Consider the following 69,098-nt stretch of genomic DNA (forward strand, 5'->3'; position numbering starts at 1 on the left):
CAATTATTGTCAGGCCACCGGAGAATCCAGTCAGTAATGCCTGTTTCTTGACCAAGAGACCTCTGATGTTCAGCACAAGAAGACCCTGGACCCCTGAATCAGGCCTGATGGTCGCCATGGCAACAGTGCCAACATCTAGGCAGCTCATGAGAGCTATTAGCAACAAAGAGTTTCAGCTACAGCAGACAAAACTCGATCTCCACATTAGACAAGCTGAATGCGGTGCTGTACTCAGGGACCATGCAGTGCTGGATGGTAATCATCTTTGCGTACTTTATTAAAGAATCTCTTGGGCATTATGCGTGAACTGCAACCAGCATTCCCAAGACACAAATATCACAGCGTACAAGTCTCTGTTTTACAATGCCAGTGTGATTGCATCTCCCTTTACTGCGTGTTTCATGGAATGCATGCGGTCAAAAGGACGAGGTTACTGGGAAAGTAACATGATTTACATTTGTTAACTTTAAACATCTCCATCCTAACACACTGTTATTACCTTAGAAATTTGTGTTCAAATCCTGAACATCCTGAAAAACATTTATACATACTTTTCTCTAGGGGTAGGAATATTTTTATTATGACAATGCTATTTCATGCAGTCATAATTGTTCAGTGCAGGCAGGAGGTTGATTATAAGCATTACATAAAGTACAGTACACAAATGTGTATACATAAAAGACCACAGCAGAAAAACTCTGAAAGGGGGAAGCAAGAAAATATGGTGCACAAAATTGCCTTCAGATTATATTTCACACTAACATTATAATGCAAAAAAAAAAAAAAAAAAAAAAAAAAAGCTTAAGAGTCGTATGACAGAATTGCAATGCATGTCCTTGCAAGCAGAGGTTATGAAAATAAATTGTTCACACAGGAATGTTGTACCACATCTTGTACGCTCTGCATGACCTTACTTTGTCTTTGCTCAGGTTGGTGCTGTTGCCAGGATACAATTTCCTATGGCAACACTTGAACTGGCGAGGTGAGCAGCATTGAAAAGATCCAGGTAACTGGCTGCTCTGTATCCTGTGGACCGGAAGTCCATAAATGACCATACACACACAACGACACAAAGCCCCCTTACCACACATACACACATGCACACACACACACACGCACACGCACACACACACAAACAGCCCTGAAAGTTCACAATTTTGCTCACTGCAGTAGCTCATATACTCTCCTAAAAACACCAAAATGATTTCCTGTTTATTTCATTTCCTCTTTGATTCAATAATGCTGTGCTAAAAATGATTTATCTGATTTCTATCCATTTTAAAATGATAAGCAGTTACATAAAGCATGACAATATACCCCTCATCACTATGTTATCATTCACCTTTTGGATGCATTCATCAAAATTTTAGTCTGATGAATGAAATTTTCGAAAGATTGCACAATTCTGTGTTTACCTGGATATAACTGACTTGCTTGAATTGCATGATGAATGCAGCATAATCATCTGCCTCTGTGGCTCTATTGCAGCCTAATGTTCAGCGTGGTCTCTGGCGTCTGCACTAAGATATTAAGTATTTAGGATGAGATTAAGTTTCAGTCCTCATTTGAGACAAACTGAGGGAGCAACGCTTGCTTTTCTGCTTTACAAGGGGAGAAGGAGTTGCTCATATTAAGGGCAGCATATTGTAATTCTGTATTCAGTGCAACACATTTTACATGGCCTCCAACTGAATGAGAGCATACTGCCACCATTAGTTGAACAAGTGTTACTGCCTCGGTGTTGCAGTTGCCCTTTATTTCTATGAAGAAGGTAAAGTCAGTACAACATGGATCTTTGTGAAAATAAATCTGTCTTGGGAGGTGACAGCTAAAATATCTTCAAGACAAGAAGATTAGAGTGCAGTTTTCAAGACTACAGACTATATGCTGAGCAAATCTGCAGAGACTCAGCAGTTGATTTTATTTGCAAGTATATTATTATATTCTTACATTTTGTAATTATAATTTTCAAAAATTACTGCATAATTCAAGTATAATATAGTATACAAAATATACCAAAAAAAAAAAACTCCCAAAGCCTCTCAGTTTTAGTTGCCTCTTGTTCTCTGTGTGTGTGTTTCAGTTTACACACATTATACCAGGGGACAGAACGTACAGCTCCACGTGTGGCTCTGTGACAGAAGTCACATGGCTTTCGAGAGAAACGAATAAACAAACACAAATAAAACAAATAAAATAAAAACAACAAATAAAACATTAAAAATAAAATTAGGATTAAAATTCAACTACTACTGCTAGGGTCTCTCTCTCTCTCTCTCTCTCTCTCTCTCTCTCTCTCTCTCTCTCACGCACACACGCACACACGCACACACACACACACACACACACTGAAGACCCTTGAAGATTAGTTTAGTTGACATTTTTGCAGTAGTGAAATGTCTGGCTATGTAATCTATTTTTCTGCTGTAACACAAAAAGTAAAGTTAGAAGTGAAGTAAAGTACATCTATTTATCTGTTTATCTGTTTATCTATTTAACCTCTGCTCAGACAGTTTTTATAGTGCTGTGTTTCTCATGTGTCATATCTGTGGGCTGTTGACTGGCAGTGGGTGAACTCGCCGGGGAAAAAAAAGAAAAGAAAAAACGCAAACGCACATTTTTTCACCTGCAGTTGGAACAAATCTAAGTTCCTTTCGTAATCAGCTACGCAGTGTCTGGGGCTTTTATTGTGGAAAACATGGAGGACAGTGACAATGAAGTAAAAGAGAGAGCGGAGGTAGCAAAACCAAACAGTTTGCAAACATTTTGAATCACCGCAACCCTGTGAGGTTTTTGATGGTACAGACATGACTATGTGCGCAGAAGATTTTAGGCTTATGGGCCCAGTATGTTTCAAGATGACATTGAAAACAATAAACAAACAATAAACAAGATGCCTTTGACCTGCTGCATGTGTTTGCTTATTTGCATTGTTTTAACTCCATTGCATAACTACCGGGATTGTGTGCATACTTTTATATCCTCTTTTTTATGTGTCTTTCCTCCATATTAACAGGCCAAGGCCCTTTCCGTACAGAACACAGTGGGCAAACAATTTATCAAGAGTGTCCATGGCTGAACGTTTGCATTTTGCCTGTCTATTCATCGTGCTCATTGTTGAACTGCCCACAAACAGTTTGGGTGGTTTTGAGTGGACGGGGCACGTCATTACAGCAGCGCCACGCCTCCAGCTGCTTGTTGACCGTCAACTGTGGCGGGTTCAGATGATGACAGGGGAGTGTCAGGGACGGTGAGCTCATTCAGCACCACACCGCAGTGAGCATTGTCAGCTCGGCAGGACCCCTCATCCGTGAGTCTCTGTTATGACTCATCTGTACTAAACACCCACCATCTCTCGGTGTGCGAGGCTTCTCTTTGTGCCCGAGAGTGTCTCATCCAGCACTTGAGAGACGAGTGCTGTTCCATCCTTTTGACTAATACCTATAGGAACGTCAGACTGGCGTAGTCTACACCCTGCGGCTGGGAACATCAACTTAGGCAGGCCCATGCAGCTTTTTAAAACTATGCTGTTGTAGATGAATGTGATCAATAATGGATAAACAGGACATAATTAGGATATAATGTTATATCTTTGAACATCAAAGAAACAGGGGCAGGAAGCAAATCTTGAGAGGCAACAGTAGCCTACCATGATAGCCTAATACTTGAGTCACAGTTTACAACTCCATAGAATATAATAGGATACTAGTGTAGTGAAATGTATTTGTACAAAACAACCATCTGTAAAAAAAAAAAAAAAAAAAAAAAAAAAAAAAAAAAAAAAAAGGACTTGTTTAGTGTGTTTTCGACAGGGTACAAACACTGCCTCTTGTATATTCATCCAAACCATCAGGACTGGCTTTGAGAGTCTGTGGCCGACCATCGACCAGCATGTCTGCAGCGCGTCTGCACCATTGGCCCTCGTCGGCCCTCGTCGGCCGACCGGAAGCCGTCGCCTCATGAGGAGAGAAACGGAAATGAGCAGAGTAGGCAGTGGACACAGTACAGAGGGCGCAAACATAACCTTATTTTGAAGTTTCAGTTATCATTTCAGAGGATTTTTGTCCCTGCTGGGAAACAGGGGCCTGCATCTCACCGCGTCTGTCCGTCTGGCTGTCGGCGCGTCGGTCGGCGGGTCTGTGCCTGGAGGCAGATTGGGGCCACAGCAGAATATCTCCATATTTATCCGGACAATCGCCGTGATATTTGGTGACAACATTCATGCCAGCTAGAGGATGAAACCTGGCAATTTTGGTGACCCAGTGACCTTCCCTGCAGCGCCACCAGCGGGGCATGTGCGCTCTGGATAATGCGCTATTTTTTTTTTTTAATTAATATTAATATTATTATTACTGTAATTGCAAGGACATGGCCAACTGGACTCAGGAGGCCGAGGAGCACCTGGTTACCATGGTGGAGGAGAGGCCGGCTCTGTACGACATCAGGGAGAGTTTGTACACCAACAAAGTGGTCAAAGCGGACCTGTGGCGGCAGATTGAGAATAAACTTGTGATATCAGGTAAGACTTTGGCCTTTATAGTGGAAACTTCTTTTAATAGTCCCCCCCTTGTGTCGGATTATTGATGTCTAAATACTGGCTTCATCAGGGCTGCACTATATGAGCAAATGTCATACCACGATATTTATGCCAAATATCTTAATCGCGATATGACTGGGTTCACACTTATTGGGATTTTTAAGTGGTGTAACAGTGAAAATTACATTACATCACTGTTTTAGGCTGACCCTAACCATAAATTTGATGTTGTCCATATCTTTGCCTTTTGAGATATTAATACCACATATGTTTATATCTAGATAGTGATATGATTGAAACCAGTTTTATATATATATACAGTACTCACAAAAAGTTAGAGATATTTGGCTTTTCGGTGAAATTTATGGAAAATATAAAAAGTTCACGCTACAGTGATATTATATCATGAAAGTAGGGCATTTAAGTAGAAGCATATACTGGTGATCCTCATCTCAAACAATTTCTTGAAACAAAAGCCAACAACAGTGGTGGATATACCACAACAAAAAATGTCAGTGTCAATAACTTGTCATGTGCCCTTGAGCACCAATTACAGGTTCATCCTGAAATTTCACCGTAGTGTGAGTAGTGTGTGTGTGTGTGTGTGTGTGTGTGTATATATATATATATATATATATATACATAGATAGATAGATAGATAGATAGATAGATAGATAGATATGATGTGAGTGTTCACACCACCGTCACATCAGCAGGAATCAGATGCTGGTACAGGACCACATGTGAGAGTAACCCAAATAAATCAAATCATTGACCCAAATCAATCAAATCACTGAAAACATCACATTCAGTGTTTTTTTTTTTTTTTTCTGATCACAATGGGATTAAAAAAACAGAGCTGTGTCACATTTGAGGAAAACATTCGATCAAGGCCTTTCTCTATACTGGCTGTCTGAATGTAGTATGTGTGACAGGGAACATAATGTCATGCAACTCTGACGCACAGCGATACAGGTTTATTGAGAGCTCACAATAGGCTCTATAGGCTCCATACACTAGGCCAAGAGCTTATACCCTGAACAACTTTTCATTATGTGGCGGCTGTGCCACTGTCACGGATGAACGTAATCATGGGAAAACACTGTATGCCAATATCTTTATTCCAAGCAACATGACACAAAAGGGACTCTGATGACACTATAGTAGTAAAAAAAATTAAACTGCTGGGTGGCTATAGTTTATTTACTACAGCTGGAAACCTTGTAAGAGCTTCAAGATTTCCCTAGTTGCCTACATTATGTGTAAGATTACATTATGTGAAGTTTACAAAAACTGTAATCTACTCTCAAGGGTAGATTAATCATTAATTAATCATTAATCATCTGACCCACACACTTTCCTGACAGTTGTCGGGGCAATCTGTGGTTTTAAATTTCATAACATAATTGCATTTTATTAGGGAAAAAATGGATTAGTGAAAACATTGACTGGCCAGTAGAAAGAAACCTCAGTGTTGAGCCCTGCAGTCTCATTGCTCTGAGTTGTGTTGCCAGCCAATGCAGAAAGTTTCTTCTTTCAGTATCAGGTTGTTTTCTAGCACAGTCTCATGACTTTCAGGGTAAAACTGGGTTACAACTTTGTTATGTAGTATTATGGACATGATCTGGACATGCTGACCAGGCGCAGCACTTGGCTTTATCTTTCAGAGAAATTTCTCAAAAAGCGGTGGGAGTCTCTGCGCACTCAATACACCCGGTACAAGAAACTTCCTCCCTCTGGGAGTGGAGGAGCACAGAGGACCGGCAGGCAGCAGTGGATCCTGACCCGCCTGCAGTTTTTAGAGCCCCACACCAAAAAGAAGGACACCACTCACAACCCTGCTCCCATGGTAACTGATCTATTTTATTTGTTGAGTAGAAATACCAAGTAGTGGCTTATTGCTTTCAGTTCATTTGCCAGAAGCCTATTTACTTGCTTGGTGTGCCATCTGGGTTTAGCATCTTAATTATGGTCAAGTAGCCAGTGATGGGTCAGGTAAGGTTGGGGTGTGCTCACCTCTATTCATGCCTTGCCTTCCACACCTGAGCTTGGGTTCCGTCTCCCATCATCTTCCACAATTGAAATTCAGTTTTGAAGATTTTAAAGGGCTATCTAGGTAGTCAACAAACAAACATAAAGTACCTGATACATAAACTTTGGTAACAATTTTAATTATAATAATTTTGTGGAGGTTTAAACTGCTGGGGTCAAACTGACCCCAAACATAAAGGATGTTAGTAAATTTGAACATAACAGGAGGATAAATAGATCAACTGCTGTGTATACACTTGTTTTTTTTTTTTTTTTTTCACATTATTAGGGCAATTAAATTCACACCAGTCCTTTTATGGCTGATCAGTTAGAGCCCAATTTTCACCCTCTTTTTACCTTATGATAACCAAACCTCCTCTATAATCAGTGTTCAGTATACAGTTTCAAGTTATTGAATTATATTCATTCATTCAGTTTCTTTTTTTAAGGAAGATTTGGGGGCACCTGTTGATTTAGATACCCGGGCAGACGACACCAGCAGCTTTAATATCGAGGTGCTATCGAGTCCGCCCCACTGTGAGACCCGGTCGAGCACCCCTGTAGAGGAACCTTGCGTCTCTGAGGCGGCGCCAGTACCTTACGCCCACATGGCCACATCCAGTATCTCTAGATCTGAGCCTACAACAATACCTTTCAGTGAGGAGCCTTGCCAAACCACCAAGAGAGATTCAAGCACCTCTGTGCCTCCGACAAAGCGGCGCAGGAAGATGCTGGAAGAGCCTGTCAGTTGGGAATCCACAAACTTGATGCGCATTATTGGTAAAACCCTGGAGAGATTAGGTTCCCGGGAAGAGCAAGACGATGAGATCTCTGCCTACTGCAAGAACATTGAGTGCAGAATGCGGAAATTGCCCCGACACGTACTGCCACATTTTGAGCACGAGGTGGACATCTGCCTTTACAAATACCTGGTGGGCCAGAGTCCAGGTAATCACTCAGGCCCAGGATGCACTGCAGACCAGCCCGAGGTGTTTCCATGCTCCCTGCCCCACATGTGCCTGAACAGGGGTAAATGATCAGGTAAATGATTTACGGAACTTCTTTTGATAGCATCACCTGTATTTGACAGGATCCTCCACTTAAAATGCCAAAAAGCACCACCATTTCCAAAGAACTGCATTAAAGCCTAACATATCAAAACAAATTTAGTTTACTGACAGACTGCAATCAAGGCACACATTCAAAATGTAGTGCTGAACTGATTTAATTTAAATAAGACAGCATGACAAGGTGCTCATTAAAGCTCATCTTTGTGAGTCTTACGCAGATCAGCTGTCTGATACTGTAAGAAAATTTTTATTGATCCTTTAACCTGTCAGCAGGTCTTTACTAAGTTATTAAGTCCAAACCTTTGTGGATAAATTACAGAAGGATCACAAATTAAAGGACAAATCAACATAAAGTGTCTTAGTAAGGTGTTGGGTCACCATGAGCCACCAGAACAGCCTTAGAGCTCCTTGGCGGAGATTCTCCAAGTCTCTGAACTCCACTGGAGAGATCGAGCTCCATTCTTCCAAAAGATTTTCCCTCAACTGGTGTTTTGATGAAGGTGGTGAAGAGAGATAACACATCAATCTAAAATCTCCCATAGGTGTTGAGCTGGGTTGCAATCTAGTGGCTGTGAAAGTCATATAATTTTATTTACAACATTTTCATCCTCATCAAACCACTCAGTAAGCCCTTGTGGCCTGTGGATGCAGTGCTGACATCCTGGAAGTAACCACTCACATAAGGATAGAAATGAAGGTGATCACTCAAAATAACTTATTACTGATGTTCAGTGAACCTTCCCTCTAAGAGGACAAGTGAGCCACACCATACCATGAAAAAACTCCCCACCTCAATGAATCCTCTCACTGTGGGGGTCAAGTTCAGTCCTGTCTTGTTCTCTTGGAGGACACCAAACATGCACTCGCCCACTTGTAGAAAACAGTGAGGGATGACTCATCCAGCCACGTCACTTTTTTCCACATCTCTGTAGACCAGCACCACTGAACTCTCAAAAGTGCATTTGTCTTTGTAATAAGACGTTTATGCACTGCAACTTTACTCTAATATCCCTTTCTATGTACAAGATCTTTTGGAAGAATGATGCTCCATCCCTCCAGTAGAGTTCAGAGACAAGAGGCATATATAATCTATGCCAAGGAGCATTGGAGCTGTTCTGGTGTCTGCTGATGGCTTAAACATTTACCACAACGCTATAGGTTGGGTTCTCCTTTAATTTGTCACCCATGTGTAGCTAATAATGTTATTTCACTATTAAAATCAATGTAAGGCAGTGCTTGAGACAGTGGCTGCAATACCGGCTCATAACCTGCAGGTGGCAGCATAAACTCCAGAGGTGAAGTTTTTCCTCTACGCCCATATTGAGTCAAATTTCCGTATTCTGACTGAGTCTGTTAGCTGTTAGCCTTTAGCTCCAGGTACACTGAACAACCTGGTGGATAATGGCGAGGTTCCTTACCAGGTGCAACTTCAGGGGCTACATTGCCACTCAGATGAGAATGGCATCTGACCAGGTAAAGTCGCTTGCATTTGTTTCAGGTGACGTTTTGAACGCCAACTTTCCACATAGACAGCTTGCTGACGTTAGCTTGCTGGTTAGGGTTAGCTGACCTGGGAGCTAAATATGACTGAAAGGATGATAAACGAGTCAAGTAAAAGGATGTAAAATAAAAACCAGTGGTAAACTCATGTAGCCATGGTTACATGCCTTGGCTGATACTGCATGTGTCTAATTCGTAAACAAATTATAATTTCAGCAACAGATATACACTGTAGAGAAACGCCGTCATCTGCTGAGCCACTATTCAACATTTCCAATACAATATACGGCATTTTAAGTGCAACACCCCCATTCTTGTATAGTATTTATTATAGTTTCATATTTCCTAGATGTGTGCTTGTTATTTGTCTCTAATTGTCTTGTTAATGATCAGGTATAGCGCTCCTTGTATAATGACAGTACAGGCTTCCTGTTCAAACTAAAGAACTGCAAAGTTGTATGATAAGCTGATTTTTCCCTACTAAATCCTATATATGATGTGATTCAGGCGATGTCAGCAGGTTGTTGTGTTTGTTTGTTGCAGCTTGGGGAGCTGGGGAAGGGAGCAGGGAAAGGTGGAGGTGGAGGAGGCTCGGTGAGGGAGGCAGGAGGAGCTTTTGGGAAGCGAGAGGCAGCAGAGGAGGAGAGATACTTCAGGTGAGTGTGCCAGGATCAAATCTGCAAGTTAACTTTTCCCCCGGAGGGTTTTCCACCGTAGGCCTACTTTATTTGATTAAACTCAGGTCAAGTGTATGAAGTTTACATGTTACATACATTTTTCATTAGAGAAGAATCTGCAAATATACATCAGTATAAAATTAATATAAAAATTAATTGCAATGAAATTTTCAAGAGTAGTCAAATATGTTTTACAATCAGAATCCTTACAAATGGTAAACAAGTGTAATTGTATTAAGCCAAATCATTTTATGGATATAGCCTAATATTTAGCCAAAATAATAATCAAATTAATTATATGAGATGTATCTATGGGAAAACTGTGATTGTTAAACATGGGTAACATATCAGTCTTTATTAGTAGCCTATGAAATCTAAATCTTTTGACAAATTATGCTGTAAATCAAACCAAAACGAAGTACTATGAAAACAATCTGCAAAGGCATGTTCAATAGTTTGCTACATACAACCAAAAAAGTGCAAATGTTGGTTATAGTTGGGACACAAAAAACTATAGATAGATAGTAGAGCTGCACAATATGGACAAAATTTCATACCTTGATATTTATGTCAGATATGTCAGTAGTGGTTTTATATACAATATCGCTCTGGGTTCACACTTATTTGAAATTTTAGGTGTAGCAACAGTGAAAATGAAGCATTCTTCAAAAAACAGAGCAAACCAATCACTGTCTTAGACTGCATTAAAATAAATTTTTAAAAAAATAATAAAATCAAGCATCTTGCTGCAACCTCTGCTCTGACACAATGCTTCAACAATATTTATAAGTGTAACAACAATGAAAACTGAGCATTCTCCGAAACACAGCAGAATAATAATAACAACTGGATGTGCAGTTACTTCACAAAGTATTTTATTGATCAGAACAGACTAACCACTGCTTTAGGATAACTGTAACCCTAAATTTGATATTGTCCATATCATTGCCTTTTCAGATATTAATATCACACATATATAGATAATGATATGATAACAATGTAGTGTTCAGCCCTAATATCTAGGAATATCAGCTAGCCTTTGTTAAATACTTGTTTTGACTGTCCCCCCTGCAGGCAGAAGGAGAAGGAGCAGCTGGCAGCCCTGAGGAAGCACCACGAAGAGGAGATCGACCATCACAAAAAAGAGATTGAGCGCCTCCAGCGAGAAATCGACCGCCATTGGGGCAAGATCAGGAAGCTAAAACACGACGACTAAGCCTCAGATTCTGCCAGCAATCATTCCACTCCACAACACTCCGGCCTTAAAAAAAAAAAAACAGAATCACGTTTGGTTTTTGTTTTTTTTGCCAACGTAGTAATTATGAAGGAATAGACTGATTGGCTGCCAGTCAAGGCAGGTGCTGTATGAGATTGTGTATGATGTGTCAAACTAAAATTTTGACTGCTAAAAATAATAAAGTGCCCAGTTTTTTTATTTCCTTTTATTTTGGGGTGAGGCGGGGGATTTTTGTTTTCTGCATACATCTTGTTAGACCCATTTGCATCGTCTCCGTCTTAATTTGTCAGCAATTTAGTTTTATATTATGAAGAGGCACACTGTGTAAGACAAGTGTAATGTTTTCCATTAGACCACATAACCTTGCATATAGAAGTGTCCAAAATAGAAACATATCATATCAGTGAATATTTGATCTCCAGGGTTGGACATTTTCAAGCTGAAGCGCTTGATTTACCCCTCAGCACTGCCTGGAATTGTCAGGGATGCTGCTCAGGTTGAGAAATACTATCACTTGGATGACCTTTTGTCGCTCTTTTGCATTTGTTAAAAGATGTCGAAGATAGTTAGCAGTCAGTGCATTGTGTCGAATGAGTATAATATCAGTTTTTAAGTGTATTCAATTTTTCCTAATTTATATTTTCCAGTTTTGTCTCTTCCTATTTTCCTATTTTCCAATTTATACTATATCATATAAAATATTTTCCATATGGCTGAACCAAATCTGACAGTCTCTGCCACCCAGCACCAGGCATCAGTGACAGCCACATGGAAATTATACTTAAAATTATACATTATTAGTATACGGCTATTTTACATTTTCTGTTCTATAAATATTTTGCATGTGTTAAATTATACATAGTCTATGCAAATGATCAAAGGTGAAAGTCTAATATAATTTAGTATATTTTTTATTATTCTTTTATTATTCTTATAGGGTATGCAGTTTTTTTTTTCTAACATTTTTTGTATTGATCCACTTTATTTTGTCACTTGTGTTAATGATATATATTTCTCCTAATGGTGAAAGATAGATTTTTTGCAGTCTACTATTGTTCCTGTGCAATGTGTAGACAACCTGCTGCTGTAACAAGACCTTCCCTTTCATTGGGGTCAGTGAAGTGCATCTGTCCATCTGTGTGTGCACGTTGAGGACGTCCGGCGGCGCCTCCCTGCTGCAAACAAAACGAACACACCCGCCCCTGCTCTCCGCTCCCCCTCCAAGTCTCGCGTTGCTTGCCGAGCGGTGGCGTTGTTCTGGCGACGACGAGACTGTCTGGATATCTGTCTCGTGGGTACATCTAAACGTAATATTCCTAATAGCCGTTTTCCGTTCGTTTAACACGCTAATTGTCGGACAGTTTCGTTCGCGCTGCTGTTATTTCCCCGAAATAGCTCGGTAAGTTTCGCTAACTTCAGTGTTTGTGCCGTATACGTCGCCTAACGTGTGTCTGAATCCTGAAAGGTGTCTTTCTGCACGGCGAGGCCTTCCCTTTTAGCCGTACCGATAAGCTCGTTAGCTAGCCAGCAAGCTAATACCTGTTTTTGTTTTCGCCACAAGCTGAGGATGAGAGCCGCGGTGATGTGTTTAACTCGAACTGCTGTGTGCCTTTATTTGTTTACTTGTTTGGTATGAGTCATACTGATGTCTCCAGGCTGCGTATTTAAACGTGGAATAACAGTGGATCTCGTTAGCTAGCAGGCTGCATGTGAGGGGGGCGGGACGCTGGCTCTCATAGGTTTGAAAGGAGTAATGGCAAGACTTGATGGTCGCACGTAATGTCACTGTGCATATAAACCTGTTCAAACTTGTGATTCATGTAACTTATTTTAAATATACCTGTACTAATACTATGGAAGTCTGCGTTGGATCTAACTGCTAAAAAAAAAAAAAAAAAAAAAGCCATGACCCATTTGTATAGAGTGGAAGTCAGTCAGTCACTATAAACAACAGTTATAAGCTTAGTTGAGAGTGTATTGGTAAAGCCACACAGTTGCTGCATATTCTGTTCACCCCACACAGAAATGAACAGTGTGTAAAGAGTGAACCATGTATATTACATCATTTTTATTTGTTTGTTTTTCTTCATACTTAAGAATAATGGCTGCCGCTGAGGTGAACGGTAGTTCTGCCCCGGCAAAGGAGGAAGAGGAGCCCATGGATGTGTCAACAACGCACACAGAGAACTACCAGACGCTCATCGATGCCGGACTGCCTCAGAAAGTTGCTGAAAGTTTGGATAATATCTTCCAGACAGGTGGGTGTAGCTCGTCCAACCATGACGTTTCATATTCATCAGCTTTGCTTGGGTGTTTTAGGGAATCATGCTGAGCTTATAAATGTCTATCTTCAAATTGCAGGCCTGGTTGCATATGCTGACCTGGACGAGAGGGCTATTGATGCTCTGCGGGAGTTTAATGAGGAAGGAGCGCTCACTGTGCTGCAGCAGTTCAAAGAGAGTGACCTGTCCCATGTGCAGGTAAGCACTTGGACTGCATGTTAATTAAAATTTATTTTATGTTGTTCAGTGTTTTTATCGTTAATAAATCTTGGTGTATCATTACTATTTTTATTCCAGAACAAAAGTGCTTTCCTGTGTGGAGTAATGAAGACTTACAGACAGAGGGAAAAGCAAGGAAGTAAAGTACAGGAGTCTACCAAAGGTCCAGATGAGACAAAAATAAAGGTAAACTGTTTGGGCCTGGGCTTGTGACAAAGTAGGTCATGCACTATCTTTGAAATGAGATCATCTGAGCTTGCATACGCCAACTTGTGGTGACGTTTTATTCTTTTTCAGGCTCTGTTGGATCGGACAGGATATACCCTGGATGTCACCACAGGGCAGAGGAAATATGGAGGTCCCCCACCTGAGGAAGTGTTCAAAGGCACACAGCCTGGGATTGGAACTGAGGTGAGCAGTCTGTGCTGTGGTAAAGGTAACATTGTGAAAACATGTTCAGATCCTGTTTAACTGTGTGCTTTATAGTCCTAAAACCTGTCCCACCTGTTCCATATGTGTGTCTCAGGTGTTTGTGGGAAAGATTCCCAGGGACCTCTATGAGGATGAGCTGGTGCCTCTCTTTGAGACAGCTGGTCCGATCTGGGACCTCAGGCTAATGATGGACCCTCTCTCTGGTCAGAATAGAGGGTATGCCTTCATCACTTACTGCAACAAGGAGGATGCACAGGAGGCTGTAAAGCTTGTAAGTCCAAACCATACCTACCAGATTTTGAATTATTAAGGAACTGAAACTTATCAGGAAGCTTCAAAGTGGTGTATTCTTTCAGTCTCATCTCAAGTTTTCTTGCAGTTGTATGTGTGTTCAATTAAAGAAATCAGTTGTTCATGGGTATATGCGATTCATAAAATTGTACACGTGGAAACATGTACAAGAAAATAATATATTCTGTAATTTAACATTTAATTTGAAAAGATGTCTAGAAAAAAAATCAGAACGTTTATAGGCTAGACAAATAAACAAATACTTGATGCCCATATGTCATTCATTTTTGTCTTGTAGAAACATAGGCGTGCTGGGATTCCCAAAACACTCTTGATGCTAAAATTGTTTTTTTTTTCAGTTTATCTTGAGTGAAACTCAGTTGTGCCAAGGCTCAGTATGCTTGCATGACTCATCCATTGCCAGTTTCTCACCTTTCTGTTTTATTTCCAGTGTGATAACTATGAAATCCGGTCTGGGAAGTACTTGGGAGTGTGTATATCTGTTGCAAACAATCGCCTGTTTGTTGGATCAATTCCAAAGAACAAGACAAGAGAAAGTATACTGGAAGACTTTGGAAAAGTTACAGGTCAGTCGTAGTCACAGTAAATTAATTGGTCTCTGTGATTTCATAATATGCTGTCATCTGTCCTTCTTCAGCCGTAGAATACAGGCATTTAAAAAAACACAATGGTGAATTGCTACAAGAGCACACATTTAAACAAATCCTAAGTCATGTAGGACAATTACGTGAAGAGAACTGAAATGTGAGCATTTGCTGGCAACTTACATTAGTGGTTTTATTTTTCTGCTTTTCAGAGGGGCTGCAGGAAGTGATCTTGTACCACCAGCCAGATGACAAGAAGAAGAACCGCGGCTTCTGTTTCCTGGAGTATGAGGACCACAAGTCTGCAGCACAGGCCCGCCGCCGCCTCATGAGTGGCAAGGTGAAGGTCTGGGGGAACCCAGTCACCGTAGAGTGGGCTGACCCGGTCGCTGAGCCAGACCCGGAGGTCATGGCCAAGGTTAGCGAGTATAATATCTCATTCTCTCTCTCCAAAAGATAATAGACATTTGGTTCACTTTTACATGGTATCAGAAACCATTTTTTTCCTACATAGGTTAAGGTGCTCTTTGTAAGGAAACTGGCCACGCCAGTGACTGAGGAGCTCCTTGAGAAGACCTTCTCACAGTTTGGAAAGCTGGAGCGAGTTAAAAAACTCAAAGACTATGCCTTTGTCCATTTTGAGGAAAGGGATGCTGCTGTGAAGGTGGGTTGTCCAACCTGTTGAAAAAGTGTTTTGCTTACCACATAATGTTACACATGGTGGAGTGTGGTGAACTGTTTTTATTGTTGTTAGGCTATGGAAGAAATGAACGGAAAGGAGCTTGGGGGAGAGGAGATTGAGATCGTCTTGGCAAAACCCCCAGACAAGAAGAGGAAAGAACGCCAGGCAGCTCGGCAGACTACCAGGAATACAGGGTGAGGAAAAAGAATTGATCAGATTTGTCACCTGACTGAACACCTGTTAAATCTAATAGCATTCAACCTAAAATAAGGAATTGAGTCACAGTAATATTTCTTATTCTTCCCTCTGCAGGTATGACGACTACTACTACTACCCACCTCCACGTATGCCCCCACCAGGCCGGGGGAGAGGCCGTGGTGGCCGAGGAGGCTATTCCTATCCACCAGATTACTATGGATATGAAGACTACTATGATGACTACTACGGATACGACTATCACGACTACCGTGGTGGCTATGAAGACCCCTACTACGGCTACGAAGACATGTACAGCATGAGGGGCCGTGGTGCTCGTCCCAGCAGGGGGGGGCCTCCTCCACCGAGGGCCCGCGGAGCACCACCAGCACGAGGCAGGGGGGGCTATGCACAGAGGGGGCCACCCCTTGGCGGTCCAAGGGGCGGCCGAGGAGGACGGGGAGCTCCCTTCCAGCCACAGAGGGGCCGCGGTCCTCGTGGTGCCAGGGGGAATCGCGGGGGCAACGTCGGCGGGAAGAGGAAGGCGGACGTGTTTAACCAGCCTGATTCCAAGCGCCGCCAGACCAACAATCAGCAGAACTGGGGGTCCCAGCCCATCGCCCAGCAGCCCCTGCAGCAAGGGGCCGACTATTCCGGTAACTATGGTTACAGTAATGACACCCTGGAGTTTTCACAGGATTCTTATGGGCAGCAGTGGAAGTAGATGCACCAAAAGGTATTTGGCAAAGTAAGCAACAACAAAAAAGAGAAAAAGAACAATAAAAAGAAAAAAAAATCAGGATATTGGCCCCAATTTTTGATTGACTTTTTATTCTTCATCCCTCATGAAAAAATCTATTCACTGAAAAAAAGTGGACAGACCCCAGAATTGGCTCGAGTTGATTGGCTGGAAAGCGTTTTGGCTGAAGAAGTGAGCGTAACCGTTTTGCTGAATCATTTCTTACTTCTACGGTTACATTGGGACATGTGTCTTAAAACACACACAAAACACTTTTATTGTTACTTTTTGTTCCTGATTCTTTTAAAGCCAACAATGAACATTAAAAATGGACTTTCGTTTTCAAAAGTCTGAGAGGACATTAAATCATGAATATTGCCTTGCAGGAAGTTTGTGTCCATGCCCCTCCCCTCCCCTCCCCTACTTGTATTCCCTTTATTTGTGGTTTCTCATAGTTGCTTAGGGACTTGCTTGTAAATAAATGCATATGGTTAGAGCTTCATATTCATTTTTTTCAGTGGTGGAGAAAAGAATCCACAGGAAGGAAGGAAACAAGTTTTGTAACGTTCAAAGTGTATGCCTAGAATTTCTAGAGGTAGATAACTTGTGTTTTTTTTTAAACTGATATCATCATAACCTCCTATGTTTTCTTTTGAACTTGCCCGATAGAATTTGGTTTGGCTTACCTTAAGAGCCATAGCAGTTTGTTCTCTGATGTTCTTTGTATTTATAACTTTTACGTTTGTTCCGTTTCAATAAAACTCAGTTGAGCATCAGTCAATTGTCAAGATACCTCAAATTCAATGTTGTCATTCAATATTTGATTTGATTTCTACCTCAATTTTCACATTTGGATGAAGATCTTCTTTTACCAGTCAAATTTTTTGCCTCTGAGGATAAGCAAAGACCCACTGAAATTGTGCGATCAGACAACTGGACAAGAGAACTCTAATGGTGTTTGGGTGATAGAATGATGAAACAGGATTTTAACCCTTTATTTTCCTTTGCATGTTATATTAGACTGCAGTCATTCCTTGCACTCATAATCCATGCATTGAATATTACAGCAGTACCAAGAACTGTTTAAGAATTGTCACACCTAAAAATACTATGGGAGCTTCATTCATTTAAACAGCAACATTGACTGTTGAATGGGTTTGTACAGAAGGCCTAAATCATCGCTTCTCAAACCGCAGAAGAGCTGTTGAACATTCATTTCTAATTCCAAAATCTGCACAACTTCTCAACCACGGCTTCTCTCCTTTTGAAGACGCTAAGGATTTAACCATCCAAAGGGTTAAAATTCTTTTAAGTTCACCATTGTGCTTTTGCTGTAGCAATTGTTCATCTGTCACAAGTTCTTGTTTTCCATAGCAGAGTGCTTTGACAATCTGGTAATCTTTGCCTTTTGGTACCATGATATCATTGTATTTTGTTTGATGTCTCTGTCCTCTTATTCCAACCTGCCTAGGTGGAGAAGCATTGAGAGCGGCACCGCTAGAGTGAGGAACTCACCTGAACGGTACTCAAGGGTGAGCTAGCCTTGCACAGAGTACTGTCTCCTCACCTGCAGCTAATTGTAATTACTGGAGAAACTGTAGTCATAAATACACTACATGTTTTTTTCCCTACTAATATACTGTACTATGAGTCAGATTTTTATTCAGTAGGACTCGGATTTTTTTTCAGGTCGTCAAGAATACCAGTTACTTCAACTGACTGTGAAGAATCAGTCAAAATATTTAAAATGATTGTATTACTTGGATGTTTTGGGGGTTTAGTGAACAAAAATGAACTGTTCCAAGTTACTCCATAAGCCAATTGACCAGTCATGCACAACACAATACTTAGTGGCTAAATGTTTGTTTCATTAGGTTGGATTACACGACCAAAAGGTATACAGTCAAGGATTTGGTAAGAGCTGTCAAGCCAAAACCCTGCAAACACCTGTTTTCTTGTGTTAGCCCACTGCACCAAAATCATGTCAGCTGTCTCCATGCCACATTCCAGGAGAGGGGGTTTGGTTGGGCGGACATTTCCCCTCTTACACCACTAGGGGTAGCAATATTGTACAAGCACAAGTAGTGGTCCTTTGTTCTGCCATTATTTTACATCGTATTTATTGGTCATTTCCCGAGTTGAAAAGGTCGTGTCTGGATGGATTGTAATTATAGAAAATGATTTTTTCAAAATTATTCAAATTGCAGTGGGTTTACTGAATTAAATGATGCCAAAATAGGCAGATGTTGGAACAATGGATGTGCCTCGAAACTGATGTTTGTACTCTTTATGACCACATGATGGCAGCAGGGGGCTTACCATAAGGCTTATTTATTTTGGTTTCCAGAGGTAAGGCACTGATGTAGGGACTCTTGTGTTACTGCTGAGAGCCGAGTCTATAAAAGTAAACACGTATTGAAGATTTTTCTTTCTTTAAAATGCCATTACAGACCTCGAAGTCTTTCAATAGTTTCTCAATTAGACCTGTTTCTTTATATGTTGCCTCTTGTCACCAGGCAGTAAAGGAGCTGCCCTCTATCCATGTGAATGAAACAAAGAATTCACACGAATGGAATGGACTTATTGGTAAGATGTTCATTATCCGAACTAATGCTTAGAAATTACATCTATTAAATTGTGTTTCTCTATATATGTCTGTTTTTAAACGTGGTGTTTGTCACAGTTGTCTCCTTAATGGTATTGACCCATTTACTTCCAGAGCATGTAAGTTATGTTGTTAAAGCCAGATCCTACACAGGTGCTTACAAAAAGAAGGTTTTCAGATATTACCACAGTTTGTTAACTTGCACTTTTTGTGTGGCCCTTTCTAGTTCTGAGTCAGGAGACTATTCTCCACAAGATGCAAGCCTGAGCCATCGCAGGGTTTGACATCCCTCAGAACGATCTGCTCACAGGCCTGCACAGCACTGAGCGGTTCTCATGGTGCAGTAGCTGGCAGCCTTGTTTGTAAATCAAAGCATAAGGTATGGGTGAGGAATCATAGTGACCTGGTGCAGTTACACTGGTATTCATAAATGTGTTGGCTTGTAATATTTTTGTACTGTCTCAGCCTCATCAATTTAGACTGATTAAAATTTAAGTACATTAATATTCACCTTTCTGTCTTAGGTGACATCAAATTGAAGGTAGAGAAAAAAGGTGTTTCTCATAAAATTAAACTTAAGAGCATAATATATTTCCCAGTGTGAAAAGGCTAATCAAAACCACTGCATTTCCAAGCCAGCGTCCGGTCAACTTAGTAGTGCTTGCTTGGTAAATCCACGCTGCTCTGTATTTACAGCCCTTTGTGCTTTTTGTTGTGCTTTTGCACTATTGCTGCTGTTCTGATTATTTTTAAGCACTGATGTTGATTTTAATCCTGTTCCCATCCAGCTGCAGAGGCAGTAGGAGAATGCAGTCCTGTTGGTTCAGCAGCAGGCTGTTGTCCTGAGAGACATGACCCTGAGGCTGCAGGCTGTCAAAGAGGCCAGGAGCTGCATCGATCCGTGCTTTAACCAGCTGTACTGGTACCACGATACAACAGGACAACTTTGTGAATGCTGGGCACTGAAGAATTACCGTTGCTTTGCATTGCTGAATACATCTTATTTGTCAAAGTAAACTATTTGTGTGTGTATTTGTATGTGTTTATGCACAGAATTTTTTTTCTTTTTTTTTTTTTTTTTTTTTTTTTTTTTGCTTTATTTGAGAAAAGGTTCACTCTTACTGTCCAGAGTCACATCTTGTGTGATTATAAACTAAGGCCAGTTGTTTGCCTGTTTAGCCATCATATACAATAATTTATTTTTTCCATTTAGGTTTGGTGGAGTTTGGTGTTCATCATGCACCAAACTGACCTACTTGACCTGGCAATCAACAAATAGCTGCTCCCTGTGAATCTAAAACGTGATGCTTGGCTGGATCATATTATAGGAAAACAATGGCTTTATAGTCGTCATCCTGAACTGCAAGAATCAATGTGGAACCTCAGTTTTGTATTTGTTTTTATAAATCTGACCTGCGTGTGGTTCAAGCTGGCAGACATCCTTGGGTAATAATAATATTCACTTATCCCTGCAGCTTGTCAGGCAGCTGGGTAGTGTATGGTGCTGCTAGTCCATTTATGGGTTGGTTTGGTTCCTACATCTGGAAAATGGCGCTACAACTACGTGCAGACAAATCGTAGGCGAACTGCACATTTTGAAATGCCTTGATCGAAAAATCGCTATTGTAAATGCATAAATGGAGCAGTAATCCAAGTAATTTGGAGAAGTTTGTTGCACGTCGTCAGACACTAACACGGTACTCCTCACCTACGCTTTACAGTAACATGTCGGAGCGATAACAGCCTCGGCACCTTCTCTTCTTGTGTTTTCACGAATTCCAACGAAGCGACAACATTTGCGCCTTTTACTTTTCTGTGTTTAATGAAAACGTATTCCACAACATGTCCCGGTGCAGCGGCGTTATTTCACGCCACCCGAATTCCGCGTTTTCCACCTGTCTCTGATTGGCACCTTAACCTTAACCAATCGAACAGACGGAAGCAAAGAGCGCCAGCCAATCAGAGGCGGAGGAGGGCGGGTCTTCCCGGAATGCAGGTGGGGGAAAAGCCATAAGCAGCAGCCCATGGAGTTAGGGACCACATTAGAAGTGCACACCTTACACACGAAACGAAATAAATGTAAAATCTATTTTTACTTACTGGAATCAAATATCTTGTGCTAATCTCAAGGCCATGTTCAAGCACATTCAACTCCACTAGTTTTGTTCGTTTGTTCGTTTTTACCTCATGATGAAGATAAATTCGTCATTATTTCCAAGTGAAATTCAGGTATCCGATAGCTTGCACGTTAAACGTGATAGAAATAAATAATAAGGTACCAGTAAAAATGTTGACAAGACGATTTATTCATGGGAAAAGTAGTGTCAGGACCTTTGAATATGTTAATGTCTCCACCACTTACATGGTTCGTCAGTTATTTTCATACATGAAAATCATGAAAATAGCACACACACATACAATATGTGTGTGTGTGTGTGTGTGTGTGTGTGTGTGTGTGTGTGTGTGTGTGTGTGTGTGTGTGTGTGTGTGTGTGTGTGTGTGTGTATAACTATTTCAAGGCCCTCATGCCGTTTTACGAGTATTAATTACACCATGAAAATAATACATTTTTTATGCCTACCGAGCGCTTTTCACGGTACTCAAATACACTTCACATGATTTAAAATGATAAGAAGCAACACCAAATTATACTGTAACGCATTACGAACGTATCATAGTGTATTTTAATGTTTTAGATTAATAGCCTTTGCGTCAAATAAATAACAGAGCCGAGTGAAAAATGAGGCCTAAACAAATCAAAATAACAAATAAACAAAACAACAACAAAAGTTTAATTAAAAAAAAAAAAAAAAAAAAAACGAATCGTAGCGTCACGTGACACTGCTACGTCACATGTAAACCTCGGTCAAGATGGCGGCCGCCGGAGGAGAACCCTCTGCCCAGAGTTGCTCAGATGAGCTGTTTCAAAGCTTTTACACGGAGGTACGGTAGATACTTGAGAGTGAATCTGTGTCAAAGTCGCAGCTACTCGGCGTGTGTCGGCTGAAGTCGGTCGCTCGGCTTTTGGTATGATTTTCACTCGTGAGGCCTCGCAGAATCAAACAGTAGCTAACGACGAGAGGCTAACAGTAACAGTGCAGAGCGAGGCAGAGAGATGTTTTGTGGACACTTTCATTTATCTTCTTAGCTAAATTACCACGCACGGTTGTGTGTGTTGTTTCCTCGTACAGTTTAGGAGCCGGCGCCACTTCACTTGTTCGTTTCAGTCCGTCTGAATCGCAACTGGCTGATTGGTAGTCAATCATTCAGGCAGGTGCTTTTGTCGTACTGCTCACTCCCTGGCTGCTGACCAGTCAAATGTTGTAAGTTACCCAGCAAGCAGATGACCAGCAAGCTCAGCCACTCTTGAGAGGATGCAGTCCTAAAAGTAACAGGGCTCCATGTTGTTGTAATCCATTTTATTCAGCCACATTTACACTCAGTGTCCACTTTATCAGTTCTACCTGTATAGTCTAATCCTGCTCAATACGACAGCTCTGCCGTAAATTCTGCCTTTTAAGTTTATAACGTTCAGTTTATGTGGAGAAAGTGTAAATTTAATTCTTTGTTTATTATTGAGGCTGTAGCTTGCAGAGGTCTTGTACTGGACTGCATTATACTGAGAGGTGTTTCTAATTTTTTGTCCTCCTCCTTTATATACAACGAGGGGGACAGAATATTGGAAACAGCTCTCAGTAAAATGCAGTTCAGCACAACAGCAACACTAACTATGAGCTCAGTGCCAAACACAGGACTGAATGAAAACCTATTACTGTGACAAAAAGGAAATCTGAGCATTATAGGCAGCAGAAAAGGAAATTTTATGGCACAACAGTTGGATTGGATTGGATCAGATTGTGCAGGTGGACCTAATAAACTGGCTACTGAGTGTATGTACACTATATGATGCAGTCTTTGATTTAACGGGCTGTCTGACATTAAATGTATTTGAATGTGTTGGGGATTAATTGTGTCTGTTGTGGCTAACAGGTGAAGCAGATTGAGAAGCGAGACTCTGTGTTAACCTCAAAGCAGCAGATTGATAGACTGCTGAGACCCGGGTCGTCCTACTTCAACCTGAATCCCTTTGAGGTGACTGTGGCACTTTACCAATGACCTAATGCAGGGCACATAATCTACTTCTGTGTTTTTGCTGCCATTAATGTTACTGCCACCAGCTTTCAGGGTACTGCTAATATTGTGTTGCCATTTAACTTGTGCTACTTACTTAGGATAACCTCAAAAATCTGGGGTCTCTTTTCTCAGGTGTTGCAAATTGACCCAGATGCAACAGATGAGGAACTGAAGAAAAGATTTCGAGCAGTAAGCAAAACGTGTTCAAGTATTTTATATGCATAGAACAGAAAACACACCCAGGTTTTCTGGGTAAAAACAGATGGTGCAGTGTTTTTGTTAATCCCTTGTCTCTGGTTTCTTTATCAGTTGTCAATCTTAGTCCATCCAGATAAAAACCAGGATGATCCAGACAGAGCGCAGCAAGCCTTTGAAGGTAAGACGCCTATAGCAAATACAAATAACTATGAATTTGAAAGGAAAAAAAAAAAAGCCACACAAACATTTTGGTGCTCAAATCAGAACTTGTGGTTTTCTGATAGTACCATCCTGGTAAGATCTTGTGTTTAATGTAGTTTTTGGACATGCAGTCAATACATTAAATAGCATAGCTGTGCAGGTTTGATGTATTACTGTGTTTTTTTTTCCAGCTGTGGACAAGGCATACAAACTCTTACTGGATGGAGAACAAAAGAAGAGAGCCGTAGATGTGATCAACGCAGGAAAGGAATATGTGGAGCATATGGTGAGTGGCTGCACACACTCCCTCAGCATCGCCTCTCAGAAAAAAAACCTTTTGGCTTTGTAATCTCACAACATGTCGAATTTTCATGACTTTACAATATTTTTTTCTAAATAATGGGGGAGAAATGTTATTTGATCAGTTTAAATGATACAAGACACTTTTTCTAAAACACTTTCTTAAATTAAAATTCTGAACATTTCCACTCCTACTTGTCACTGTAAGTGCTTGGTTGCTCTTTATCGTCTTGACAATCTGTGTCAAACAGATGAAAGAGAAGAGGAAACAGCTTAAGAAGGACGGGAAGCCCTTGATTGTGGAGGAGGATGACCCTGAAGTGGTAAGACTACCTCATTCAAATGGGTCTTTTAAAAAATCTTTGATCGGATTTAATTTGGCAATATCCTAGATTTCATCCTGGTCAAGATGCCTGAGTCGTAATATTGATAAGAATATAAAATACTTTATGCTGCTCATTTTTCATTGGTAATTTAAAATGTAGTTGGCTGGTTTCTATGTTTTGATATTTAGGAAACTTAATAAATCAGAACTTTGATTTGGATGAAACCATAAGCACAAAACATTTCTAATTGAGGCTCCAGAATAACGACCATATCTTTAAAGGATCTTATAGGCCATACTGTACTCACTACTTTGTTTTTCCAGTTCAAACAAGCAGTGTACAAGCAGACCATGAAGCTGTTTGCAGAGCTGGAGATCAAGAGGAAGGAGAGGGAAGCAAAGGAGATGCATGAGAGGTAAAGGTTCATTTGTTGATTTGGCACAGTGAAGTTGCATTTGTCTCATCCCCCCTCTCCCCTGTCTTTTCTATCAAAATAAAGCAAAATAAAACAAAATTCTTTAAGAAATATGGGATTATAGTCTTGCCTGGATGAATCATGTCTGTCATATAAATGCAGGTGTTATCATTGTTTTGTAAACACAGCGTAATACTGTTGAAAAGATGCACAGGCTCATTAAAAGTCCCATGCAACTAATTTGTCATCTAAATTATGTTGCTGAATTTCCACTGCCATGACCAGTAAATAAACTGATAGAACTGACTGAAATAGAAATGTCAGAAATGTTAACACAGCATTATTGTACGCTACAATCCCTACTGAAACATGTGTTGATCAAAATTGTGATGGATTCATTATTTTGTATTGTCCTTTTCCTGTTTTCTGCAGGAAAAGAGCCAGAGAAGAAGAAATCGAAACAGCAGAGAGAGCAAAGCGAGAGAGAGAATGGCAGAAAAACTTTGAGGTCCGTTGTTTATTTTATCAAGTTACAAATGGGAAAATTTTGCTTTCATGTTTTTTGGTCATCTGTGAGAGTCCCTTTTTACATTTTTCTCTCTCCAGGAAACAAGAGATGGTCGTGTTGATAGTTGGAGGAACTTCCAGGCTAAAGGCAAAACTAAAAAGGAGAAGAAAAACAGGTCCTTCCTCAAGCCCCCCAAAGTCAAGATGGAACAGAGAGAATGATGCTCAGATGGGACTTCACAAGACTACAGCTCAACATTTTCAACCCCCACAACGCAGCGAATGCCCGCCCCACTGTCAGCAGCCAGACGTCTGCTCATCACACTTGTCATAGGACGACATCCAGCCCTCAGAAATGTAGTTTTGTGCTGTTTTCTAATGTATATATTTGTGATCTGGACCCCAAATGCATACTTTCTGCAGATGATAAAAAATGATTTATCTTCCATTTCTGTAACTGACAAGTGTTGTTTTGTTTTTTACTTAATAAAGCTTGTTCATAACAAGCCCATGTTGTTGTGGTCCACCCAGCCGAGTCTTCAGTCTGCATCGGCACTCACTTGTTACTGCTCAACTCTGCCATGACACACTTTCAGTTTGGTGGAAGACACAATTACATATAGACAAGTTACCAGTTTACAAAATCCTCCATTGCAGGTGTGTTGCACTCAGCCTACTGTATGAATTCAGGTATTATAGTCTTGCTAATGCATGTCAGTGTATTGTTTTTAGTGTTGTCAATAAAAACACCAAACTGTTATTTGCTACACTTTTGTTTTCTATTTGTTTCTGTGAGCACTTGAATTATAGAGAAAACGTTAAATAAGTACAATGTTTATCTGACTTTTGCCCAATGCATGATGGGACTGGCTCCAACGACCACATGACAGAGGCGTGGAAAATGAAAAAATGAACAAGTTAAACTCATTTCAGTATAACTTTACAGAATAATTTTACAAGATTCATTCATACTCTCATTCACCGATAAAAATACTTGTCCTTTGGCAGATTCAAAAAGACATACAAACTGTGCAAATTTTGATAAAATTTTAAATCTGTGCAAAACACAAGTGGTCACGTTTTAACAAACAAAATCTCCCTCCTTTGAACAGCAACTCATTTCTAAAATGAACAGTAATCCAAACATGAGTACCTTTTTCATCCCTTTCACTGTTAAGAGAGGTGTGAACCTAAGCTTAAAGTTGGAATTTTCATTGCAGAGGTCCCTTCTTCCTCCAGTGTGTCCAGTATCTCCTGCTGAGCTTCTCCTGAACAGCACAAAGTCTATTTCCTATGTGATGGCTCTCACATGACTTTGCATGGATCTCCTGCAGCAGCAGCAGGAGCAGCAATGGCGGGAGACGCCTGAGTGCCTCCCATCAGTCCGTCCAGACTGAGGCTCTGGAAGGCTCCAAAGAAGGCGTCATCCTTGGCAGCAGCTGGTTTCCTCACAGGGGTCGTCTGCTGTGAAGGGCCAGTAACCAGAACAGTTAAAATCATCTGCATACTGACAAGCACGGTGTTAAGCTTTGTTAAGTATGACACCAATCTACATAAATGCTTGATATTTTGATTCCCTCACCCTTGGCAGACAGTGCTGGCTCCTGAATTGTGTCTTTCGAACAGACCTTTCTGCGTTCTTCTTGGCCAGCAGCGCCTGCTGTCGTTTCCTGTGGAAAACACAGAGCACAGAAAACATGAGGCACAGCACATGCTCAAGCAGCTTATTCACCTGAGGTACACGTTTATCCTGAGACCAGAACATAGATTAAGCAAACACCAAGTCTTTCCAGGACTTATCAGCTGCATGTCTTGATTGCACTTGAAGTTTAATTCCAAAACAAGGTGATGTCAACCATCAAAGACTGTGGCACCGACTCACAAATTATAGCAAAAGAAAAACATATAGCCTACTTCTTGTTGGATATCAGTTACCTAACCCTTGGATAACTTAACAGACTGGATTCTCTGTTTTAAAGATAATGAGTGCAGTTAACATCAGATTAATGACAGTATTACCCACCTCTCCCTCTGCAGCTCAGCCTGGTACACTCGGAGCCAGGAGTCTGGAACTTTCTGGCTGCTGCAGGGAAGGCTCCTTCTCCTGCTGATGCTCTTCCTGCGGCCGAAGCTGTATCTGCGGACAGACTGGCTCCTCTTGGACCCTCTCTTGGCGGTGTTTTTCCCAGACACACAGCTGGTGAAGTGCTTGAGGGGGGCACCCAGAGACTTCACAGTATCCATTTCCACAGCTTTTCTTGTCTTTATATGTTGATGTGTATCAGGCAGCACTTCCCAGCTTCTGTGACTGTTTCGTTAACTAGGATTACACATTCATGTCCTGATTCCTTCCTTGACTCTCCTCTTTAGTTTACACTTAGGATGGCTTTCAGATCTGCAAATACAAGAAACGATTATTCCCACTGAGCACAACTTATAATAGCGCTACTAACTCATTTGTAAATTAAATTGTAATTATTAATTAAAATAGCATGTCACATACCTGCAGAAAAAGTTGTATACAAGTGCAGCTGATTGTGAAGTGCAGCATCCACTTGCAGCATTGCTTCCTGTACTCCAGCTTGTGCTCTTGTGTGAATCCCTCCCCTGTCGCTGCCTACTCTTATGGGGATTTGACTGATGACTCCTTGCTGGTCTTTAGGCAGATTAGCTGAAGACGTAAGCATGGCTTAGCTCATTATCAGCTGTGGAAACACAAACAAACCTGCACAGAATAACAACCATTTGTTTACACTGGGAGAACTCAGAACTACACTTCATTTTCAACAGATCACTGATGGGTGTTAAGACTTTAACGGGCAGGATTTCCTTTGCTCAGTTATTACACCGTCATGATTTCTATTGCAAACGCTTGCACGATTCAAGAGCAGCTGAGTGGGGTTTTTGGCCATATGTCAAAGAAGAAGATATATAGACAGATGGAGGTGGACAGGCAGACAGACTGAAAGACGAGTTGCTTCAGTGACGTCGACAGGATTTCGTCCTTGTCCCAAAGACAGAACGGCTGTTTCATTGACTGCTGAGGTTAGGGCACGTGAATCAGGTCAAATGATTCACTCATTCATTCATTCACGGCCAATTCAGAGCTGACTCCAAGTTTCCCTGGAGATTAAAAAACCTAGATAGATCTACAGCTCAGGATGTAATTTGGCCGTGATCAAGCCCAATTTCCTAGATGTGGAATATCTAAATTTGGATGCAGAATTGAAAGGAATTGATGATTAAAAACAATTACTTTCAATTCTGCATCCAAATTTAGGTATTTTAAAACAAAGATTTGAGAAATTCGACATTGTCCAAATTGAAACCCCATCTTTCTGACGTGACATTACTGTGACTGAGTTGACTCAACCTCAACCACAAAATCATCAGCTGATTTGACCAGCAACATCATTTTAACTACACTATACGATAAATGGGTAGATACAGATATAGATTTTTTTTTCGATGTGTGTCACCTGTCTTTTTAGCCATTATCCTACAGATGAGATGCGACAGAGAGATGAGATAATCCAGGAAGAAAGAATGGGGAGCGTGAGAAAAGTGAGTAAATGAGACAGAGTGAGAAATTACCAACAGATGGGGAGGCTTGGCTGCTGGCGCACAGGGACACCTGCTGGAGCTGATCATCCAGTGTTTGTTGTCCGTTCAGTCGTGACCCGGTCGTCACTTTGTCTTCCTACAGCAGGAGTCCGTCAAGCGAGGAACTGAAGGGAGGTTGGTGTCCAAACAGAAACAGAATACAGTGACAGGAGTGACAGAGTATATATGACTGCTAAGAACACTTGGTAACCACATACTGAGGCATTTCCTGGGTCCCTGCAAACTTTAAGTTAAAATCTGTCATTTTCACATTCATTTTACTTAGAAAACTGATCTTCGCTAAGTCAAACTCTAGGTCCAACAGACTGAGTCTGTTAGTCTGAGCTGATTCCCAGACGTTAACAGAAATTAACTCCTTCCCTCTCATGAGAACAAGCTGCATTGGGAATGTGCTGCTCCAAAGTAGACAGTAGACCAGAAAGCATGATTTTGAGAAGTGACAAAAAGCCGGAAGATTGCTTTAAGGATACACAACATACTTCTGTGTCTTTTCGGCCCACCTCGTTTGCAAACAGTTCTGCCATTTTATTCTATTCCATTCTATAACATTCGCAGTAGCTCTCGTTTTCACATCAGGGAAGGAGTTAACAGATTAAACTCTGTGGATGTATTACAATCCCATAGACTGACCAATACCACTATATGGGTAAAAAGCCAAACTATCACTTTAAGACAAAATGTTACATTCGGCTTTGTTAAAGACCTTTTACACGTATTCAAGTTGAGATAAGAGTTTAAAAAAAAAAAAAAAAAAAAAAAATTTAGAGACCCTGATGTCTCTTCTATGTGTCATGCACAGTAGCTACATTTGACCTTTTTGTCAATAAGTGAATGAGGTAAGAGCTGGACTTGGATATAGTGTCAATATTTAAATACCGAACATCACGTCCCAACGGTGTCAGAGGCCAAAACTTGACACTGAGCAGCATGAACCTTTGGCAAGGAGGACTTAACTTTAATTCTACACAATCATACATATATACAGTTTTATACGCTTTAATTTTATACAAAAACAAGTCAGGTACAGGTGGTGAGTGTGGGGGGCTATGACCTGCTGTAACTTAAAATAAATATAAACAGGAGTTGTGTGTGTTTCACTGGTGACCGGCAAGAGCTGTGTGCTTTATCCCAGTGGAGAGACTGCAGGTCTGACCATGTCGCACATGGAAAAAGGCAGTTCATGTGGTATGTTTGTTTGGAAGTATGCGAGAATGTTTCCATGACTAAAAATGAGGAAGAAATCACTGAGCAATACATTAATGTGGAAGTTACCCGCACCACCCCCACCAATACACACACACACACACACACACGCACGCACACACGCACACACACTCACACACCAAAAAAAGCATTGCATAACGTAACAGAAACATATATCTATCAATAAGACAGGCTAATAGAGGCCTATATGTGTGGAGTGTCCATCACCATTATCATCTCATTGGCTAATATAACAGGCCGAATGGATGGAGAGTTAAGGGCAAGAAGAATCGTCTTATAAGGGATGCTCGTTTTATACAAAAAAGAAATGGAACGTGTATCAACAATTATTTGCAATGGAAGTGCACATCACGTAACAGAATGTGAAAAAATTGAGACACCTGGCATTGCTGGAGACATTCTCAAAGTTGTTGTTTTTTTCTTATTTGTTTTTCTTTTTTTTTTTTTTAGAAACAGTCACTTAAGAATTTAACTCTTGTAATTTGTTTGCTCTCCTTCAACACGCTACCAAATTTTGGTGAAGTGCCCTGCACAATCAAGTTAACTATTTATAAATTGTAATGATTTGATGATTAGCGTAACATAATATCTGTATTGCGTATACAGCTCCATCTCTTTTTTGATCTCTCCTCAAACTACAGAATCGGAAGACGTTTTCCCCAAAACTGAGTTTTTTTATGACTGACTACAGTAGTGCTCATTTCCTTAAAAAGGTCAGTTATTTTCTTAACATGCTGATGTAAAGAGTGGGAGAAAGGACGGAAAGAGGGAAAAGGGGGGAAAGATGGAGGAATTCAAAAAAGGAAGACCGCAGCTGCATAGAGGGCTACAGTTTGGGTAAAATCAATCTTCCCTTGGACATTTGTCTTCTGTTGAGGCTGAGAGAGCTAGAAAAGACGGGAAAGATTCATTTTGGCTCTCTTCGAGTCTCTCGTGGTTTCTTTTGGTCCCTCTGCTGCTAAGTCTCTCATGGCCGCAGAGGTGGATCAGAGGAGCAGGGAGAAGGGAGCAACAAGTTAAGATGTCCATGCTTAAATGATGAATGACAGAAAACATCAGAAGCCCCTATCAATTCAACAGCTCGACGATAACTGCATCTGATCACTGCATCGCTCAGCTCCACATTAGGGAAAAACAAACAAACAAACAAAAAAAAAAAAAGAAAAGATCTCCTCTGTCGCTCAGAGTCTTTGGGGGTTCATGGGTCACCGGCTGATATCCCGGTTACCCTCCCAACTCTTGCTGGTTGCTGCATCACCCATCCCTCCGCTTTCAAAGAAGGGATGTTTGAGAGAGTCGGCCAGAGCCAGCCTCTTGGAGGGCTCATACTCCAGCATGCTTTCTATCAGGTCGAACAACTGGTGGTGCTCCTCTGCTTCAGACAGCAAGTACCGCTGACACACGAGGGAAGGAGAAGGACAGAAGGGGACAAAAAATAGATGAGACAAAGAAAAAGAGGGAATTGTAAGAGGCAATCAAGAGAATTACTGCACTAAAAAACAAAAGAAACTGTTGTTCCTCCAAAACAATGCACCATTTTCACTGTTAGGTCCTGCTATTCATTATGTCAAGTCATTTCTCTCTCACTACACTCCCACTCCTCTTACCCGCAAGGGTTTGCAGTTCTCCCTGACGTATTTCCCGGCTGAGGAGCTCTCGTCCCAGTCTAGACGGCCACGGTAGAAGTACTTCTGCTTCCTGAGGGGTCAGAGAAATGAGTGTGAGCAGTGTTTGTACATGTGTGTGTGCCAGAATAAAAGGTTGTGTGTTTGTATATTCTGACCGTGTCTTGCGAATCATCCTGGAAGGGACTGGTCCTAAGATTCTCTCCATCATGGCCAAATGCTCCCTATTGTCATGAGTCTGAAAGAGATAGAAATTAAACTCATTTTAGGCAATTAATAGGCCATTATGCCAGACTGACAGCTTTGTTTGCCTCCTGCTGGTGTGTGTGTGTGTGTGTGATCTACCTCTGCATGCTGTCTGCATTAATGGATTACATGTGCACTTCTTTCACTGCTTGGTCAGAACAAGATGGCTGACTGACCCCCCCGAACCTACACAAGCTTCCTCCTCTCATCTTAATACCTGAATGAGGCTAAAGCTATGACTGCAGCCAGTTGGCAGCAGCAGGATGCCATTTATACCTGAAACAAGGTAAAGCCCAGGTAGTACTCAAACAGGATGCAGCCAATGCTCCACACATCACAAGGCTGGCTCCATCCCAGCTCTGAGGGACACAGAAAGGACAGTGAGAATAGAAAAATGAAGGAGAACTCAAAATGAACTTGCTGTGTTTTAACTTCAGAATTGCCATGAGGACTGTGCGGAATGTTTTTCTCCTAACTGAGTAGGTCAGTTTTAGAGGATTGATTAGTGTCTTCATTTCCTGTTTTAGAATTAATGATACAGACACCTTACCTACATTCAATCTTGATATTGTATATTGATCATAATCATAATCTGTGTAATTAAAAAAGTTGAGACAATAAGCCTGTGCACAATGTAACACAGTTACATTGTGAAAGCAAAGTGTGGAGGCAGCCGGTGTGTTTGATCATTGTTTTCACAATAATGATCAAAGACCAGATTGTAAAAATATTGATTGTGGTACGAGATTAGTACTCTGCAGTAAACACGTTTCTTCATGACCATGAGGGGACGCCAAAGTCACACTCACCCAGTATGACCTCGGGGGCTCGGTAATGCCGCGTTGACACAATGGTGCTGTGGTGCTCGTGGTCAAAAGTGGCACTGCCAAAGTCCACCACCCGCACCGCCGTGCTCTTAACAGTCCGCTCATCCCTCTTCTGCAAGGTGGAAAACGTAAGTTTTCTGTATTTGAGCAGCTGACTTTTTCTGATAGTATTATTAGTGGTAGTATTATTATATTTTATCATATTTATTCATTAGACTTCGCTCCACAATATATACTGTCTCGGCATCAGCATTGCAATGTCAAAATCCCAACTGATGTTTTCCTAGCTTCTTGCTCTCTCACCTTTTCTACATTGTAGGTCATTGTGAAGTCTGAGTTGACAAACAGGATGTTCTCAGGCTTCAGGTCTGTGTGTGTCAACTTATTGTCATGGAGGACTTTAGAGGGACAGAAAAAGAAAAAACACAGTCAGAGCAAACAGTGTCTATAGCCTTTCACATCTCAAAACCAATGACTTTAAAACAAACCACAATACACAGCTACTACTAAAATTAAAGTTTTCAACAGGTTGAACTCCATTCCCCTTTCAGATTATCTTAATTAATGATCCCTACAGGAAAAATTGGGTCATGGCAGCGGCTGAGATTCAGATGCAGATATAAATAAAAGAAATACAGACTATTAGGGATTATACAATACGCCAAGTACAACCAAAGAATGTACAGCATAAAATACAAATTGATTTATTTGTTTGGAACTGCAGACACTCCTCAGGAAGGGTGGTGCAGCAGTAATGCTTTTGTGTGGCTACAGGCTGTCTATCAAACAAAATAGACCTTCATTCCAGCCATTCCTCTCCTCCTGAGTGACGGCCATGGAGGGATAAAGAGAAATGAAGTAAGGCTGTCCTTTATGAATCTAGACTATATTTAGGGTTGTCTGTTTTACATTGAGTACATTTACATGCACACCATATTCCGGTTCGGGTCAATATTCCGGCTAAGGTAACTGCGCCGCGGCAACTGGAATATTCCGTTTACATGTTACTTGGCATTCCCCCGTGTTTCGGCGTATTCCACTCTCTGACGTAATGCGACACTCAGCCGCGGGGGGCAGTAGCACGCGTATAGGCGTCTGGTCTGCCGGAAAAACAGACGAGGAAGAAGTCTTCTTCCTCGTCTGTCTTTCTTCTTCTTCTGTCGCTATTTCTATGTTTTCTCCCATCGATATACTCCGTGATATTTAAGTCTTTCATTAGCTGAAGGTGGACTGCAGTCTCCTGGCTCTTGCTGCTGTTCACCCTGCCGTTTTCCCCGCTTGCAGGTAACCATAGCAACAAAGACGCCACAGAATTCCTTGTGAGTCGAGCATGCGCAGTCGTGACCGAATATTCCGGTTCGGGGAGTTTTCCGACTAAGGTGTTTACATGCCCCAATATTCCGGTTGGAACAGGAATATTCCAGGGGGCTTATTCGGAATTCTCTCCAACCGGAATATGACCTTAATCGGGTTCGGTGCGTGTTTACATGACACGTGCGCAACCGGAATATTGCGAATATTCCGGTTAATACAGGAATAAGGTGTGCATGTAAACGTGCTCATTGTGACAGCCCTATCGCATGCTCTAAAGTGTCTTTGAATAGCCTAATTATCATTTTTGTCATTGAGTACGTTTACATGCACACCATATTCCGGTTCGGCTCAATATTCCGGTTAAGGTAACTGCGCCGCGGCAACTGGAATATTCCGTTTACATGTCACTTGGCATGCCCCCGTGTTTCGGCGTATTCCACTCTCTGACGTAATGCGACACTCAGCCACGGGGGGCAGCAGTACGCGTATAGGCGTCTGGTCTGCCGGAAAAACAGACGAAGAAGTCTTCTTCCTCGTCTTCGTCTTCTTTTTCTTCTTCTTCTGTCGCTATTTCTATGTTTTCTCCCATCGATATACTCCGTGATATTTAAGTCTTTCATTAGCTGAAGGCAGACTGCAGTCTCCTGGCTCTTGCTGCTGTTCGCCATGCCGTTTTCCCCGCTTGCAGGTAACCATAGCAACGAAAACGCCACAGAAGTCCTTGTGAGTCGAGCATGCACAGTCGTGACTTAATATTCCGGTTCGGGGAGTTTTCCGACTAAGGTGGTTACATGCCCCAATATTCCGGTTGGAACAGGAATATTCCAGGGGGCTTATTCGGAATTCTCTCCAACCGGAATATGACCTTAATCGGGTTCGGTGCGTGTTTACATGACACGTGCGCAACCGGAATATTGCGAATATTCCGGTTAATACAGGAATAAGGTGTGCATGTAAACGTGCTCAGTATCAGCGGCATTATCATTACCATGTGGTTATTTACTGATCTGTCACACACTCAAATGTTCAAAAGGATATCAAAAAACTCAAGAACTAAACAAATCAAAGTTTTCATTATTGAATCATGTATTCCTTGTGACAGAGAACTTACACTTGACGGCGAGGCAGATCTGGTAGGCCATGTGTCTGACCTGGCTGATTGAGTAGGGTAGATAGTTGTTCTCCTTTAGGAAGTCAAAGGTACTGAGAGCTAGCAGCTCAAAGGAGATGCACATATGGCCATGGTAGTCAAACCAGTCATACATCTGAACACAAAGGCTGGAGGATAGAGAGAAGAGATTTGATGATGATGCAGTGGATCATTAATGCCAACAGTATTTCACAAAAATTGAACAAAGAATGTTATAACAGCTAAACTTTTCCATTTCACTGATATAAATTTATGGTGGTTTTACTTATGGTGCATGGTGTTTTCCATATAGTGTAACTGTCTAGTGAAAATATCTGTAAGAAAACATTATGCTGTTTCTAGTAGGTTATTTCTTACTTTACCATTTTAATTCTCAGTAATTCTCCATTTTCCAAAAGCTGCAAATAAACTCTGACACATCATCTAATTTGCAGAGATGCATTTAACGTTCTGTCACTAGACCATCATCACGCAAAATCTGCAACTTTTTTGGCAACTTTTGATCTACTCTTCCCTCTCTGATGCACTTGTCTCATGAAATAGATGTGCAGTGTGTTTTTCTGTTCTGACCCCTTTTATTTTCCCAAACCGGCCCCTGGCCTCAACTACTTGAGTCTCCCTGCTCTAGTGCCTAAAAACTAGAACAGCCTGGGCCATGCTTGCTGGACGCCATTCCTAGCAATGTTTAGTTAAGGCCACTACGAGGTCCCACTGTCTTATTTCTATAGTTACTAAGCTTTTTGCATAAAATGTCAATAACACTGGGCAAGTTGTTGATGTTACAGCACATCAAGTTGTAGTCAGTCAAAACTCACTATTTGTTTTCAGGATCCTTCTCGTTGATTCTCTCCAGTACGTTGATCTCCAAACGAGCCGCCTCCTTGTACTTTTCAACATTCTTAATAATTTTCAGAGCAACATGGGCCCCTCCTCTGTTAAAAATGAAACAGCATGAAGCAAACAAGAAGTAACAAAACATCACACTTGGATTATACTCACATGTAAACTACACATGGGACAAGAAATGCTGTCCCCAGAGAACGACCTGACTACTAAAATAAAGTGACAACAATGTGTCCTTGAACTTGTACAGTCAAGCAAATAAAACTCTATGTAAAATACTCATGTATTTGGGTGTAGGAGAAAAACAATCAACCTAAACCCCCCAATATCCCACTGGATCAGATTCTGTGGAAGAGAGACTTTGATATCATGATTTGATATCAAGTCACTCCCAACTGCAACGAGTCATCCAAACGATTTCAACAAGTTAATCCAACTCCATTAGAGCTGGTAGACACTGACATTAAATTTGCATTTAAGTATCTCTAGCTAGCGGCTTCGATCATGAAAATGATTTGCTTGTGTATTTCAAGTACTGCCACAGAAAATATTTCTTACATAATTAATCTGATAGTAATAGGGGCAGAATTTTCACAGAGACTGACGGTCACAGCGGGCTAAAATACAGAGAAACTAATCTGCCTGCACAAAACAGCAGCTTCTATTCAGTAACAGCTGTAGCAGAAAACTGAGATCTGTTAAGCTGGGGAGGATCTGAAAGAGATTTTTTGGGGGAAAAAAATAGCTACAGAGCTGAAAAGTGAATACCAACTCATTTGGCTTAAGTCTAACCACTGATAAGTACTATGCAAACACACTAATTTCTCTAAATTAAGCAGAGAGTGCAGGTATTCCCTAATGGACCTTTCAGAATTAGGACCTCAGAGGCTGACAGCTGTTGTTTCAGTTTCAGCTGATAAATACCTGCGATGGTCAATGCACTGCATCACCCTCCCGAAGGTGCCCTCCCCCAAGGTGCTGACAATCTCATCTGCAAGACAAGACACAGAGAGAAGGGAGAGAAGAGAGCGGGAGAGAAGGAACAGGAGCATTAGACATGTGAATCAAAGCAGGAATTCATAATGCAAAAGTTTGACAGGCGTATCAAAGCTAGCGCCCATCCCTTGTTCAAACGGCTGCCTATTCAGCCTGGCAGGCTTGAAGCACTTTTTGAGATAATCTATGATAATTATATACATAGTAATATAAACATGTGAGGAAAATAATAAGGTGGCAAATATAATGTGCTCCCTTCATGATGGCCAATTGCAGCCATCAAAAATAACAGCACACCCTGTCAAGATGTAAAAGTGGATTGCCCAAAAGGACACAGTGTGAAGTTGGGTTACAAGTTACAAAACTGTACTTTAGCACGAGTCTTGAAGACAAGACTAAATAGGTGAGGTGTGTGTGATAAATTTAATGAAAAAAAGAGAAAAAGAAAAAAAGAAAAGAAATACTCTTAATGCCTAATACTAGCCGATAGCAAGCATGGTAATTTGAGTAGATTTAAACCTGTAACTTTTTTTGTTTTTTAACTAAAACGCGACAGAGACCATAAACAACTGCACGAGGTTCTACATTTAGGAAAGTGAGCCTGTGAAACAGAAAATGTTCCACAGCTAAAACTCCTATTAAAAAAAAAAAAGCAGAAGATATCTAAAGTCCCTCTCAAAATCTTCAACATTCTTGCAATCCACCCTGCTTTTTCAGCTAGAGCGAAGAGCATTCTAGCAAGGCATCATCATCATCATCAGGCACTCCCATGTCATGTAAATGCGCTATGTTTTTATACTCATATGGAGAAGGGTTACGATAGAGTAGTGGCAGTGAGTACATCTCTCTTGCAGGACGTCCCCACTCCGACAGATCAGGTGCCCTTCCTCGTCGTCCCTCACACTCAGTGCCCGCGTCCGGCTGTCGCTCCGCTGTTTTCAGCCCCAAACCGCCATCAGCAGGTCACGACACGACCGAAGGGGACAGGGGGTATTCAGGGGCAGCCGTAGCCACGGCGTCAGGCAGCACAGGTAGAGGAGGAGGGAGGAGGAGGGTGGTGTTGGTTGTAGTTGATGTAGTAGTGGTTGTAGGTGGGTTTGGTGGTCATGGGGCGATTCACGCATGACACCACGTGAAGGAAATATATAACGATAGGAATATAGTGCAAGGGAACAAGTCAAAGATCACATGTCCTCTGCTCCTCTCCCCCCTCTACCTTTAAACCACAGCTGCTTACAAACAAGGAAGCAACCGGCATATCCATTCATAAACGCAAAAACCAATATAGACAGTAGTATAACTAATTCAAAACTTATCAGGTTGCCTTTTCAGATTTTTAAAAAAAACTAATATCCAAGCTGGGAGATAAAATGAGGACCACAGACAATCAAGCAGAAAACAGTTAAAAAAAAGCCCAACAGATTAAGTACTACATCAAATTCAACCTGTTGTTCATGTTTAGTTCATGTTCACTCTATGTAAGTGTGGCCATATATAACCCACACAAAACTATATGTTAATAAATCTAGGGCATTTTAAATGTCAACAAATTATAATAAAAATTTTGAATTCAAAGAATTATTACACTTTGATAGAACATTTTCACTTTTCAGCATGCTGATTTAGGATCAGGAGCATTCATCCTCCAACACTCACTGCTGTGGGAGCCAGACTGTTGCCACAGCCATTTAGACTTTTCCAGCTCTCAACAGCCACAGTTAAAAACAGACAAAATACTTTAGTGGACTTAGTCCTTCTTTATATACACGTTAGACACTTAACTAAAAGTTTTTAAAAAGAAAGGGTATGAGTCGGGTGGTGATTGTTTATGACCAGAGCAGCAAAGATTGGTGGTTGAGAGGCTTGGTCGATAACTAAAATTTTATCTCAATCATTACTGTGCCTGTGACATACCACTATATTCAATATTATCTAAAAAATAAAAATCCAGACAATTTCATCCTAAAATTTCCTAATTTAAATGTTGTATGTGAAGTATCTATTCAACTGTTATGAGGGTAACTATATAGCAGCTGCAGTTTTGACAGTCTGAGAAACTTTTTTAATAAAATAAAAGTGAAATAAAATAAGCCTGAAATAAAACTCAATACTAAATCAAGTAACCATTTTAGTTTAAAGACCGCAACAGTTAGCCTATTGTTCTGCCAGATATTTAAGAACTATACCCACTGATACAAATATTAAATTGAAACTTTAGACAGCTTTCAGAATGAAGCCATGAAAACAGCCCTGATCTGAACTAAAGAGCTGTCTTGCAACATCACTCAGGGAGGAGAAGGGACTCGATATATGGAGAAAATATCAATTATGGCTGCAAACATCTTGATCATCAGGTACTGGCGCAGGCCTAGTGATTGATCATTCATGACTGCTATGTAACTATTTCTGCAAAATTTGAAAATGTACTACCAAAGTGAAACGCCAATTGAGGTACAGTCCATTCAGACGAGAAAAAAAAAATAAAATCCTACTGACAGAACAAAAACAAAACAAAGATTGTACTACTTACCAAGTCCAGGAGCTGTGAAGAGGACCAGGTTAGAGAAAGGAGGAGACAGAAAGACTGGAGTAGAGACAGAGAGATGGAAAGAGGCAAGAGCAGGAGGCTTAAACAACAATCTCAGGCCAGGCTGTACTCACCGAGGAAGATGGGCTATAGGACCTGGTTCTACGCCGCCTTCGTTTGTGCTTACGCCTGCTGCCTTTCCGCCGATACGACTCGTCCCGTTCACGTTCCCTCTCACGGCCACGTCGGTAGTCGTACATGCTTGGAGAGAAGTCGCGTGGATAGTAACTATCAGCTGCTCCATGTGGCTCCCTGTCCCTGTCGCGGTCTCGTTCTCTGCTTTGATCCAGGCGTCTGTATCCCTCGCAGTATCTTCGGTCGAACGGCCGACGCTCCGCCGAGCGATTGTCATAGCTACGACTGAGGAGGACAGAGGCATAATTTGAAGCCCAGACACTGAGAACCACAAGTGATCTGCATGTCACAAACCACACAAGCATACCTCCTTGTGCGTGCATAGCTTCCCTCCTGCCTGTGTCCCCGTCCTCTTCTGTCTCTGTCTCTTTCTCTGTCGCTGCTAGAAGAGAAGGAAGGTGATCTCCGGTGCCGTTGTCTGCGTCCTCTGTCCCGGTCCCGGTAACGGTCTTGGTAGCTGCTCCGACTGTCTCTGTCCGAGGACGAGTATCGTCTCGTGTGAGGCATCTGGGGCAATTTTAAAAACATTAACAAGGCATTAGTATTGCTGCTAAGGGTTTTAATTGAGGCATCAGTATTTTTACTGAGGTGGCACAAGGATTAGAATAGTTTGGTAAACAGATGAGGGTTAGAGAGACATTCTGATGATAAACACGGGAAGCCTAAATTTAATTACAGTCAACCACAGAAGACAGGAGTGCAATAATTAAAGCTTTCAGTAGGCCCATTAAGATTTAACAAACCACCAACCAGTGCAAACAGTATCTTCGTAGCTGGACTGACAACTGTGAGAGCGAACTTCAACCTCAAAGTGTTCCAATAGGGAAAAGGCGACTGGTGAATCTTGTTTTGAAAAGTCAGAACTGCATTTCAGTTTCATGTTACATCTCAAAGACACAAACAACAATGGAGCCACCTGGCTTACACATGCCAGCGTTAGATAACATCACCCTCGAAGCGAAAAGAAAACAAACACACTTAAATGTTGACGGCTGTGCCAGTGAGACCGTATTAACGTCAGCTAAGTTAGCAGCTGCACAGCACGGTCGTCGGCTAACGCCAGTTTTGCTTAATATTTTGGGGAAAATGGTGCAGTGCTAGCTAGCAACACCGCCGTTTCTGCCAAGGAGCCGTACAACACGACAACTTACAGAAAGCTATCAAATCCATCACTATTTTCTCACCTCGACGATAACATTGCTAGGCTACCTTTGCACTCGTGGGAGCTAACATAGGTTCATCGGCTAGACGGTTAGCATGTCTTGCTACCAACGTTAGCTAACGTAACTAATTTGACCGCCATCTTGGCCTGCGTTTACCAGCTAAACTAAGACCAGCTAAGATGCTTGGCTAGCCATTTGGCCTTCGTTTGCTTTGCTCGCTGGTTATTTCTTCACAAAACAAGAATTGTGCTTACCGTTTTAGCAGCGAGCCCGGTACGTTTATCCCACAAAAAATCCGTGGCGGTGCTTCAGTCCCGTCTTTCTACGCTTCTTTTCACTGGCAGATTTCTTCAAGCTCTCCTGCTAGCAGGCGGCCAGCTTTCTCTGTTTATCCAGCGGGCTAGTTCCGACTAGTAGAGCTGCTACGCCTCCCTGCACGAAAAATGTAGCTGTGCGCTCAGTGCGTAAACAACCACCGTAGTAGTTGACTTCACCTGTTCTGCACCTCTCTGACGACGTTGCCGTGACAACCGTTTTTCACGATAAATCAATATATTGTTATTTAAGTGCCACATTTTAGTTCTTGTCAGTGGGTGTAAGTTTGCGCAATCAAAGAAAGTGCCATCACGAGTTTGAGAGAAAAAAATATTTGTTGTTGTGTTCATTTTTTTTTTTTTATTTTGTGTATTTTGTACGGAAGCGTAGAGCTGCCAGACCAAGAAAATAAAAACCGAGAGGCTCAGTATCACGTAATTACGTAAAAAGTTTATTGTTATAACAATATATTTTCACGTTATAACGTGAAATTATCACGTTATTTCATTATATGATGTTTTTTCACGTTATAACGTGAAAATATCACGTTATTTCATGATATGCTTTCACGTTATAACATGAAAGTATCACGTTATTTCGTGATACGACTTTTTCACGTTATAACGTGATAGGTATCACGTTATTTCGTGATACGAATTTTTCACGTTATAACGTGATAGGTATCACGTTATTTCAAGATAGGACATTTTCACGTTATAACGTGAAAGTATCACATTATTTCGTGAAACGTGTTTTTGTTTACTGTCTGCTGGCCATCTGTAAATCATGGCTGCTTTACATGATGCCATTATTATACCGGAGGAAAAACGAGTCGGACCCTCTTGAGGTAGCGTCATTCCTCATTGATCAGCTGGAGGGACACGGCCGGCTGCATGGATACAAGCTCCATCACCTCAACTGCATCCAAGCTGGATATGTTGTCACCCAAAGTACAGTGAGGCATTTGTTAAAGTTTCTCGACCCCGCGGGGGTCGAGAAACACTGTACTTTGGGTGACAACATATCCAGCTTGGATGCAGTTGAGGTGATGGAGCTTGTATCCATGCAGCCGGCCGTGTCCCTCCAGCTGATCAATGAGGAATGACGCTACCTCAAGAGGGTCCGACTCGTTTTTCCTCCGGTATAATCCCATTGTTTTCAAAATTCTTCTCAGGGTACGCATGCTTATATGAATGTCATCCACGGAGCCCAATAACTGTAAAATCTCCCCATGTCTCAAGCCAAGCATGAAATATGATCTAATGGCATCATGTAAAGCAGCCATGATTTACAGATGGCCAGCAGACAGTAAACAAAAATTCGTATCACGAAATAACGTGATACCTATCACGTTATAACGTGAAAAAGTCGTATCACGAAATAACGTGATACTTTCATGTTATAACGTGAAAGCATATCATGAAATAACGTGATATTTTCACGTTATAACGTGAAAAAACATCATATAATGAAATAACGTGATAATTTCACGTTATAACGTGAAAATATATTGTTATAACAATAAACTTTTTACGTAATTACGTGATACTGAGCCTCTCGGTTTTTATTTTCTTGGTCTGGCAGCTCTACGCTTCCGTAATTTTGTATTCTTACATTCTGTATGTTAGACTGTTGATCCTGTTTTCTTGTTGTCTTGATGCTGCTTTCTTGACCAAGTGTCCCTTGAAAAATGACATTCATTGACATCATTGTAATTGAGATGGTTTAATTAATGTTAAAAATAGATAAAAGATTTAAAAAAAAAAAAAAAAAAAAAAAAAAAAAAAAAAAAGAGTCAATTTATTTGGGCTGCTTGTTAAGCTTTGGGTCAGGATTAATAGCTCATGAAACCGCAAAATATGGCCTCAAGACAATTTTAAAAAAGTAATTACATTATGCCACAGTTTGCCACAATTTGTGGAGCCACATCAACAGCTTAGACCTCTAAAAACATTTCACCTTATACAGATCTGATGTCCCAGGACCAAAGTACATGATGTGGTCTGCTTCCTCTGATTAATTATCATCACTAATTTTGCAATAACTGTTGTCCTGCTTAGAGTCAGAGGTCCGCCACTGATAGAATAAGGACACAAGGACAAAAAAGTTACTAAGAGACAGTTTCCATTGCCGAATCTCTCTTGACCCTATCACTGATTTTGACATTTGTCTAGTAATCTCAGTTCTTCTAAGATTCAAATCAGTTTTTTCACAGAAAGGATTTTTCATTAGGTGTCAGTGCCACATCAGTGATTGGGTGTGGCCAGAGGTGCAGCATGCCTGAAAGTTTCAACCTGTGGAGGGCAGTGCAGCAGAACCTCTCTGCCGTGTGATTTAGTGTGCACGATACCAATTTAGTGTAGTTTGTGCAGCCCAATTGAAAATTCATGCTCACACACACCTCATCATCCATGCACCCAAACAAATGCATGATCCACAAGACAAGTAGTGACGGATATTGCCATTATTTAGACAGCATCGAGAGAAAGTCAAGTTAACATGTGCTTAGCTGATGTGATTTACCCTGTAAGGCGCATTACCTTATGAATGTACACATGGTGCAACCAGATGCAGACAACAAAAATGGCCAAGACCCCTTCTTTCCACCCTGTTTCCCTCTGTCCATCCAAACCACTATTGTGAAGACTGGTGTATTGTGTTGTAGCCATGTTGATGTTCAACTGGTAGACTGTTCAGCACGCAAGACAGACTTTACACTGTGTAGTCCAGGGGAAAGCTGTTAAAATTGGAAAAAGTACTGAAAACAATTATGTGTAACTGGTTGCTTTACATCAGTATTCAAAATCCAGTGCTCTCTGACAAGTCACCTCTGTAATGAAGCTGCTGTTGCATAATGCATGAGTTTGTGTAAGTCAATAGTGCAGTATGCACATGTACTGAGTCAGATGTTGACTCAGAAACGTGGGAAAAAACCCTGCACCAGAGCCAGATGGGTGATGGTCCTGTTCTTCTTCTTATAGTCAATATAGAGACAATAACTCAAATGACGCTTGGAAATCTGACACAATGAAATAGGTTTACTGTAAACTCTTGTCACTTTAAAAATTATTTTGGTGTGGAAGGACTAGCAAAGTATTTATTTCATTGTACACTGTAGCCATGTTTTACTGTGCATGCCATCAAACACTTGAATGTTGAATCTTCATCATCACACTCCCCATATTTTACCTCTTACTGACCCATGCCTTAGTGATTTTATCATCTATTGCAGACACCATCATGTTTCCATTTGACCGACTTTCTTAATAAAATACAAGTTGAATACTTGATTTGATTAAATTATATCTTTGGTATAAAAACACCCAACATTAAACACATATACAGTGATCAAAACACAGTCTTAATAGAGCTACTGTTTACAGGCACCTTTTTGTTTTTTTTCTTTTCCAGTACTTTCCATGAGCCTCATGTAAAACAGATAAAAGGTCCTTCATCTAAACCCAAGCCTATTGTCACTCCCTTTCTCTTCTGATATCATTATGTCCTTGACTGAACTCAGTGTACCTTCAAATTCTTATCCAACTCTTATGTATGTATAGCAACGTTATGTGAACTCAAGGATTATGTATTTTGACTAATATGATCACGTACAAGCATTTTATTTTGGAAACACAAACAGAAGGCCAGCCTTACAGACAGATAAATACACAGCTCTCTTCATTACACTGCCTTCAAGTGCTTCTCATAAGCTCCTGCTTCCCAATTTAGAAACTGTAAATGCTGACTCTGCGCTCATTCAAGTGCTTTCGGTCAGACATAATAAAAACAGCAGAGCTATTTTATGTTGCAGCAGCATAATCGAGAAGAAAATGCACATCAAGCACATAACTGATTAATTTATTAGCTGAAAGATGCATTTACAAAGGATGCCAGACAGTAATATTAAACGTGGCTTTTACAAACACATTAATACATCTCGGCAACTGAGCTGAACATAACAGTGTAACTTGCATTTGTTTTAACAACAGCGAGCACAGTCACCCAAAAGACAGGTTGATACTCCATCACACTACTGGTGTACAATCCTTCCTTATATTTAATGCAATGTGACAGAAAATGAATATTGTTATTAAAATACATTTAAATAAAAAGCAAGCTGAATGCAGTAGTGTTTAATGCCATATTTGCCAGGAACCTGAGCAGAAAGACTTGGTCGTATATGTCGGTATATGGAACACAATGTCCCATATAACCACATGCAGCGGTGGCAGGGCAGAAATAAATAAATAAACAAATAAAACTGATGTGGGTCACTCGTGCTCAACTTGCAAATCTTAAGGCTGCATTTGTTTGAGGTAATGTTTCTCTACACATTCAAAGGCCATCTTTCCTATTATCACTTGTGGATGATAATGGTGTCTTTAATGTTTTCTCCAAGCCAAAGTCATGACAAATTAGTCATATTAAAGCAAGATGGATTATTATTTAGATGAAACAGCCTTTATTTATCCTTGGCTTTGGGCTCTGAGACAGATACTTCCTTCTCCGCATCTTTCTTAATGTTGGCTATGTGTTCCAGGCGTGTCGAGCCTCGGTAGATCCACTCCTCATGTTGATCATCCTGAGTATGACACATATGCTACGTTTACCGCATGGCAATGAAAAAAATAAATAAATAAAAACAAGAGCAAGAAAAGACCAGCAGAAGTGTCCAAGTAGAGACAAATACTGCTAAAAGAGATTAACAGTGACATTAGAAGTGTTTGAAGGTACTGACCTGGAAGACAACTTGTATCAAGGAGCTGTCGATCACCTTCACCTCACATTTCTTCAAGGTTCCTTCATGTTCAACATTAATGGTCTGCCCAACCTTGTACAGGGTCAAGGGCGGGAATGGCCACACGTGCAGATACTGCCTAATGAAATTCCTGTGGCTGATGTCTGGGATGTCCTCGCAAACATCCTTCACTGTCACAGACAAAGAGAAATATGAGCGTTGGCACTTGTCCTAGTAGTGCACTAGTAAGAGCTGTGGTGATGTATAACTGAATATGCTGCCACCCATTCTTAAAGCAGCGCTCCCACTCAATGACAAATGTAAAATTCTGACAAAAAAGGGCAGCATGTTCTTCTCTGTGATGTATTATCTTTCTAAAGCGAGGTTCAAAGACTCTGCAAGTTGGTAATTGTGCCGGACCAAAATGAATGGAAATAGGAAAACAGGAAACAGGAAAAAAAGCATTCAAGCGTCTTTACAAGTATGGGACACGGTCAGTAATGAAGTACAGTATATGTGTTGTCTAATGCATGAGTCAAAACATGAACAGACATTTAAATAGACCTTTAAGAAATGTTAGAAGAGCATATAATGTTTTCTAACTTACATGGTCTGCACACCAGGTAGAGATAAGGCAAGCCAACATATAAGGGTTTGTGATTGTCCAGAAAGACCAATAACCTGGAAAATAACATTTACATGAAATTATAGCATTCCTGTTAAAAAAAACAACTTTCAACTGGATTTGATCAGAGAAACTGTGAGGCATTGATTTCTTAACTAAGAAAGGCCAACACAAACATATCACAAAAATTTCATTCATGAGGGAAAGTTTTAAGTACATTCACATAAGCATTTACGCTCTCACTCCCACAGACACACAGATACACAGGCGTACCTCATGCGGTTCATCCTGGTAGGCATCTCTCCCAGGATACCAGAGGAGAACAACTGCTGGTTGTTGGGGTTGTGGGTAGCTACCACTCGAGCACCAATGTACAGCCGCTTCATTGCTGGGACCATGTCAAAGGCAATATGGTGTCCAGAGACCAGGACCCTCGCCTTCTCTTCGAAATCAACCTTGTACTTCACCTTTCCATCGGCTGCAAAGGACACAGTGCAAATGACTGCATTTACATGATCTTGACAATCTTGGTTATTCGGCTTATCCTGAGTTTGATCATAATCAAGAGATGCCGCTTCATGGAACTCAGAGAAATGTGGTTATTCTTATCCAGCTATACATGGTAAATCCCAATTTGACTTTGACTTTTGAAAATGAGACCACTTTGGCTTATAGTGGGCTTAGCACTATTAAAGGCCAACATCATGTTGCAGATTTGACTTATCCACTTTACTGCCAGCAAGGGAGCAACAGGAAATATTAAACATGTTAAGTATTTCTGATTCTGATTGTCACATTTTCTTTCAGAGTACACCAGCTAGCATGATCAGGGTTTGACCAGGATAAGGGCTAATCAACGTCTCTGAAATCAGGCTATGATGTTTACATGTGCAAACACAAAAACAGGATACTTCAAAAACCCAGTCACACCCAGGACACTCAAGTCTACATTTACACAGTCAATGAACGTGGTTCCAGTGTCACACCTCTATGTTATTCAGTGGCGTCTAAGTGTACAATTCACTCTGGCAAACTTTATATTCTTCATCATCGTGGAGGTTCTCTCATCTTTTTCTTTTGCCAAAGGGTATTACGAGTATCAGGAGCCTCAGATTGTTTACAACCCTGAGGAACGGTTACAACAACATGGGCCTACAGCTAAATCACAGAGCACCTAAACACCCTGACTCTGGGGCTTATGCCAGCAAAAACAAAAACAGTGGCTATGTTACATGCACAAAGTGATGCAACATTTGAAATAAATAAAAGAAAAAAACGGCACTGGCTATCTGCACCTTCTTTGACACAGCAATAGCAGACAACTTCATTAACATAGTAGTTTTAACAAAGTATTTTCCTGCTCTATTAAATCATGTCACTTTGATCACTGTTATACTGAATTTTTCAATTTTTGCACTCTTCTCAAAAGTTAATTATTGAGAATAAGATTTCACCGGGACGCAACATATGGTGTGGTCAAAGCTAAATTTCCACTCTGCTGGACAGTAAAGTTGTATTGAATTACTGAAAACTGATTCAATAACCTACTGCCTTGTGAGTAATTTGGAGGACATAAACATACATGAAGAGGTTAGTTTTCTTTTCACAATGTGGACACATCTATGTATGAGATTTGAAAATCCAAGCTGAACACTTCTCATTCAAGCAAATGGATGTTTTAGCAACTTGTAGCCGACTGGTCCCTACTGAAAAAAATTCAAGACATTTAAATTTTAAAAATATCACTGGTCACCATTTCTTCTGCATGTGCTGTGCTGGCAGAATAGTAAGTATCAACACATTGTTTAATCCTCTTACCCTTTGTCACTATTGCCACTATTTTTCCTCGTTTCCATCCGCAGGTCTTCCTCATGGCCAGGACCTTCATATTAACTTTGATCTCCAGCTCTGGCAAGTCACTGGCGGGTTTTGTGGTGTGGCTGGGCTGCGCTTGGGAAACTGATGACACAACAAGTCCATCTAACTCTTCTGTCAACAAGAGAGAGCCACAAAAATACAGCTACATTAATTGTTGAGCAAGAGGCATTGCGAAATATAAACAATAGCTAACAGGTATTTATCAAAGACCATCTTACCCCAAAAGTTCATTTTGTGTGTTTGATTAAAGAAAAATGTGAAAGGCCACAATTTTTATTAGCGAAGAGAGCGTTAGCAAAGCTTATACAGAAACTCCGCTACATGAACAGCCAGACGCTGAAAACAATTATCAATAAAAAAAAAAGTTGTAAAAGCTCTGAGAAGGTTGTTCTAAGGCACAAGCTGAACAGTTTAAAATTTGAATGAAGTTTCTAGCTCAAAGTATAACAGAGTAACAAATCGTTGAATATTGCCGAATTTTGGAGCAGCTGTCCCATTCTTTCCTACGGGGAAAAAGTGTAAATAAAGCTTAATAATTCAAAAAGTTTTAAAGTTTTCAAAAAGTTGAATACAAGCAAACATCACACAAAGAAGCTGATTTTTTTAAAGTTTGAATGAAATTTTAGCACTAAGTATGTGGAAGTAGTTACGTGCCAAAAAACGTACGGAATAAGAAAGAAAGAAAGAAAGAAAGAAAGAAATAGTAGAAAGAACATGAGTGTGCAAGCTTCCAGCTTGCCCACTAAAAATGTCGAGTTATCAGAAAACATTGGCACACTGCAGCCACAGAGCCTGACCGCAATGGACAAAATACTCTACTATTAAAACATGAACTATTCTGTATTTACACTTTAGACACAATGTCATCTAACAAACCAAACGAGGAAATGGACATTCACCCTTTTCTGAGACTCCTGAAATCCACTATTTGCTGGATACATACAAGGGCAAGGAATGCTTTTTTATGTCACATTAGAGAATCTGTCCATGTGACTAGTATCATAGGATTTCAGACGGAGTTGTGTGTCGTGTTTTTCGTCTGCTGATGAGCAGTGGATCTGGAAACGAAAAATACCAGTAATAACAGTGGCTCCTGTCCTGTGTTTTTTTTTCCTTGATAGGAGTGATATGAAAACATAAAGCATAGTGTTCAGCAGGGAAGGGAATAGAAATGCTTCAGCTATTATTATTTGTTTAAATGATTTTTAAATTACCACGCTGACCCTGAATCCATATCTCATCCTTATTTTAGATACTTTTATTTTATTCAAGGTGGAAGAAAACACTGCTGCTTAGAATGGAACAGGTGGCCATGTGACCTATTCAAGCAAATATTTACTTGTACTTTACATTGATTTTAAGACTTAGAGAAGAAAAAAAAGAGAGTCATTTGCACCTCCTCACTTTAAAACAAAAGTCTGTTAGAAGCTAAAGAGTTAGACATGAGCACTGATGTATGCAAGCTATGCCACGGAAAAGTCAAGTACTGTAGTAATATGACCAACATGCAAGCCCATGTGGCCATATTGTGCATATTAGGGTACAATTACACAGGTTGTGCTGGTTGGTTTCTATCTGTAGGTCTGTAATAAATGTTGCACAAGTCACACAATAGTAAAATCGAATCTCAATATTTACAAAAATTTAGATAATGACAGAGTCGAAACACAATCGAATCAAATCAGTGAAACTGTATCATATCGGGGGGGTTCCTGCCAGTTCCCAGAAGTAGTGTAATCTATGAATCAAAAAGTGAGTAGTTTGAAGGATTTTACCTGCATTTAGCGTTGCCGTTGTCTTGGTTTGTTTTGTTGCTGCCTCCTCGGTGACACTGGTGTTAATCTGTGATGGGGTGACTTTCTCGGTGTCACTGGTTTTGGTGGTTCCTTGTGGCGCGGTTGTATTAATTTTGACATTCACATTGGCATTTGCGTTTGCTTGTGGTGATGCTTTTGCTTTTTTATTCTTGCTGAATTTTCCAGTTTTCCTATGCCTCTCTCTCTTCTTGTTTGACTTTAACACCAAGCTGTGGCTTGACCAATCTGAATCACTGGAATCAATACAATCACGGTTTGGTTCCCACTGTGTGTCAGAACCACAGTTGCTCAGGTCCTCTTCACTGCTATAATTCAGATTAGATCGCCGACGACAAGCAGCACGTATTTTATACGCAGGGAGCTTTGCCAAGACCACCACTGCAGTTTTCTTCAAAGAACTGGAACCACCTTTTGCTTCTTGAGTCTTGCCATTTTGTCGTTGTAATGACGGAGGAGCAGGATTGGAAGCGTTAGCAGACTCACCAGGAACAGCCTCATGTGTGGATGGAGGCAAATCATCTACAAAGGAAAAACAATGGTGAAACTGTAGCTGGCTGGCAAACAAACAAAAATCTACAAACCATTGTGCTCTTAAAATCAACTTATCTGCTTAAAAAATGGTTATGATCAACGAATACATATAGATTGACATGTATATTTTTTTCATGAATAAAATAATAATCTGCTCCTTACCGCAGTCTTGGACATCTTCATAATCAGCATTTATGGCGGACTTCATGCTGTCAATTTTCTCATCACCAGAGTCTGAGTCTCTGTACTCCCAGCCGAGCTGACAGTGCAGCTTCTTGATGACGGCTTCACATTCTGCCACCGACCTGTGCGACATAATTAATGTTAGCAGAGACGGCATAAATCAAGGAAAGTTTTAGAAAAGGCTAAGGGAAATCTATTCCATCAACAACCAAGGTGCCAGGTTACTCTTCACTTTTACATAAATGAGGACTCTCTGCTTTGATGTTTTATCATGTGTATCTTTCCTCCATTGGCTGAAAACTTAATACCCCTTTTACAGACATGACCTGATATTATATGCTAATACGGGTCAATCAAACGTAAAGCATGAGCAAAACTAAACACAAATTGGTCAGGAAGATTGTCTTGCACAAACACGTGACTTTGAATGCTGAAAACATTTTAGTGCCTACTGGTGGTTTTAATAAAGCCAGGCTGTGTTCAACATGGTGGAAATCATAATCCTCCATCATAACTTGAAGTGACATGGGTTAGGCTAAGCTCTCAACCTTCAGACCAAACAGAGCAGAGTTTGAGCCAGGTGTCATATCTGAACTGGTCGAAGGTCATTTTGTGATGCTGTCACACTGATGGAGCTGAACTGGTACATAAAATTTGGATGACTGAGCTTTGAATTTTGATAACATACAGATGCATTAGATTTATCTGTATTTAGAGGCTGATAAACTCCATCAAGCTTCATGGGAGGGTGAAAGAAACACCACCTGCATACACAACACGCAACGCAGCACTCACTCGCAGAGCTGGAGGAACGCGGCGGCTTGTTTCTCCCTCCTTTGTAACACAGACTCCAACTGGTGGCACGTCCTCAGCACCTGCGGGTCCACCAGCTTGCTCTCCTTCACCTTGTCCCGGATCCACCTCTGCAGCTCCTTCGGCGTCATCTCCATCTCATCCCCATCACTACCCTCCATAATCGCTGCAAAACATGTGCAAGTAAAATTGTGTAGAAGAACATTTATATCACACACGCACACACACACACACACTGCAGAGATGGGTGCTTGAGGATGGTGTGTGCAATCAAGGCAAGGGCCAAGAGTAATCTGAGCCATGGACACACACACACACTATCCCAACAAGCTCTTTACCAACATTAAGCTTGAGAAACAAGGACTTTTGCTGTATCACTGATTTGTGTGCTTGTTTACAATAAAACCCCACATGGCTGCTGACTGATGTCTCCTCACTCACTTTCTAATTCAGCTGATAGTTTGGACTCCAGTGGACTTGATGAAGCACTACTCTGTGGCGGTAGATGCACTAGAATCAGCTGTAGGACATGTCGATGTCCAACACATGGATGTGTTAACTAACTTAACGAGGCTCCTGGTCCCTGGCAAATGTGTTTTGGCCTCTGAGACAGTCATTTAACTTGGCGTTAGTTGTTGTTTTGGAGCATAGTTTCGCTGTTTGCTGTATCTATGAAAGGTAAACAGCTTTTCGCTTTCCCACAAAACTCAAAACACACATGGCTTACCGTCGTTGTCTTTGTTTACCTCCTTCGGTAAGAGTTTCCGTCCACACCACAAGCCCGAGTTAGCTAAACTAACTAAGTTAACAGGTTCGGCGTTACTGTTTGGTTAACGACGGGAAACTTTAGCTCGCTAAACTGTTTATTATTTTTTATTTTCTCTGCTTTGCCTCAGCATTAAGACTCTACTGACCGAATCATATCTTAGAAACCAGACTAAGGAACTCGCGGGGCTGACCGTAATCACTTCCTGTTAGCACTTATCAAAATAAAACGCTGCGATGCCACCAACGTTTTGAATAATAAATTAAACTAAATTAATGATAGTAAAATAAAATGAATAAAATGTTTTGGTGTTTGGGCAGAACAGGGTTTCGGTTTAGCCACTTTAAAGAGGCAATAGTATAAACTAGGTTGATAAGATATAATATAATATTTTAGCCTGTATTTTATAGCTTTAAAGCCCGGATATAAGGGCAATCTTGGGGTGTAAATTTAGGGCAACATTTACCGCAATAGGCAATTCTGACTCATTTTTACAGTTGGAAATGAATGAGAGACTGTGCTGCCATCACTGTGATTTTGGTTTCTGTGTTTCTATTGAAAAAATATGTGTATTGCTTCCATGTCAGAGAAAGAAAAATAGATCAGCATCTCGTAGTAATGTGAAATATTTATTGTTATAATAAGATGTTTTACACATTATAACAACATATTTTCATGTAAAAATTACAACTTTTCACATTATTACGACGCATTACAACCTTGTTATAACGTCAAAAATATTGTATAACCAATGCCTTTCTATCATAATACGTCTATGTTGATATAAAAAAAAAACAAAAAAACAAAAAACAAAACAAAAAAAACGTTGTTATAACAAGAAACCTTACACATGGTGATTCTGCAGTTTGTTTGTTTGTTTTTTTTCTTGTGTGACAGCATTACGCTGCTGTATCATAATAACGTGAACATATGTCATCACAGTAAAATGAAAATATTTTGTTGTAACGTGAAAAAACATCGTTATGAAAAGAATCTTCACATTATACTGATCCGTTTCTCTTTTTTGGCGAGGCAGCATTTTACACTTTTATTTTGAAGGTAAAATCGTATAACTTCCTTTTTTTTTTATCATCCCTGGATAATTGCATGTGGTAATTTAAAAGTAAAGCACCCACAACTTGTTAAGTAGCTCCATCCCCTCAGAGTAGTAAGCCATTCCAAAAAAAAAAAAAAAAAGGAAAAAAAATGAGAAAAAAAAATGCACAGCCTACATGAGTACATTTTTGAATTTCTTAACAATCGCACAGAAAAAAAAAAAGAAACACAAGGCTACATGGTTACATGGGTTTAAATAATTTATTATGCAAAGTAACATGATAATCAGAGCCAGTAATTAATTAGTCATTCCATAGGCAGATGTATTCCATCTCTTTGATAGAAAGAGTATTGTTTATTTGATTCAGAGAGTGACCCCCATAAACAACAACAAACTGTCATCCACTGATGTGGTGGGAGCAGCAGGGATGGATATACTACTGAGGAGGAGGAGGAGGAGGAAGCTACACTATGAGTCACAAATACCCTAATTTAGTCACAACAAAGGAAATCCACCTGTTAACTCCACTGTTGTATTCTTGACAGTTTTAATCTGAGATGCCCTGGATGAATTTGCCTTTTTACTAAAAGAGAGAAAACTGTATAACTCACTCCACTTGCTGGCAAAACTTAAATGACATATAAACACAATCAATCAGTTATGTCTTTTGTGACTTCAATGAGAGCTCAACTGTTTTGGTTGTATTCACAGGTTTATGTCACCTGAGCCCAACAGTGGTGTGTCTCTAAGTGTGATCAACAAACTCCCGAGCCATCCCATTTGGCATTGTGTGTGCGTGAGTGTGTGTGTGCAGAAGATAGAGGTGGTGCACTGGCCTCCCTCCCCGGCCTCTTAGGTGATCTGCTCCTCCTGGTAGGTGGAGGTTGAGATGGAGCCGTACGGGTCCACCACGGTCTGGGCACAGCGCACCACCGTCACCAGCAGGAAGAAGCACAGGAGGAAGAGGAAGAAGAGCGCGAAGCCCAGGTCCACATCCACCTCCAGCTGGGTCGAAACAGGCTGAGCACCTTGGTCCATGTGGGTGATGGTGGTCACTAAAGCCTTGCCTGACTCACAAGCTGTTCATCATGTGGACTTCAGTGAGGTACAACCAGCTGATTGCACACAGGACAGGCAAAAATGAAGTTTACACCAGGCCTTTGAACTGGGACACAGCTCGTAACATTGGTTATTGTAGCAGTCTTGGCATTCACTGATGGTATTTTGCATAAATGCCACATGGGTCCAACTCTGACATTGCCCTGTCACAATGGAAACATTGTTAGTGAATCTTGGTCTGGCTCAGACTCCCTACTACACATTCCCCTGAAATACTCCCATTATAGAAAACCTATCATATACATCTATAATTTTGACTCTTGGACTACCTCCAAGTCTGTCCATATCAGTTCTCTCCCTGCTGGTTTTTATTCTGAGGAACACAACAGAAAGACAAAACCTTACATCTTGAGACAAAGAACAAAGCAAAAAACAGATGGACTCTTATCAATTTGTGACCAAAACTCTATAGAAATTTACAATTGCTCATATTGATGTTCTGTATGAAACTTGTAATATTCTATAACAACCTTTTACATGGTTAAAGACTTGTGTGGCATTACTACAAGATCCCGATTTTTCACTGTTTGATTGATCACTGTTTATAGCTGACAGCGACAGAAAACTCCGATAGAAGCTATAGAAGTAACTGAAGTACAGCAGCCCCTTTATGGATTTAAATCCTCAAATAATACAGCACTAAAAGATATTTGACACTCACCAGTTGTCTTGTGATGTGCTAAGTGGCACAGATCTTCACTGTTGCAGAGCCTTTGGAGCACCTGTCCAAATCATGAAAAGCTCTCATTAGCATTTCTGTCTGTGGTCCCTCTGAGGTTCCTTATTACTCGGGTTACATAAGACACACAGTTATCTGTTACCAAACTCTTCCCTTGCCCCTGCTTCTCATGATCATCTGAGGGAAAATGAGCAGCCTGCAGAGTACCCCCTGCACACACACACACACACACACACACACACACACACACACATATACATGCTCACATGCACATGCAAGATACATAAGCATACACTTGCACCTTGCAACCTCCCCCTGGCGTGTAAAGCCTTTATTAATACTTCAGCAGGAATTGAATAACGGTCTACACAGTTCACAAGTGAATCAAACACCCCATTGCCTTTGTTCTCCTGTCAAAAGGACCTTCAGCTCTGTCATCAATTAGACTTCACACCACCACAACACAGCCACCTGAGGTGACACCGGGCTTATTCATCAGGTAAGGCTGAAAGGGAAGCTCAAGAGCGAAGAGGGAAACCTTAACATGAATGACGGCAAAGATTCAGGAGGAGTAAGACTTAACACATGAGGGGGCGTGTGGAAACGGCCCCGACGTGGGACAGGAGAAACAGGAGACGCATTAGCAATTTAATTGTGGAGCTAGACGCAAGGGCACGGAGGAAATTGACCCTATCAATTTAAAATGGAGATTGTTACAGTGAGGCTGCCAGTGAGAAGAACAGTGCAGAGGCTGAGGCGCTGGGGTAAAGTGATCCTTCTCCACATACAATTAGCCAAGGAGGCCTTTTAGGCTGCAGCCAAAATAGGAAAAAAAAAAAAAAAAAACAGCTGAGGAGGGAGAAGGAAACAAGAACTGGTTTGAATTTAGTATGGATACTAAGTGGTTTAGATAGTCCAAAAAGTCAACGCTAACTGCTACGCTCAGTTATGGCTTCAATTGAAACCAACATCATAACCGTCCCTGTACAGAAACTCCAAAATAATTCAGAAAAATCTCTGAGGCATTTTGGCACCGCAGGCAAGAGACAACTCCGCATCCCAAGTGTGTCAGCCAAGTCCTGCCCCCTGTGTCACTACCAGGCCGTGCCACCTGATATTTTAATAAGCTCCATGGTGCCATTAGATCTACACTCCACCGGTGGAGCCAATGACTGATGGCTGCGGTTCATGCCAGACTTTATTTGCTGCACTTCCATAATGACAGCATATCTCCCCTTGTGGTTTTATATTGGCACCAACACTAAGGGACACATTTTCACAGTCAAAAGGAGCATTCACGCCCAGAAGTACAAACTCTGACTCGTTTAAGCTTTCACACACCAAAAATATCGATCAAATGTGATGCATAAGGCTGTTATTATGGAATATAAGTGCGAGTGTAAAAACAGGAACAAGACTTGGAGAAGGTGCTTTTAACTTTTACACTTTTATAGAAGATCAGCTGATACGGTTACGAGAGGACAGCTGCACAGCTCTCTCTTGTTGCAGTTTTATGATACTGCAGTGAGGGACAGACGACTTTTTGCATACAGGCTGACCTTTTGCCAGTGAACGTAGTGCTGGAAATATTGTTCTAATGCAATCTCATGTCTGGTTCAAAACAGTCATAATTAGCATGCAAGCTACCTATAAACCTGAAATTCTCTAAGGAAATAATTTTTTTGACAAAATGCATGAATACAGTGCAGGTAAAATGAGCAAACCTGACAAAGTTTGTCACTAGTTTTCTCTCCATGTGTTCCTTTGCATTTATTTGACTAAAATACGGTAGAAGCTTTCTTCATTTTTACATGCAATTTGACAAAGCAAATATTGAAACACTGAACAGTTGAAACGACTGTACCTTAGTCAAACTAAACCTTTTCACATTTAAATCAAAAGGGGAAAATCAACAAGGACTCAACAGTTGTTATCCACAATGTCCTTTATCTTATATGTCAGCAAAGCGACAAAATACAAAATAAAAACACTGTTGCAGAAGCAGAGCTCTTCAGAGGGAGCGGCAGGTGACACGCTGCAGGTGATTGGTCTTTTGAGTGCTGAGGCATCAGAACATAGGAGGTAATTAGTGGCCCATAGCATTACAGTGCATCGAGTGTCTGACATGTTGGGGCACAAGACAGCAAGAAAAAAAAAAAATAATAATCAGCTTGTGGAGAAAGAAATTACACATATAAATGCCTGAAATGAGGCTGAAGGCACTTGCAAACGACAAGCTAATACAAAATGTAAAACGTACTTTGGTGTCCCATTTTACTCTTTACTTGACATCTAATTATTGTTTTTCGACAAAACTAACCAAAAAAATGGCAAACAAAGAGAGAATTTGGGTTTTTCTATAAAGGACAGAATAAATATGAAATAAAAGTGTAAACACAAATCATAATCCAAACCACTATCAACAGAAATAGAAATCAGGTTTGGACTTGAATCAAAAACACTATTATTAAATTCGGATACTGGATATTGACTCAATGGTGATCCACATAAGAAACAATAAAGTGCATCTTTGGATGGATGGGCAAAACAACACTGAATCACTATCAACTTCTCCAGTCCATTTGAATAAAGAGGTCTTGATTAGTTTGGGTTTAAGCTGTACAATTTGCTCCTAAATCTGTCTAAATGATAAATTGAAAGCAAATAAAACACAAATGGAAAATAAAACAAACAAAAAAAAAAATCATACAACTAAAAACACATGAAGCATAAACAAAAACAAACATTTAAAATGATCTCCGGCGGTGTGCTTTCTGCTTCCCAAAAAGGCATCGTATTTAAGAGAAACAATCCACAAAAAAAGGCACATTTCAACACATGCTGCAAATGTAGCACCCTGTCTTTCTCACTTTTTTTTTCAGTTAAAACAATATTATTTATCATAATTTTTTTTTTGAAACATTACTGGAACACATATATTTTTAGCAACACTGGAAATCGTGGGCCAGAAAACCACGGGCCGGGATCAAAGTGAAACCGTCAGAACAAAATGGCAACTGCAAGAACTAAGTGTATGTGAATGTTTGAACAGGATTCATAAACTGATATAATAATAACTGTGGACGGGTGGTGGTGGTTGTAAGGTGGGGTGAGGTGGAGGGTGGGGGGGTAAATGCATCACTTCCACTGACCTACACCAGGTTATGGTCCACCAAGAGACAGCACCTCATCATTCACAGCCGTGTTAGTGCTCCTCACAATGTCGCCGACCTCCGTGCGGCTCAGCTGAGCGAAAACGATTAAGCACTTTGCGCTTTGTCATTTACTCTGGAGGGCGGGCAGTGGACTGAGAAAGGCAGTGCATCAGTCAAGTTAAAAAGACGAAGCAATACATAGAAGAGCGTCAGCCAGGAGGAGAGCGCCCGCTCCTTTAAACACTTTCAACGAGGGAGCAGAAAGCTAGGAGCAGGCAGGCGTGTTTTTTTTTTTTTTTTTTTGCTTTGTTTTGTTTTGTTTTGTTTTTTGTCACAACTTGGTCAACAGCACGAGGATGGTGAGAAACACCGGGGAGGAGAGAGAATAGGCTGCGTGCAAGAAGACTGCCACTCTGCTGCTAAGGCACTAGACAGGTTATAGTACAATGCGCCAAGTTGAAGTCTATGCTCGCCTCCATCGCAGCTGCTTATGCTCCTCCTCTCCTAAAATTATTTAGTGTAACCCTAGAGAAGTGTGATCACCCCCGCTGGACGAAGGGGCTTGGAAAAATGAGCATTTACTTTTGAGTGTGTTACTATCAAGCAATGTGTGTATGTGTGTATGTGTGTGTGTCTGTTGGCTGCCACCCCTTTCAACAATGCCACGTTCCCAATCTTTGGCCTTCAAATTAAAAGCCACACGCGAGGGCCTCTCTCTTCGCTCCCGACACGTGCCTTCTCCGCCGCTCGCGCTGCGGCTTCAGTCCATTTTGCTGTGGTTGTTGTTGAGGGCAGCGTGGCCGTTCTGCACGTGGCCGTTTTGAGATTTTTCCCTCCGCTCGTGGTCGTCTTCATCTTCCGATTCGGTCTCCTCCTTATCGCTCCTCTCGTCCTCAACGATGTCCTGTCGAGCAAAGAAAAAAATTGTTTACTTGTCACCTTCCTAGCTGTAGCCGAGGATCAAGATATTTTTCACAATATAGTGTCAAATATTTTCTTGTATCAATAAATATTGTTAATAAACTTCATTTTCAAATTATATGACTTTTACATGTAAAGTAACTGAATTGTGTTCATTCTGTTTTACTAAACTGGAGTTGGATTTTTGAATGAAATTGTTTGCTCATTTATGTAACATGTATATTTTATTATTAGTCTACCCAGGTGTTATGCACTAGGTTCAATTATAAGCTCAATTTCACTCTGTATTATAGTGTATTGTGGCCCATGTGCCGTGATACATATTATATTGTGAGGTCATTGCCAGTAGCTTTGCAGGTTTATTGTTGAATTCACGTTGAATTCGAATTCAAACTGCAATCATAACATTAGTCAACACTGACTAACCCCGGTCTCTTGGATAAATAAACAATATTAGAGGATTACATCATGGCCACCGCCTTCAAATGTTTCAATTTTGCTTCTGAGAAAGGTAGGTCAAAGGTATGCCAAATTGCACTCAACACTGTATTGATGGTGAAGATGCCAGCTAAAACTGCTAAATACATTTTTAAAAAAAAGTTCAGCACAATACTGTGTTGTGTTCTGGCTTGGTGTTGCAATCAGGAACAAAACACTGTCTGTATGAAGTCATTTCAAAGTTACAAAGCTCAACTTCACCAGCAACAACAGAATCTGAGGCTTTGTGACTGGATGTCTCTTAGCACAGTGCACTGTGGGACTCATGGCTGACTTTTCTCCTAAAGTTTTTATGTACACAGTCACATACCTTTGACTTTTTTTTTTTTTTTTTCCAAAGAACTGGAATTATTTCAATGCAGTCGCTATTTGTTTGTGCTGATGTTTGACCCGGGAGTGATTTATGCCCATCTGAGTGTCAGCAATCCAACTCTAAGCCCAGCCCTTGTCATATGATTTTATACAATTTAATGACAAAGAATTTATACAATCTTGCGATTTGATGTGATAGTGGTAAGCGTAAATTTGCTGTAAAAATTCAGGCGGTGTTTCATACGTTTCCTGGCAGGAACTTGATGACCATGCGCACGATGAGGCCGGCCCAGAAGATGTGCAGGCACTGCAGCAGTAAGACCAGCCCGTTGAAGAAGTAGAAGCCTAAGAAGGGGGGGTAGAGGGACAAGGGGTACACCAACGTCTTCTCTATGATCCTGGACGGGGGACAAAAGGCAGAACAGAGAGTCCAGTCAGAGCCACCTACACTTGCAATCAAAAGCCTATTCAGAGGCCAAGACTGCGTACAGTGTCTCTGTGATAATACACAAGGTTGGGGACGGCTACCAGAAAATAATACTGCGCTTTTTCCCACGACAAAGAAAGTGTCACCACTGGCTGAAATTATTCCACTAACATATCATAAATTAATTTATTACTAGAGACACTGAACAAGCAATTCTGATATGAAATGATCCCTACCAGAAGGGGAGGATTATGAGTCGGGTGATGATGAAAACTGCAGCAAACACAGTGAAGATGAAGTTGCAGGTTCTCCTCCAACCTGCATAGTTGAACATCTTGGCTGACTGGAAATCAAACAGCAGAGAAAGACGGTTTTTGTTTTTTAAAAAAAGTTTTTCATGTGTTCTCCTCTAGAGGGCAGACAGTGAACCGAGAGAAGAGAGCAGTGTGTTTTGAAGTGCCAGGCCTTTTATTAGGCCATCATCAGAGAACAGCGTGACCGGCCTCGACTTCTTCCTGCTTTCAACCTTTATGTTATCACAAATCTGATGCTGTCAGCAATAGTAAAAGTTAGTGAATGAAGCCTGTAAAAACACAAATAGCTAACTAGGATGGAAGGCAGCAGCGTTATGTACATTGCTGCATGCTGCTTAACTCATTTTTTGCCTCTTCCTGATTTCCATTATTTGTCTTGCTTGCTTTGGATTCTTGAAAAGCCACAGTCGCTGTACGAGTTATATAGAAACAACGATTGGCATGGAAATTTCAGTTTCACTTAAGTTTCAGATAAGGGTATTTCTTTAGCCTTCACAAAGCTCACTATTTCCATTTCTGCTTCCATCCGGCCTGCAGAGCGTATTTTCTCAGGGGAAAGATGAAACCAAAAAAAACAAAAAACAAAGAGGCTTGTTCAAATGTTTTAGGACAATTAAAAAGTTGCATTGTCTGGTTCAAATTTGGACAGGCAGCCCAAGAGACCCCTGAAAGGACTGTGGTCTTGGTAACTCCCTCATCTTTTTTTCCACAATAATCAGGAATTTTTTTCAGCCTTTTCTACTCTGCACAGATTACAGAGCCTGGGAATAAGGTTAGGGCATTCATAAGGTAACATAATCACACTGAAAGATAATAACAGCACAATGATCCAGGGTCATCCTATGATGTTACTGGAGAACAAATTCAAGCTCATTGACGGAACAAATCCAACTCCAAATGAAATAATGCGACACTGTGTATAATTTTAGGACATATGTGAGATAAGGTACATATCATGCCAAAAACTTGTCTCACTACGCGACAGTGAGACTGGTGCTGACGTTGTCGTACCTCCATTAGGTAGTCGGCGGCATCGTGCACGAGCATGATCAAAGTCCCTGCCCGGATGTAGTTGACCAGCCAGGAGAAGCTGATCAGGAGAATGGTGGCTAAATGGTGAACTATCTGCTCTTTGAAATCCTGAAAAACAAACAAACATGACAGACACTAAGCGGGAGAGTGTGTGTGTGTGTGTGTGTGTAAACACAGATCTAAAACTCTTTAACAGAAAAAGCGTTGCCAGTTATTGATCCAGCTGCGAGGACTGGCCACTCATTGACAGCGTGTTTGCATCTCAGGTTATACAGCCTCACTGCCATAAAAAAACGAGATTAAAACAAGTGTGAGGGGAAAAAATCATGCTACTAAAAGGTTGCAAAACCAATCCTCAAATTAGTGCCTGATTAGGGCCCAGTGGTTCTCCTGAGCAGTCAGTAAAATCCATTGTTTTGGCAAAAAAGTACACCCTTGTATTTGTCAAATCGAGTGATAAAACAAGCGCAGGCATTGTGGCCAGGCGGTGTGCTGACAGGCTCGAAGGTCTGCCACCTTGCACGACCCGATTCAGACCAGTGGGGAAAACGGTCAATGTGTCTCTTGGCGGTGACATTTCCCACAAAGCTGAGGTCACACATTAACTCACAGGGTTGCCGCAGACTTAAACACACACCTGACTGGACGGGCGGTTGTGTTTATTCCAACGTGGACATGGATGCTTATGCGTTTGTACGGTTTAAATTGACAAAGTATGAGGGCGAGATGGAATGGGCACTAGTATTATCTTTAATTGCATTTTATGGCTGGCAGCTCCACTCAGCGCTGTGCATTAACTCATGCAGGCTTAATGGGAAATCATTTATCCAGTCCTCAAATACATTAAAAGACCAGCAACGCTCTCCTCATTATTTGGTGAGCTCGCTGACTGACAACTGCTCAGATTACTCCTGATGGAAGGTTGCTGGGTGATTTTTTTTTTTTTTTTTAATAATAGTGTGTACTTTGGGCTAACAATGTGTGAGAGACAGCTCTGCAGCACTTACCTTGCGTTTGACATCCGACGCCACGCTGAAAACCAGTGAGATATAGAAGCCCAGTTCGATCATGTAATACCAGTACTGAGAGGGCAGCAGCGGCTGGGAGGGAAGACAAGGAAAGAGCTCTTACAGCGATTTTCCACCTCAAGGCTGTTCATTCATTTGCTAGACAAATTACAAGTGGAAACCAGTTTGTGCAGGTTACTGTTCATGATCCTTTCATATTCACTGCCGCAAAATCCTCCAGAATTTCACAGAGAGAATTAAACACAATTATGAAATCTGATCAGGTCAAATGAGGATAATTCAGGGTAAAGAGCGGTATCATACCATTTTGGGAAATCCTTCCCAGATCAGCCTCGTGTCATAGAACCACGGTTTCTGTGGGGGAATAAATAATCAATGTCAGTATTGGTCTGAGTCTCCCAACTCTTTAACACCACATCAGATCACTTTTTCACTTTACACAGCAAACACAAGACAAACATCAAGTGAGAAGGAAGGACACGATGCTTGTGGATTCATCAGAATACGCAATACAGACTGAGGTTAACATGTCATCCACATATTTCTAAACAGATTCTGGAGACACACCTGTCAACTGGTGTTTCTGATGTGGTGAAATCATCAATATCTAATTTCTTACATGTCTGTTTTGTATTTTTGAATGCAGACGTAAGAGGGAAAATGTTTCTTTTTAGGGCCAGATGACAGAGGGAAAACTGAAGATACTGTGGCACACATCCTGTTGGGGTAGAGTACTCACGTCAATAAGGACTGCCAGGCCAGCAAAGAAAGCAAGAAGGTAAAAGGTAAATCTCCAACTGTAAGAGAATGCACAGCCATCTCAGAAACCAAAACCAAAACAATTTCACACAGCAAACAACAACTTCAAAGCCCAAAGTAAATCCAATCTTCCGGGAAATCAACGCCACGGCACGAGTGTTTACGAGATACAGATCAAATAATAAGAAAAGGCACAAAACAAGATGCACACACAACTCATTAACACACAACATGACAGACAATCTTGTGTTTCCACTGTGCGCCCCTATCTGAAATTAATATCTGTTTTTTTTTTTTTAGGCATCGCTAAACCCCATGTGGGCGAGAAAACGCTCCATTCATCTACAATCTGTGTCTACATGCTCCGTTACACCTCCAATTACCTGAAGTCATATTGAAACAAAGTGAGCTGGCCTTATTAGCCAATTCCCCAAATCATAATGAACACAGAGTTTAACAGTAAATGCCAAAAAATACAAAATATCATTTGCCAGTGGATGATTATTATTCATCATTATTCACCTTGCCTCTGTGATTAATTTACAGTAATTTACAATAACATTTAATGGCATCCTGATATTGTAAATCACTGAAATACAGACGCAATATGCCACTGAAATGAAATTTGTGACATACAGAGCATAGATACAGGCTTAAATAGTGATAGTACTGGGGTGCCATTGGTAGTCATAGTAACCACAAAGCAGTTAGAAATAGTGCTGAAGGTTGTTTGTAGGTGACCAAATCACATTGAATGAATGAATGAATGAACCAACAACAGTGGGAGTTCCCCCTCTGAGGAAAAGGGAACTGAGCCTAAAGGCAAACAACGTCTTCAATGTGGATTTAAAAAAACATGGTAAGTAAGAGCTATTTGACTGAAAGATCCCTAACTGAATTGATGATAATGAACTGAAATTTAGGAAATCTTCGCCCATACCCAGTCCTAGTTTTTTTTTAAAAAAAAAAATAAAAACACACCAGAAAGTTATTTCCTACAGAGGTGAATGGGAGAAAAAAAAACATTTATAAAAAGGGGTACAAGGGACAGAGAAGAGTTTGAGGTGGACCGGCGCTCTGCTGACGACGTTCAGCTACCTGGCTTCCCGAAACTTCTTGAGCTTGCTGGGCCGGTCCTGGTTCCTCCGCCGGCGGAACCAGCGCTGGACCTGTCGCACTGAGCAGCCCGCCTGTTTACTTAAACTCTCCACGGAGCTCTGACACAAGGACAGACGGAAAGAGACATCAGCGCTGTCTTTAAATAAGGAATCATTAAGTTACAGTGGTCAGCGTGGGCGAGATAGCTCGCATTTCAGGGTTAAAAATGATCCGACATGATTCATACCACAATGTCTCTTCAACTAACAGCGTCGCTGGACTCGAGCTGTAGCCTCGTGCGTCCAAGGGACTTTAAGGGAGCTGAGGCACAGAAGTCTGCAGCATGATTACCTGTGTGGGATGCTTTGATGTGCTACAGAAATAGGACTCCAGTATGGGATTTGGCGCGACTCGGACACGCTGTTTGTCACGCACGCCCAGTAGAGAGGCCAGAGGAATGGCCACCGTCCTGCAGGGAAGAAGCACACTGGGTTAAGGAGTGCTGTTTGCACACCGGCCTCGATAATATGGAATCTGTGGTTAGTCTTTGAAAAACAACATGCAAAACAGACCATCAGAGAGAGAGAGATTAACAGGCACATGGAGCGACAAACAAACAAAAAAAAAAAACGATGTGAGTAACAATGGCCAGCTGACCTCTCGAATATCTGTCTGATGACCAGGAAGCAGAGAGCGATGGGGATGGTGGCCCAGAGGTCACTTGTTTTGGGGAAGACCTTGCCATCGTGGTCCTTCAGGTCAGCCCAGCCCAGGCCCTCAGGAAACCAGATCCAGTCTGCCCATATCGCCTCATGCAGCCAAGACAACATCCTGAGGAGGGAGAGCAGAGGAGTCATCGAGACAGAAATCTCCGGCATGCCCTGTGGCCGGGCTCTCTTATCCCGATGTAGGAAATTAAGAAAAATATTGAAGAGGAAAGAAATATTTGTCTTAACAGATTTTCCATTAGATAAATATGGTGAGTCACTCAGTCACGACAATATCCTGAGGAGGGAGAGGAAAGAGAGAGAGGGAGGCTGAGGGGGACGACTATTGATTCAGAGAGATTAATCCCTCTGGCATCTGCAACAGGCATGCACCGTTATCTGCACACCGACTGTTCCAGCTGAGCGGACAGACGATGAACCGTGGGTGAAATCGTTTACTCCTATACATTTTCATAAAGATATGCAAACAGAAAACCCATGCGTAGGACCACACTATCATGACCCCCGCTTTGGTGCTAATTTCCATTTCACCTAGGTGATCCGTTCGTATGAAAAACAACATCTAACTCTTCGGTTGGAGCCGAATTTACATAACCGCTCTGCTTACAGATGGGCTACGTTTCACCCAGATGCCATGTCTGATTGTCTTTTGACTACAACGGCTGAGAGTTTGACTTCACTTTAAGATTCATTCAACTTCAAGAGCACATTTGTTTCATATAACAGAAACAGAAAAAGGTGAGGAGGGTGGTGCAATAATGTACACACCACGCTCATATGTATGTATATATGTACGTCTGCTACAATCTGATATAATCTCCTATAGAAAGAGCTGTAAACCTCTCCGACAAACAGAATAAACAAGTCAAAATATATGCACATGTACTATATAAACCTGTTTTAAAAGGACCAAGATCTTACATGTGAATGCATCTGTCTGACTGATGCTTTGTTGTAGCGAGAACAGGGACAGCAACAGGATCCACTGTGAAAGGCCCAGAGGACAGGCATGACATCAGCGTTTCCCTCATCACTGGCAACTCCTCAATGGAAATCAGCCTCACCGGCAGACATCTTTTACACGGGCAGATCAGCGGATTTTGACTCGAGTACAGAGGTGGAAGTTACCGATTACATTTACTCACTTTACTCTAATCCAGTAGCTTTTTTGAGTATTTTTCAAATTCAGTAATTTTGCTTTTACTTAAGCAGATTTTTTTGCTCAAGTTTTGTACTTCACTACATTTTAAATCATATCCATTACAGAGAACAAATGATCAGTGACAGACTATGGGACCTTTCACAATAAAAGCTCAGTTAGCCGAGATGAGAGGAGGAATCTGCCTCCACTTTGTTGGTCCTACTTTTGGTCCAGTGCATTTTAGATGAGCTACTTCTTTACTTTTACTTCAGTAGATTTTTACAGCAGTACTTCTACTCCTACTGAAATAAAATTTCAGCAAAGTAACACTACCTCTACTTGAGTAGCAATGTGCAGTGCTCTTTCCACCGCTGCTAGAGTCTGATTCAAACTAAAGCACCTTTGTGTCTGCAGTCACAAGGCCGAGGGAGCTGCAGCGAATCATTTAGGACGACTGTGTTTATAACCAGGAAATGTCTTTCTGATGAGTAAATTAATGTCCCCAGCAGAGTAAGATGATTAACGGGCCGCTGCACTGAGAGGGCCTCCTGTCCCACCTCCTGATTGATCAGTTAACAAGGCCTGTGTTTATGGACTTTGACCATAAGCTTGGCATGAATGCACAATAACTCATGCGATCTGACTTTGTTAGCTCGGGATTTTCAAGAGGCTTGTTGCAGTTTTACAGGAAAACCGTCTCAATTTGAAACACGGGAAGTGAAATATCAACTAAGAGGACTTCTCAATCTCTTACTTAGTCAGAGATTTAACTGATTGCCCCGCAAGACCTCCTCCTCCTCCTCACATCTTTTGGTTAAATGTCTTATATCACAAATCTAGCAGTATCTCTTGTGTTAATTCCACAAAACAGTGTCTAATGTCAGTGTACATGTCATTCCCTGAGAGTGATGGGCAGGTATTTAGGGGAGGCGTCTAGCTTTCTCACAAAACGTCCTGTGCTGTGCTTTGCCGCTGACCCTAGCTGGCCCACTGCAAGGTATCATGTTAACCAGGCTTTTGAATGCTAAACAGTCCCAGTTTAATACATGTGCGAGCAAACAGAGGTGAATGGGCTCTCAGGGGATTGTACTAAAACGTGTTAATGAGTGCAGGTTTGTGTCCAAACTGCGTCAAAGACAGTCTGCAAGTGAATTATGGGATTTGGGTTAACACACAGAGGGTTTATTCTGTCGTAACGGGGGAGCTGGAAAGCACCCTGGGGCAGGATCCCACTTCTAAACTGGAAAGTGGACATTCTGCCACAGCTGTCTTTAGCGTGCAGCATGCACTCACACTCGTCTGTCCCTAGATGTTCGTTTATGATGGCTAAGTGATTGTAGTGCCAGTCAAACAGGTATACTTTTGGAAGGGAAATAATTCAGCTCTGTTGTCTGCCCCTGCTGTTGTGTGATCTCCTCAGGGGCGCAGGCCGGGCACCAGTGACCCTGGACGTGCGTCTTCTGCAAGTGAAAGCAAACTCAGATTTCTTTTGGTAGCCAAGCTGTATTAGCAGATTATCAAGTGCCGGGTGGCAAAAAAATGAGCGAGAGCAGCACCCTGGAGAACACACACCGTCACAGTGGGCAGCACTGATTCAGCCTAAAGCTCCAGCATAAAATGCATTTTGGGCTAAAAAAACAAATTCTGCTGCATCCCACGTCAAATGCTGCGTCGTATAGCATTACATGACGCAGGCCTGCTTTCTGTTGACGAAGTGAAGTGAAATAGGGACAAAATATTAAGAGCACCTGCTAACCCTGGTGTTTTCATATTGTTTGTATGTTTGAGAGTCTCGTAGTTGACTTTCAGTACAACACAAACCCCTTTTGGCATGTTTTTGCCCCAGGGACCCTTATATGAAAAGACACTCAGGTCTACGTTTTGTATTAAATTATTTAGGCATGGATGTCACACCTGAATATTGACAAACAGAGTAAAAATTGTGAGATTAAAACTATGCGTTTCTACTGAATTAAGTTATAATAAAGTTAGACTACTTGTTATTTGCTGATGACCACTGGAAGCCCGGCGTGGCCCTCTGGAGTCCCCTGGCCCCACTTTGAAAACTAAAGTGCTGAACCTGTGGAGGAAGATGCTGTTGTTTGTGCTGCTGAAACTTCTGAGTGAAATACACTAATTTGACATTAGACGCAGTTGCCCACTCCCATATGGTCTGTATTTTTTGTATTTTAAAAAAGGGCTATGGGTGACACAGTTCTTGGAGAGGCTTGGCTGCTGTGCCAAAAG

The 69,098-nt window shown here is 41.1% G+C and overlaps 6 protein-coding genes across 14 annotated transcripts in view; 3 read left to right on the forward strand and 3 right to left on the reverse strand.

Annotated features, from left to right (window-relative positions):
- The first annotated feature begins 3,886 nt into the window (after nt 1–3,886).
- atp5if1a (ATP synthase inhibitory factor subunit 1a) lies at nt 3,887–11,250 on the forward strand. Of its 4 annotated transcripts, none has more exons than XR_003928916.1 (4): nt 3,896–4,519; nt 6,205–6,386; nt 7,022–7,609; nt 9,682–9,740. XR_003928916.1 is itself a non-coding variant. In XM_030063164.1 (4 exons), exons 1-3 carry the CDS (start codon nt 4,369–4,371, stop codon nt 7,603–7,605), a joined length of 921 nt encoding a protein of 306 aa, XP_029919024.1. In that variant the 5' UTR covers nt 3,908–4,368; the 3' UTR covers nt 7,606–7,609; nt 9,682–9,740. The 4 variants fall into 4 exon arrangements, 3 of the variants coding, with proteins under 3 accessions (XP_029919026.1, XP_029919024.1, XP_029919025.1); XM_030063164.1 differs by having other exon boundaries at nt 3,908–4,519; nt 7,018–7,609; XM_030063165.1 differs by lacking the exons at nt 3,896–4,519; nt 6,205–6,386; nt 7,022–7,609 and adding exons at nt 8,930–9,111; nt 10,890–11,250 and having other exon boundaries at nt 9,682–9,794.
- A 1,017-nt stretch (nt 11,251–12,267) lies between these two features.
- LOC115367427 (heterogeneous nuclear ribonucleoprotein R) lies at nt 12,268–20,119 on the forward strand. 4 transcript variants are annotated; one of them, XM_030063162.1, is made up of 15 exons: nt 12,268–12,451; nt 13,150–13,310; nt 13,414–13,532; nt 13,632–13,739; nt 13,851–13,964; nt 14,080–14,256; nt 14,728–14,863; nt 15,094–15,299; nt 15,396–15,545; nt 15,636–15,757; nt 15,876–16,414; nt 17,969–18,029; nt 18,372–19,083; nt 19,329–19,481; nt 19,891–20,119. In XM_030063162.1, the coding sequence occupies exons 2-12, from the start codon at nt 13,154–13,156 to the stop codon at nt 18,001–18,003; spliced, it is 1,863 nt and encodes a 620-aa protein (XP_029919022.1). In that variant the 5' UTR covers nt 12,268–12,451; nt 13,150–13,153; the 3' UTR covers nt 18,004–18,029; nt 18,372–19,083; nt 19,329–19,481; nt 19,891–20,119. The 4 variants fall into 4 exon arrangements, with proteins under 4 accessions (XP_029919022.1, XP_029919020.1, XP_029919023.1 ...); XM_030063160.1 differs by having other exon boundaries at nt 12,269–12,451; nt 19,014–19,083; XM_030063163.1 differs by having other exon boundaries at nt 12,269–12,451; nt 19,014–19,083; nt 19,897–20,119.
- A 1,812-nt stretch (nt 20,120–21,931) lies between these two features.
- Nucleotides 21,932–25,943, forward strand: dnajc8 (DnaJ (Hsp40) homolog, subfamily C, member 8). Its single transcript, XM_030063012.1, has 9 exons — nt 21,932–22,045; nt 23,093–23,194; nt 23,369–23,425; nt 23,546–23,612; nt 23,827–23,921; nt 24,187–24,258; nt 24,585–24,676; nt 25,109–25,184; nt 25,283–25,943. The coding sequence occupies exons 1-9, from the start codon at nt 21,974–21,976 to the stop codon at nt 25,403–25,405; spliced, it is 756 nt and encodes a 251-aa protein (XP_029918872.1). The 5' UTR covers nt 21,932–21,973; the 3' UTR covers nt 25,406–25,943.
- Nucleotides 25,944–29,737: 3,794 nt separating this feature from the next.
- On the reverse strand, nt 29,738–41,407 carry clk2a (CDC-like kinase 2a). Of its 2 annotated transcripts, XM_030063010.1 has the most exons (13): nt 41,172–41,407; nt 40,062–40,261; nt 39,694–39,979; nt 37,874–37,964; nt 36,961–37,027; nt 36,009–36,125; nt 35,155–35,321; nt 33,033–33,127; nt 32,712–32,841; nt 32,179–32,261; nt 31,815–31,894; nt 31,639–31,729; nt 29,738–31,425 (listed from the first exon to the last, which is right to left on the reverse strand). In XM_030063010.1, exons 2-13 carry the CDS (start codon nt 40,259–40,261, stop codon nt 31,237–31,239), a joined length of 1,596 nt encoding a protein of 531 aa, XP_029918870.1. In that variant the 5' UTR covers nt 41,172–41,407; the 3' UTR covers nt 29,738–31,236. The 2 variants fall into 2 exon arrangements, with proteins under 2 accessions (XP_029918870.1, XP_029918871.1); XM_030063011.1 differs by lacking the exons at nt 37,874–37,964; nt 40,062–40,261; nt 41,172–41,407 and having other exon boundaries at nt 39,694–39,814.
- Nucleotides 41,408–45,077: 3,670 nt separating this feature from the next.
- On the reverse strand, nt 45,078–52,781 carry LOC115367616 (histone-lysine N-methyltransferase SETDB1-A-like). 2 transcript variants are annotated; one of them, XM_030063448.1, is made up of 9 exons: nt 52,545–52,781; nt 51,800–51,983; nt 50,984–51,126; nt 50,249–50,809; nt 48,414–48,581; nt 46,869–47,073; nt 46,578–46,651; nt 45,971–46,161; nt 45,078–45,814 (listed from the first exon to the last, which is right to left on the reverse strand). In XM_030063448.1, exons 2-9 carry the CDS (start codon nt 51,976–51,978, stop codon nt 45,695–45,697), a joined length of 1,641 nt encoding a protein of 546 aa, XP_029919308.1. In that variant the 5' UTR covers nt 51,979–51,983; nt 52,545–52,781; the 3' UTR covers nt 45,078–45,694. The 2 variants fall into 2 exon arrangements, with proteins under 2 accessions (XP_029919308.1, XP_029919307.1); XM_030063447.1 differs by having other exon boundaries at nt 48,414–48,584.
- Nucleotides 52,782–57,365: 4,584 nt separating this feature from the next.
- The window catches only part of cers2a (ceramide synthase 2a), a 13,476-nt gene continuing 1,743 nt past the window's right edge, over nt 57,366–69,098 (reverse strand). The window contains exons 2-11 of the mRNA XM_030063449.1: nt 65,640–65,813; nt 65,334–65,451; nt 64,983–65,101; nt 63,865–63,922; nt 63,429–63,479; nt 63,105–63,197; nt 62,077–62,205; nt 60,988–61,094; nt 60,569–60,722; nt 57,366–59,497 (exon numbers count right to left, since the gene is read on the reverse strand). Of these exons, the coding sequence (XP_029919309.1) occupies nt 59,354–59,497; nt 60,569–60,722; nt 60,988–61,094; nt 62,077–62,205; nt 63,105–63,197; nt 63,429–63,479; nt 63,865–63,922; nt 64,983–65,101; nt 65,334–65,451; nt 65,640–65,812 (1,146 nt within the window). The 5' untranslated portion in view covers nt 65,813 and the 3' untranslated portion in view covers nt 57,366–59,353. The remainder of the gene's footprint in view (nt 59,498–60,568; nt 60,723–60,987; nt 61,095–62,076; nt 62,206–63,104; nt 63,198–63,428; nt 63,480–63,864; nt 63,923–64,982; nt 65,102–65,333; nt 65,452–65,639; nt 65,814–69,098) is intronic.

The sequence above is a fragment of the Myripristis murdjan genome, chromosome 11 (genome assembly GCF_902150065.1).
Source record: "Myripristis murdjan chromosome 11, fMyrMur1.1, whole genome shotgun sequence".
NCBI lineage: Eukaryota > Metazoa > Chordata > Actinopteri > Holocentriformes > Holocentridae > Myripristis > Myripristis murdjan.

What these genes read in the sequence shown, in the direction of transcription:
- atp5if1a (XM_030063164.1), top strand. Translation starts at nt 4,369, where the DNA reads ATGGCCAACTGGACTCAGGAGGCCGAGGAGCACCTGGTTACCATGGTG. An exon ending in GAATAAACTTGTGATATCAG is followed by an intron (nt 4,520 to 6,204) that starts GTAAGACTTTGG and finishes TTTATCTTTCAG; the next exon opens with AGAAATTTCTCAAAAAGCGG. An exon ending in CTCACAACCCTGCTCCCATG is followed by an intron (nt 6,387 to 7,017) that starts GTAACTGATCTA and finishes TCTTTTTTTAAG; the next exon opens with GAAGATTTGGGGGCACCTGT.
- LOC115367427 (XM_030063159.1), top strand. Translation starts at nt 13,154, where the DNA reads ATGGCTGCCGCTGAGGTGAACGGTAGTTCTGCCCCGGCAAAGGAGGAA. An exon ending in AGCCTGGGATTGGAACTGAG is followed by an intron (nt 13,965 to 14,079) that starts GTGAGCAGTCTG and finishes TGTGTGTCTCAG; the next exon opens with GTGTTTGTGGGAAAGATTCC. An exon ending in CAGACTACCAGGAATACAGG is followed by an intron (nt 15,758 to 15,875) that starts GTGAGGAAAAAG and finishes TTCCCTCTGCAG; the next exon opens with GTATGACGACTACTACTACT.
- dnajc8 (XM_030063012.1), top strand. Translation starts at nt 21,974, where the DNA reads ATGGCGGCCGCCGGAGGAGAACCCTCTGCCCAGAGTTGCTCAGATGAG. An exon ending in TCAACCTGAATCCCTTTGAG is followed by an intron (nt 23,195 to 23,368) that starts GTGACTGTGGCA and finishes CTCTTTTCTCAG; the next exon opens with GTGTTGCAAATTGACCCAGA. An exon ending in AGCGCAGCAAGCCTTTGAAG is followed by an intron (nt 23,613 to 23,826) that starts GTAAGACGCCTA and finishes TTTTTTTTCCAG; the next exon opens with CTGTGGACAAGGCATACAAA.
- clk2a (XM_030063010.1), bottom strand. Translation starts at nt 40,261, where the DNA reads ATGCCTCACACGAGACGATACTCGTCCTCGGACAGAGACAGTCGGAGC. An exon ending in CAGTGCATTGACCATCGCAG is followed by an intron (nt 36,126 to 36,960) that starts GTATTTATCAGC and finishes CATTTTTAACAG; the next exon opens with AGGAGGGGCCCATGTTGCTC. An exon ending in AGAACTGCAAACCCTTGCGG is followed by an intron (nt 31,426 to 31,638) that starts GTAAGAGGAGTG and finishes CTCGTGTGTCAG; the next exon opens with CGGTACTTGCTGTCTGAAGC.
- LOC115367616 (XM_030063447.1), bottom strand. Translation starts at nt 51,978, where the DNA reads ATGGAGGGTAGTGATGGGGATGAGATGGAGATGACGCCGAAGGAGCTG. An exon ending in GCGTTCCTCCAGCTCTGCGA is followed by an intron (nt 51,127 to 51,799) that starts GTGAGTGCTGCG and finishes TATGTCGCACAG; the next exon opens with GTCGGTGGCAGAATGTGAAG. An exon ending in TGATACAAGTTGTCTTCCAG is followed by an intron (nt 45,815 to 45,970) that starts GTCAGTACCTTC and finishes TGTCATACTCAG; the next exon opens with GATGATCAACATGAGGAGTG.